We start from the raw sequence: 72,089 nt of genomic DNA on the forward strand, positions 1-72,089 counted from the left end.
GGGTTTCGTACCTGTTTCCTTCACAAACTGGAATTACATTAAAAACGCAAAAATTAGGAACAATGGGCTACCTCCCAGAAAAATGCCAAAAATGTGACTTTTTGATCCAGACCTTTTGTTGATGCCATTTCTAGGGAAAAAGTCACTTTCTTTCACAGTTTTTTCCAATTTTTCTCCAGCCCTCCACCCCCAAATGTAGTTAAATGTTGGCTATTTTCACAGTCCACTCTGTGGGAATCCAAAATCCCTGGGCACCCTTAGAATTCCCATGATAATGGAATAATAGGACGTAAATTTGGCTTGGATATTTTGCGTGGAAAAAAGTTGTGGAGGCCTAAGTGGGAAGTACCCCAAATAGCCAAAAAAAGGGCTCAGTACTAGAGTGGAAAATCCTCGGTAGTTAAGGACTTTGGGCCTGATTCACTAAGTAAACTTAGACTTTTCTTTCACAAAGAAAAGTTATTCACACATAACAAGATAGGACAGTCCTCTCTTTTGACATGTGGAGACTCCAAGGTGATAAAGATGATACTTGTAAAATACCTTTGTGAATAGCAAACAAGCATAAACTTACACAAAAATGTAGGTTTACCTTTGTGAATCAGGGCCTATAAGTCTATTGCGTATGTTTGCAAAAGAAATTGCCAAAAAAATTAATTAAAAAAATAGCAGGTATGTCAATGCCAGATCAGTTGGCTTTGCCAGTACTTGTTTTGAGTGCGCCTCCTTCCAGTTAGAGAAAGGCATTCATGATCCACAACTTTCCAAGTTCAACAGCCACCACTGGCCTTTACTTTCTTTGTTTACATTTGACTTTCCATACATCACAAGCACGAACTCACACAACAAATCCAGGATTAGAGCTAACTACTGTAAGAACATAAACACTACAGCAAGTCAGGCTACTTTTTAAAAGTGCAATCCTCGCTGCTGTTTTTTGCATACTTTATAGACTTTCGTATTAAACTGTGATTCAGCACCAGCCAGACAAGTAACAGCAGGTCAGGGGATCACGGCGCTCTTGCGCAATGGCTGGCAGGCCTGACAGCTGCATTTATAACTCGCTCAGTCACAGATAGATCACAAGGCGAGCCTCGGGGTCACTCTGACAAGAGTTGTGTTGTGTCAGGGAAAAACTGCGTCTGCCCAAAGTCCTCCAACAGGAACTGAAATTTCACGGCCTTATAATTATTGCTCTCGTGATGTGACTGTAGAGTTCAATGACATCATGTTTGGCACACATCGGATTTAAGGGGATATGTTTTAAGTAAAGATCGTTAGACAGTTTCCGAGCTTTTTATCAGTCTGAACGTTTTGTTCCTTGAAAGGCACTGCATGGTGAAAAATCGCAATCATTAGTCCACATTATACCTACGGTTTTACAATGATGTCGGTCAGTGTTTTTTTTTATTTGAGAATTGTGCTCATCATATTTTACAAGAATTAGGGGTTGTATAAATGATGGGACATAGGGCACCAGCTTTTGCCTGGATGCACTCAGACTAAGGGGCATATTTACAAGCCCCTAGCGCCACCTTGCACTACCCTAGCGTCATTTTTTTTTTCCACTAAGGCGCTGTTAAGAAGGCGTTTCCGTGTTTACAAAGTGGTGAAATGCTTGCATTGCGCCACTTTGTAAACCCTTGCGCCACATTATGCCTGCGTCAGGCACAATGTATGCAAAGGGGACGTTTCGGCACAGGGATGCCCGAAAAAATGATGCAGAGATTTCCATTTCACTGCACCATTTTTCCCGTCATTTTTAATGCATGCTCAGAGCAGGCGTTAAAGTGATGCACCCATTTTAATCAATGGGCCTCCCTGTGGTTTGCTGCACTGGCGTCAAACTTTTTCACTGTAGTGCAGCAAAGCACCACAATAGTGTCCAAAATTTCGACGATGTTGTCCTAACGACGCCATGGTGCACATATTGTAAATACGGCACAACCATGGTGTCGTTAGGTGGGGCGGGGCGATGCAAGAAAAGTGGCGCATCGGGACCAAGGTGCAACTTTCTTGTAATTATGCCCCTAAATTTGTCTGGTGCAGGAGGAGGGCATGTTTTCTTTAGACAGAAATCATACATTAGATAAAGAAAAAGAGCAGGTGCATGCACAGCGTAGCGTAGTAGCATGTGCCAACTAATTTGTTAAATATACGTATTGGTTGCTCAGAGATTAAAGTGGGAGGGGTCTGCGAGGAATGGCGTGCCCATACTTTATTTTAATTTAACGAAAGCAGTTTCCGTACTTTTTTGTTCAAAGATGTCCGTCTTCTTTTTGTTAAAAGACGATCTTCCAACCGCTGAGGTGCCTCTGATTAAAAAAAAGGAGGCGGGTTTTATGGTTTATGTGTTGTGAAGAAGTGAGTGGGATTAAGAAACAAGGGCTAAAAGCCAGGGTGCCTGCTAGCTGAAAGTAATGCAAATGTGTGCAACTTGGTGATCTGCAAATATAAAGTCTTCATGGAAGCAGGTGTTGACTTTGATGGAACCACTTCATGATGACAAACATTTATTATTTTTGGGAGGTAATGTCAGGGCGTTACCAGCTGCGGTCTACATTACATGCTTATAACAAACACATAGAAATGTTAGCACTAGGTACGGACTGATTGCGTGTTACTAAACTATATTTCTGAACACACTTTTTTGTCTTAAACCTAAATCTTTTTGCACATTATGCAGCATAATGCATTTTCACTGATTAGTTCACTTGCAATTAATTTTCATCTGAGGTGTGTGCATTATTTTATATGCAGTTACCTGAAAGTGAAAGGATGACAATATATTTCCAAAATACTTTGTTCTTTTTAGCCATGTCTCTGAATCCAACCACACTCACTTATCCGGCCCGCTGCTCTCATGATCACAGTTCCCATACTTTTTTAATGCACTTCGGCTACTAAATTTACTTCGCGTTTTCATGGACCTTCTTTGCACAGTTATTATTGATAAACGAGTCACACAAATGCCCTGGCACTGTAATGACCAGGTAAGTGCTACACCACTGTGTCTACAATTTATTGCGCTCTTCTCAACAGTGCTTTAAATGGAAATACAGAAGTGCAGGTACCCTCTATTTATAGCACCTGTTTGCTCCTGAGAAGTGATGGTATTCATCCATTGTAATGCATTGCAGCACTGCTGAGAAGTGCAAGTACTCTCCCCTTGAAATTAAAGAAGTGCATTCAGTACTCAACAGTACTTGCCCATTTGAAGCACTGCTTCTCAAGGACTCTCTACTGACAGCAATGACAACACAGGGACTTAGAAGACATTCATTTTCTTGGGGTGAACAGAGAATGCCTTGGGGACTTTCAACTGACCCTACACAATTTGCCTGTGGCCTGTGAGCAACAGATTCTGATAAACATCTACAATTACCTTGGGGGTCATTATGAACATGGCGGTAATTACCGCCACCGGCATGGCGGTCCAGACCGCCATATAATGATGCAGCCTAAACCCCACGGTGAAAAACACCGCCAGCGGTAAGCCTGGCTGTGGCGGTGTTTTCCTGTCCGCCAGGGCGGCGCTGCATGCAGCGCCGCCCTCCGGATAATGATACCCATTCCGCCAGCCTTTTCCTGGCGGTTTACACCACCAGGGAAAGACTGGTGGAATGGGTGTCTTGGGGTGATTTGGGGCCCCCGTGCAGTGCCCCGTCGCGCAGGTCACTGCCCGATTTATGGGCAGTGATCTGTGCGACGGGTGCTACTGCACCCGCCGCACACCAACATCGGCTTCATTTGGAGCCGCCGTCAATGTTAAGGCCCTGTTCCCTGCTGGGCCGGTAGCCGCAAACACTGTTTCCGCCCGCCGGCCCAGCAGGTAAAACATTATACGGCCGGCAGGGGGACCGGCACGCTGGCGGTCTACTGTTGTCCGCCAGCATCAATCTCTGCGGTTTTTACCACTGAGATCATAATGAGGGCCATAGTTTTAAAGTGAAACAAAAGCCAGGCATGTAGTCACAGTGTGAAAGTATGTGTTCTGCAGAGTACTTCGATGGAATGTGAAAAAAACGTGTTTATATTTATAAAGGTTATGGGTGTTAAGGGTTTTAAAGAGATTTTAGGGTTCAGATGTGGGTTTTGGAAGATGGTAGTAAGGGCAGTAATGGTGGTTTCAGCATTCAGGATAGGTAAGGGTACAGGGTAGTAATGCTAAGGGTTTTAAATGGGTTGTTAGTGTTCAGGGCGGGCAGTGGTAAATTGTGGTAAAGGCTTGAATCGGCAGGTAGAAGTAACTAGAGGTAAGAGTTTTGGAAACTTGCCTTTTCTGCAGGGTCACCTTTCTGCAGGGCTTTTTTGCTGAACTTGAATTTTGCTGGCTATAGAACTCCTTGCACTATACCCTTGCAAACAGGGGTGAAGTGCTTGTGCTACTCCTTTCAATATGAAAACATTGGTATACTCTTGATTGCAGACTGCCACCACACCCTGCGCACACACCTCAGCAATGCAGGAATCCGCGACACAGCCCTGGAGTGGATCACCTCCTTTCTCACCGGCAGAACTCAGAGAGTCCGCCTCCCTCCATTCCGCTCTGAAGCCACCAAAATCATCTGCGGCGTACCCCAGGGTTCGTCCCTCAGCCCGAACCTCTTCAACATCTACATGGCTCCGCTCGCCAACATCGGCTGATCTCAAAACCTCAACATCATCTCATACGACAGCGACACCCAGCTGATACTCTCCCTCACCAAGGACTCGGCCAAGACCAACCTCCACGAAGGAATGGAGGCCATCGCCGAATGGATGAACACCAACTGCCTCAAACTCAATTCCGACAAGTCTGAGGTCCTCATCTTCGGCTCCACCCCCTCCTCATGGGATGACTCCTGGAGGCCTGCCACACTCAGATCCGCTCCGACTCCCACCGACCAAGCATGCAACCTAGGATTCATCCTGGACTCCTCACTATCCATGACCAAGAAAGTCAACGCCGTCTTCTCCTCCTGCTTCGAAAGATCTACAAATGGATCCCCACAGAAACAAGAAGAACAGTCACCCAAGCCCTCTTAAGCAGCAAACTGGACTACGGCAATGCCCTCTATGCAGGGACCACGGCCAAACTCCAGAAAAGGCTGCAACGCATCCAGAACGCCTCCGCACGCCTCCTCCTGGACATATCCCGCCACCGCCACATTACAGGCCACCTGAGAGACTTGCACTGGCTCCCCGTCAACAAGAGAATCACCTTCAAACTCCTCACCCACACTCTCAAAGCACTGCACAGCACCGGACCAGAATACCTCAACAGATGGCTCTCCTTCTACACCCCGACCCGACAGCTCCACTTCACCGACCACACAACCGTCCCACGCATCTGCAGAACTACAACCGGCTGCAGATCATTCTTGCACCTCGCGGCCAAGACGTGGAACACTCTTCCCACCCACCTGCGTCAGACCAAGGACCTCCTTACCTTCAGGAGACTTCTTGAGACTTGGCTGTTCTAGCAGTAGCAGCACCCCCCCACATAACCTCCCCTCCGCGCCTTGAGACCCTCACAGGTGAGTAGTGCGCTTTACAAATTCCTTGATTGATTGGCTTATATAACTTACTGGCAAGTCCCTAATTTATGGTAAAGAGTGTATCTAGACCTGTAAATTAAATGTTGCCTGAATATCCGATGAGCTGTTCCTGGCCACCCTCCATTATGATGCCAAGACCCTCCTATGACTTAACACCAGACGTCTCAGAACCTGCTTCATCGCATCTCCTAAGGACACCCACAGGCCTTTTTCCTGCCAGAACTGCAACCTCAGCTTCAGCCATAACAAACAGCAGGAACACCCCACACCTGGAACAACCGACATCCACCACAACCTCATCAACTGCCTCATTCTGAATATACGCTCCCTCCATAAGAACACCACCGTACTTTGGGACCTGATCGACTCTGCCGTCCAGACATCGCTTTCCTAACCGAGACCTGACATCGCAATCCCAGATAGCTACAACATCAAAGGAAGCACCGGCCGTCCCATCCGGGTGGAGGACTGGCCATTGTACACAAGTCTTCACTCCGCATCATGGTCAACACGGAGGAACACTGCACCACATTGGTACACCTTCACTTCGTGATCCACCCCACTCACAACTCCTCCCTCCGCGGTACCCTGGTCTACAAACTGCCCGGCCCCCACCCAGCATTCATCAAAGACATTGTAGACATCACCCACACGCCAGCGTCCACCGACTACCCCCTCCTCGGTGACCTGAATTTCCACCTCAAGGACAGCAGTGACTGAAACACCACTTCCTTACTCAAAAACCTCGCCTCCCTCGGCCTCAGACAACTGATCACCGTGCCCACACATGATGCAGGACACACACTAGACCCCATTTCCACCTCAAGCAACTTGATTACCATCAAGAACATCTACACCCCAGATTGGACCAACCACCACTGCCTACACTTCGCCATCACCACACCCAACATCCGCCTCCGCGTCCCCAGGGCCCCCCAGGAAATGGAACAAATTCACCGTAGAGCAACTCACCATGACTCTTGCCAAATCATCCTCACCTCCCACCGACAACACCAACTCCGCAGCACACACCCTCAAATCCTGGATCACCGAATGCGCCAATGCCTTAGCCCCCTCCGATCAACTTCTGTCAAGCGTAATCCAAATAATGCCAGCTGGTTCACCACTGAACTCCAGGAATCCAAGTGCTCCTGCAGATGCCTAGAGAAGAAATGGAGAAACAGCAAAACTAGAACAGACCATGCCTCCTTCCACTGCCACCCACTGTCGACGCATCAGGGACGCAAAAAAAGCAGCACTCCGTGAACACATCAACTCCTCCATGCACAACACAAAAGAACTCTTAACTGTAGTCAACAAATTCACCAACCCTCCCTCCAAAGCCACCAACATCCCCTCATCGCAAGACCTCTGCGACAAATTGGCCACCTTCTTCCACCACAAGATTAAGAACATTTATGACAGCTTCCTACCAAAAAACCCACCCAGCATCAGAACCTACGACCGGCCCAGCCCCCTAGAACCCACCCAAATTATCCACAGCTGGTCCACTTTCACCACAGAAGAGACAGAAAGCATCATGAACAACACTCACTCCGGAGCTCCCACAGACCCCTGTCCCTACCACATCTACAACAGAGCCACCGCATCCATCGCCCCTGAGCTCTGCAAGATGCTGAACTTCTCTATCAACATAGCCATCTTTCCCAGTCTGCAAACAAGCCGAAGTCCGCCCCTCCTGAACAAACCCACAGCTGACCCATCAGAGCTAAAGAACTCCCATCTCTCTACTACCCCACCTGGCCAAAGTACTGGAAAAAGCGCTCAACTCACAGCTGTGACAATTCATCAAAGATAACAACTTGCTGGACACCTCTCAGTCTGGCTTCCGCAGCAACCACAGCATGGAGACAGCTCTTCTTGCAGCCACCGATGACATCCGCACACTCCTCGACCGTGGCCACACCACAGCACTCACACTCCTCAATCTTTCAGCAGTCTTCAACACAGTCTACCACAGCACCTTATGCACCAGACTCCACAATGCAGGAATCTGTGGAAAAGCCTTGCAATGGATCCACTCCTTCCTCTGCCGAAGAGCACAGAGAGTAAGGCTCCCACCTTTCATATCCAAACCAACAGAAGTCAGCAGCAGAGTTCCTCAGGGTTCCTCCGAGAGCCCAACGCTCTTCAGCATCTACATGGCCCGCTTGCAGCCGTCGTCAGCGGTCACAGAATGAACATCGTGTCATACACCGATGACAGACAGCTCATTATATCCCTCATTGTAGAGCTGGGCAAAGCTGCCGGACAAAGCTAAGATGGACTTCCACACAGGAATGGAAGCCATCCATGCCTGGATGAGAGAGCGCTGCTTCAGGCTCAACTCAGACAAGACCAAGCTCATCATCTTTGGAAACTCCACTTCAGCCTGGGACGACTTCTGGTGGCCCACATCACTTAGCGCTCTGCCTTCTATGACTGACCACGCCCGCAGCTTAGGAATCATACTCGACTCTTCCCTAACAATGACCCAACAGGAAAACGCAGTCATCGCTTCTGCTGGCAGACCCTCCGCCAACTCTGCAAAATCTTCAAATGGACCCCGGTCAACTGCTGCAAGACAGTCACCCACGCCGTAGTCACCAGCAAGCTTGACTACGGCATTGCAGTCTACGCCGGCACCACAACTGAAAACATCAGGAAACTGCAACTCATCCAAAACGCTACCGCCAGACTCGTCCTGAACCTTCCCCTCCATGAACATATCTCCCAACACCTGAGGACCCTCCGTTGGCTCCCAGTGGAGAAGCGAATCATCTTCAAACTACTCACCCACACCTACAAGGCCATTCACAACATCGGACCAGCCTACCTGAACTATCGCATCTCCTTCCATAATCCAGCCAGACCCCTCCTCTCAGCCCAGCAGGCTCTAGACACCATCCCACTCATGGCAAACCACAGCCAGAGGAAGATCTTTCACCTACCTCGCAGCTAAGAGCTGGACCAACCAGCACATGCTCCTCAGACAAAGCCCATCACTCACCATCTTCAGGAAGAACCTCAAGACTTGGCTCTTCGGATGAGATCAGACCCTCCACCAGCACTTTAAGACCCTCATGGGTGAGTAGTTGTGCTTTACAAAAGCTGATTGATTGATTGATTGATTGACCAGTGGGCTGCAGCTCTCATTGCTCAAACACTACAGTGACAGAGTAAAGCATGTCTCTGGGCCTACCATTGTAGCCATGGATGTACAGTTTTAAAGTGCCAGTTGTCAAGGCCTAACCTGATTTGCCAATGGTGACAAGAGCTGGAGAAGAGGCATGGATCAGACCAATCCCCCGCTTGAAACATGCCCACCATACGTTAACACATTATGGTGTGTGCGTCCTGCTAGGAGACAGGGGGTTAAGATGATACCTTGGTGTTCAGTCTGTCTAAAAGGAGCAATAATCCGTCAGCTCTCTTGAAGTGTTCTGGGTGTTGGTATCTGCTTCAGCCTTATTCTCCAGCAGTCCCAGTATATAATGACACAAAATTATAATTAACTACCACATTTTTGCTTCAAGTGCATTTTACGTTCAGCATTACATTATTCTCAGTACAAATTACACAGGTGCAAACATTTGCTTTCCCCCTCTTGAGTCAATCAAGTATAATGTATTTTACCCAGGAGATATCATTGAGGTATGCACACCAAATAACTACTTTGGTAGAGCTCAGGAGACATCCAAGCAGGTCCTTGTACTAAAACTGTATCCCGGGATTTGTTGGGTTGGAACTGTACAACTGATGAATTATTCCTTTTTATGGTGCCCAAAACGACGATTCCACAGAGTCAATCCATCCTGTAGACTCACTGGACGGGAATTGCATGCCTTTTTCAGGTGTGCAAGGGATGTCAGGTAATTGTCATTGACTTTGTTTTTTCTGTTCTTTTCCAGGTCCGGAATCTGTGCAGAACTGTGGTGACAGGATGCTGAGCCAGTAAGAGATGAGGAACCAGGATCCAACTTCTGCCTCTGCAAGAAGAAACAGGTAAGTGTGGGTTTGCAAGATGCAAAAGGAGGCATAAAAAATGAAGAAAGCCAAACATTGCATGTGAATTGGTTGTGGCTTATATAGCCTGCCATTCAAGATGGCCGCCGTTTCACGTGATCAGTCCAAACCTTGTCAAAATTATCACAAGATTTCTCCCAAGCACATGCCAGGTCACAAGGAGAGAGCTACGGACTGGGTGCTGCTGGGGATCTCAAGAATACCAAACGTGCCTCAAGGCACTATGCCACTAGGTTTGTTGAGCATTCCCCTAGTTTGGCCTCAAGTGGGGAAACTTCTCTGACCATGATTCATGGGAAGTACCTGGGAGGAATCAAGAGTGGGGGTTAACATCAGGCATCCAGGGATTAAAAAGGACGGCAGTACAAATCCTGCAGAATGTGAGAGCACCGCCCCCCAAAGGCCTTCCCTTTGCCTTCAGTTTTGAGGGATTTCAACAGTGAAATATTCTGACCAATCTGGAAGGCACATACATGACCAGCCAGTTTCCAAGTTCTGTCTTCTCTCCTGTACCTCTTCCAATCTACTAAGTAAAACAATTTACCTCCTTCCTTTTTTGTATCAAGTATGGCTTTTACTTTAAGCAATGAATTGTTGTCCGATGTGACCAGAGGAGGTGATGGTTCTGGTCTCATGTCTGTGCTATAAGGCTTACCTAAAGAAACATGGAAAACTAGATGTATTAGAAAGTCTTCGGGTAAGTCTAACTTTACAGTCATTGGATTTAGCATTTGTGCGACCCTGTAAGGACCAGTAAAGCATGGTTGAAGTTTTCTACTTACACTCAATCTGAGGTTCTTAGTAGCTAACCACACTTTCCACTATGATGATCCGCATCGCTTTTGGTTCTTTCCTCACTTAATTGTAGCTGATCCAATGTTTTTTGGAATGCGATCAGTTCTGAATGGTGTTCCTTGATGGCTGGGATGGCTGCAGATGTTTTTCCCAAATCCAGGGGAAGAATTTGTGGGTGGTATCCAGACACAAAAAAGTAGGGAGGAATACTAGTACTGGAATCAGTAGTACACAACTACTGAGATGCTTAACTCATGTACCAAACCTAAGCCATTTATGGCCATTAGGCATCACATGGCTTTGCTCCAGGGACTGGTTTACTCTTTCTGTCTGACTGTCAGTTTGAAGGTGGTATGCTCATGGCAGACGAGTGTCAGTATCTAGTGATGAATACAACTGTCTCCAGAGCTTACAAACACATTGGGATAATCCATGTAGTTTCAGAATGTTTTGGACAAATATGGCCAGCAGATCGTTTGCTGATGGAAGCTTTTTTACGTCAACAAGGTGGGCCATTTTGGAAAGGGCATCTGTGAGCACCAGGATGATGGTGAAACCATTGTGGGGAGGCATGTCTGTGATAAAATCAATGCTTATGGTATGCCATTGCAATGTTGGAATGGGCAGGAGGTGCGTAAGTGGAGGAACAGGTATGGGAGACTATATTTTTGGTGCACGTAGCTCAGCTCTTGACAAAGTTGTGTGCATCCCTAGAGAGTTACTTCCACCAGTAATTTTGTGAACAGTTTTGTATTGTTTTCTTCACCCCTGGATGATCATCAAGAGTTAGGCTACGGTTTCATTCTAAAACATGCTGTTTTAGGTAAACTACAGGCACATAGATCAGCTGGTTTCTTTCAGGCACCATGCAGCTTGATTCACCTTCCCGTGTTCCTCTCCTAGGCCCATATTTATACTTTTTGACGCAAAACTGCGTTATTACCACTGGCTAACACCATTTTGGTGTGCCGTGCGGGTGTCAAATTTATACTTTGACGCCCAGCGGTGCAAACCACAGGTGTAAGTCATTTTTTTCTACGTACACTGCAGCGTCAAGTCGTAAAGCAAAACGACGTTAACTCAGCAGAAATGACTGTGGGTCGATTTACGACACTGCACACCGGATATGCGGCGTTTTTTGATGCAATAGCGTCAAAATTTCCCACAAACACAGTCATTTCAGCAGAGGAGGGCCAAAATGGATCCCAGATGCCTGTACAGACCCCAGGAAGATGACAACATACCAGGAACCAGCAAGGAGGACCCACACAAGAACCAGGATACTTTTAAGAAGAAAAGAAAGTGTTGCTTCAGTGCAGAGGAACAGGAAATCCTGGTTAAAGAGGTGACGGAACACCAGCACCAACTGTTTGTCACCTCAAAGTTGCCAATCAGTAGGAGAGAGGCAATATGGCAACAAATTGTTGACAAGATCAACAGTGTGGCAGAAGAGCGCAGAACAGTCATCGAGTGCAAGAAACGCTGGCATGACTGCAAGCGCAGGACCAAGGATAAGATGGCAAGGAACAGGAAGGCAGCACTGCAGACTGGAGGTGGGAGTCCTGCACACCAGGAGGCCCTGGACCACATGGAGGAGATGGTTGCAGCCGTCATCCCTGAGGAGATCCTCACAGGGATTCAAGGACAGGACAGTGCAGACTACCAGGAGACAACGCACATGCAGGGTAAGTCGCATGGGGAATTATAATGCACTAATGTCAACTGTAAGCGGGGAGGATACCAACCACAAAATGCATGGAAGTAATCATATACATGGAGTGGCATGGGTAAAGGGGTATGGCATGGGGCCATGGCCTGCACAGAGAGAAGCTGGGGCACACCATAACACTACACCAACAACAGTCCCATGGGGGCATGCTGCCATGCCAACGATGGAGCAAAGGTAAAGCCACGCCAGGAGGGAAGGGCACAACGTCAAACTGACATCCTGGCACACATCAGCCACTGTACCCCCTACATTAACTAGGGCCCAATTAACAACCTCTATTCATACCGACAACTGGAATGTAACAGTGACACCAGTTGCCACTACCACCTCCGCTCTGTGTGCAGCTCAAGTAGCCAATGGCAGTAACTTCCCCATGGATCACACACACCTAAATTAGAGAGTTGAGGATGACAACTCCATGAATCCCCTGAAACAAGGCAAAGGCTCCAGTCCTGTCAAATGTCAATGCCCATAGTTGTCGTAAACATCAAGCAATGTCATCAACATTAGGAGCTACACAGCACTAAGGTCACACCCATGCTGCATATGTCAGGGTCCATCCTGTGACTGGGTCACAATGTAACATCCCAAATGACATACTGCTCAGACAACAGCATTGAGGGGGAGGACACATGTAACTGGTCACTGAAATACACCTGCACAGCCAGAGGAGGAAATAGGACACTGCTACGACTATCAGGGCAATCCAATGTACCACACATTCCCTAACATCAGCTGTACACATTACCAATGCCAACATCCATATCGAGCCATAACAATGCTATGCATAAGATACGCTACATGTCAACTACATATAAGTAGATGTGAAAGATCAGAGACTGGGGCAGCTCCAGATTGTTAAGTGTGCTGTTAGTGCCATCAGAGCACCCACAGCCAGTGAAAGGTCTCACCATGAGAATGGAGGAAGACGGAGGGTTGAGTAATCACTATTTTACCTTTTACCTCACTATTTGTGGTAGTTACTATATTAACTTACCACAATACATGTGACATGCAGGTGGGGCATAGGCCTGGTAGAATGTCCATCTGAAAGACTGGAGCAATGAACACGAAACAAGATCACAATGTGAAATCATCACAAGGCAGGCATGTCACATCACAAATGCCACAACACAGACACACTTATTGTACCCCATGTCATTGCAGAGGACAATGGATCTCCTGCGGATATGCCTGTCCCAGAATACCCTGATGACATGGATGACGAGCTGACAAACATTCCCCAACAGACCATCCAAGATGTCCTTGGAACCCTCCAGACCCCACCTTCAGTCACAAGGAGGAGCACAGAACAAGCAGCCATCGCAGAGGATCCACCCACCACCCCAATTGTAAGACCTGCCAGCTCCAATACAGCTGAGGACTCAGACGACACAGGCACCAGCTTTGAGAGAACTGTAGTTGGGATACAGCGGGAGCTGGCCAATGAGGTGCGAGTGGGGATGCAAACTATGGCAGCCAGACTAGAGGGGGTGCGTTCGTGCATGATGTCATCTGCAGATCAGGCAGCAGCCATGCAAGTCCTATCATCCATCCTGCAAGGACTACAAGAAACTGTCAAGGAATTCACCACTGCAGTAAGGGAGTTGCCACAACACTTCGCACCCCAAACCTTCCACTGCATGCACGAATGCAATCGTGAACCCCTCAGGGCCGACCTGGCTGCCTACCATCGTGATGTGGCTGATATTCTTAAGAATCAGCAGATCCTCCTTGCTGCAGTACTGCCCTTAAGACCTCCACAGGCAGCAGTGACCGGGATGTCTGACTCCACGTCTTCTAACACTGAGGTGTGTGTTGCCCCTTCACAACCACCACCACCAAGGACAGAGGAGGCAACACACACATCAGAAGAAGAAGACATGGAACAGATCACATTCACACGGAAAAGTACCCGGAAGCACTAGTCCCTGCCACATGGCCAACTATTACCAAGGTCTGACAACAACTCTACTCAATGACTGTTCTGCTAACCACTGTATATCTTGTCAGCCTGCCCAGTGCTTGTCTCTCTCTTACTCATTGGCAAATCCTGTCCCTCTGCACTGTCTGAAACATCACCCCAGCATGTCAAAAGCATTTTCCTTTACCCCTTGTGTAGGATCACAATGGAAGATGTCACTATAAATGGACTCACAATCATGGACAATGTACACATAGCACTACAGCACTTTTCAATAAATAGCACTTACACAACAAATCTGTCTCTGGGTAATGTGACACATCAACTGTGCAGTAGATAACTGAAAGGTGCCTCCTGTCAAATAACATAGCTTGTCAATACAACTGTCCTGAAATTATGTAGTCATATAAATCTGCACAGTGGCCAGGATTGCATCATATTCTGCCCTTCCTGAGGGTAATATCTGATGAAGTGAGAAACCATCATCATCATGCTGTGTTGGACAGAATAATGCTTCCTCAAGGGATATCTAAGTCATCAAATAGTGGCCGCAAAATGTTGTCACCATGCAATACTAACACACATAACAGTGAACACAAATCTAAGCAAACACTCCAAAAACTGCATGAATGAATGAGTTTACATCCAAATAGGTAATCATGCTGAACAGTGTCACAAATGATCTATGTGAGTCATGAAGACGATACTACAAGAGTGTTTACGACAACTCATCTTATAAGGGTGTCCTTGAACATCACACTGCAGTCAGACCTTAAACTGTTCTCCCAATACCAAATCTAGAAGCACTGTTTGTGACTTAGAAAACATACTTATTGACAAAAACACATTGGGATCCATATTAACTGTGATTGGTGGTTGCAACGAATGGTGGAATCTTTGCAAGGTAGCTCTGGGGTAGCTGCCAGTCTTACAGCTCAGTTGGGATTTGTTCGTAGCATAGGACACAAATGTAATAGTACAAAATTAATGTACACTAATGCCAAGGCCATGATCAACAAGCATTTAACACATACTGCAAAGGGTTCACTATATATTTATTAAATGGTAATCACAGAAGAGGAAACTGAGGGAAAAGTCTTACCTACCCTAATCTACCCTGACTACTCATTACCCACAACTGTCCCTAACTAACCTATCCTAAACTTACTTATCACATGTAACGAAACGTTCTAAACATCAAACCCCCAGCCCCCTTATGAGACGGGACACATGGAGGACAACATATACTAACCTAAACGCATGCTATACTATCCTAAACAAATATATATTTTTTTGTATTTTTTTAGATTTTTGTTTAAACACACAAGAACCCCAACATAGCCACCCACCCACCCACACACTTAATAACTTAAAATAGAAAGATTCAGGACCCCCCACCCACTAACACTAACTAAACTAACAGCCTATACTAACCTAACACTAAGCCCCCTAAGCCCACTAAGTATGATAACAAGGAAAGAGGAGGGAGGGGAGGGAATCATGTACATATACCAAAGTCTAGAGGTTGGCCCTCCGGAGGGTCCGCTTTATGGACCGCACACGCCTGTTCATATGGCGAACATCCCGGCTCAGATGACTAATTTTCCTTAGCACACGGTCCTTCTTACGTTCCATTGCCTGGAAAGCTGCAGTTTCAACTTTAGCAGCTGGGTCAGTCTGGGTACCAGCGGAGGAGGTTTGGGGGCGTGTAGAGCCAATGCCTGTGGGCTGCCCTGAAGGTGTTGCACTGCTGGGGCCTGGAACAACTGCAGACTTTGGGACAACAGTCCCAGCTGTGGGTGGTGCCACCTGGGTAGAACTGGTGGTTGTGCTGGTAGTGGCTGTGGTGGGCAAAGTAGGGCCACCCTGTGGGAAAGCCCTCCATGCTCCGGAGGCCCGTTCATTCCGGTATCTACGGGCCATCCTCCTGAACCCCGATTCTACCAGCAGGATATGTTGGTAGCTCACGGTCCGCCTCTGGAACTCACAGACCTGGATGGGTGTCATGTTCGCAGCTGTGAAGACAAAGGCAAACAATTTACATTAGGAACTGCATTGTGTGAAATGGCACAAGAAGTAAATCAGACAATACATCTACTGTACTTGTAACAGCTCATATCACCAAACAGATAATTAAATGTCCCTGAGGAAGTACATGACAGGCCAGCCTACAAAGGTCATATCACACATAGCACATCCAAAACCTACAAGATGGGTAACAACTGGCATTAACTTGCCATCTGAGTTCTGCCAGTTGTCAGCTAACAATCATGCTGCACATCCTCCGCCAATGCCTGGGCTACAGATGTCAGTGTACGGGATGAAAAACTAAAGCCACATGGTCTGCAAGTTGTAATTGTACTTGCTAGTATAGTACTCATGTGCCATCCCTGAGTGTGTATACTATGTTCTGACCAAACATTCACTTATTCACATGTATGTGTAACATACTGATAGCATCAGTCCTAGGTACCCTATTCACAAACCCATGCCTGTGTTTGGGGGATGGGGTGGAGAAACAACGAACAATTCCAAACAACATGGACACCCAGGAGTGCATAGAAAGCTCAACACGTGTTTGGCTCCACACACACACCACAGGTAAGATCTATCAACAATTAGGAGTCTGCAAACCCTTGGCCAATCCTGGCGCCACACATGTCAGGAAATGTAGACCTTGGTCCACATCATGTACTTCCAGTAAGGCATGACGTACAACAGACACAGATTTGCAAGAACACCCATGATCATGATTTTCATGCACACCTAGACCATTGCACTCAAGTTCCACATACTTATAGCACTACATGTGGAAGTACATGCTGCTAGGAAGTTCAACCTACAGTTTAATAAGTACTTTGGTGAATAGGGAAGCAGAAGTCTGTTGGAAAGCGACTTGCAGTACCAATCTGGGAGAATGTGGGTCTGACAGGAAGACTAAATCTGAGATGAGTTCCAGTGCGACTCTTGTTGATACAAGTGTTATCCACATGACTCACCCCAGTTCCCATTGCGAGGCCTACAGGAATGACCTACAATCCCTAGATAATACAATAGGATAAGCATTGGCCAACTCAAACATTTTGAGAAACTGAAATCCCACTCATGGAACAAGACAAATGATTGTCCAGCGCATCACACCTTGCTATGTGTTAAACACACAGGAGTCCATCACACATCACCAACAAACACAACACATAACAGACATATCAACACTTACTGAAGTGGTCGGGGTCCTCAAATGTAGCCACCTCTCCCACAGTGTAGGGTGCCGGTCCACCTGCAAGGCATGGAAGGAAGAAATGTGCTCAGAATCTGTGCACTGTCCAACAATTTCAAAGATAAAAACAAGCTTACATAAGTAATGAAAGCCGTTCAGACATGATGATATTTCATCTGATATATCATGGGCAACATGTACATAGCATGGGTCTCCTGTGATAGTTAGACACATATCTACACACATGCAGTGGCCCTAACTATCATGTGGTGGCAAACATGCTCCTTCATTAGTGAGCAGAAATAATAATGGTGTGTAATCGTCTCATCATGTGCATCCAAGAGAGACATCCAAAGCCTGGTTACTTGAGGACTGCATTACCAGTCAAACAGCCTATGTGGCCATGACACATTTATGACACATAGGTACAATGTACAGAGGGACAGGGACTTTTGTAAGCCCTCATGTTGTTACAGGTTCTTCATTTCATGTAGCCCAGCAATGGTGATTTGCACCAAACATAGAGATATGAACCCATGTGCATACCTTTGAACTGCCATCCCTAATTGGAATGTGGCACAACAAACTCCAAATACCAGTCTAAGATGTTAGCTGAGGGCATCTTACACCTTTTCCGAGGTTTTCAAATCCAGATCTGACATGTATCCAAAAAGATGAAGGACCACAATAATCCCTAACATTCATAGAACTTCTGTGAACGCTTTCCTTACACACTCACCAGACACACATGAGACATATGTCTGGGCCACATTGCTATCATCAATTGACGTGAAGCCAGCACTCATTTTCTGCATCATGTAGTGTTTCTAAATTCAGTCTAGCTATTGTGTCAACAAAGTTTGCCAATATTTTAGTACATCTATACTTCACTGACAAATGTGACCTATATAGACATGATTGGCTCCTATTTTGTTTTGTTGTCTGACACAAAGGCGGCACCAAATTATATTAAGCAAAAGTATCCTGTAAGTTTGCAGAGCACATGCTTCCTGACAGCTAGCAATTGTAATCCTTCACATAGTGCATCAATTACCCTGTATGTTTCCGCAGCATTACACACAGTCAGCAACTTAGCTGGCAGATATTGTACAAATCATCTGATGTCACTACAGAGCTTTTAAATGTGCACATTTACATGATTTGTACTCACCAACAGGGCCACCAATCACTATTCCCAGGTGGTCCAGCAGATCTTGCTCCCTGGTGATGAGGTCAGCACAGCGGTACTTCAGCTGGTGGTCATTCCTCTGGCTCCCATACACGCGATGCAAGTGATGCAGCACCTTTACCCACCGGATTCTTCGCGCCTCAGTGTGATACCCCGGTATCACCCTGCCCCCTGCCTCGATCATGAGTGGGAGGAAATGGCACACCAGCCATATAAACCCCCCCAACTCCTCCTCACCCATCCTGCCAAGACGTGGCCTACCCAACATCTCAGCACTGAAAAGGGGAATAGGGGAGAAAGAAGAAGAAAGGAGAAAAGGGGGAAAGTAGGAGTACGAAAAAAAAAGTAAACTTAACAACTAAAAGAGCCCAACTATCCCCAAACTAGCACTACCCACAACAGACTCCCACAAACAACAAATACACTACAATACTGGACAATTGTAAACAAAACACACTCAGACAGTATACAACAATATTTATCTCACAAAGTTACAAGTAAGATTGCACACAGGACACCAAAGCACAAAATCACTGGACAAAACTCTGAACACAGCCACACAGTCTAGAAGATTCACAGACTGCAAAGTGAAAGTGAAAGTACACCCACTGTACATAATCTGTAAACAGGATATCCTATTACATCACATCCTGCATAAAATGGCCGCCGTTTTTATCGTTATGCATCCAAATAATAGTAAATTGTCTTTACAATTATTTGGATGTGGCCTAATTTTCCCTCCTGTGCGTCGAAAAATATGACCCACAATCTGTATTGGTGGAAACAAAATGACGCATAACGCTAAAAACGAATGAACTGGTTTGGGGGATTTTTTAAATTTTTATGTTAAGTTACATTTGGGACACAACTGAGATAGGCTGATTGCACCCACTTTGGTGTTGATGGTGTATATTCACATGTGAGACATCATACTGCAGCGGACCATGACCCGCTACTTCCTTAACAGGATTTTGACAGTTGGCTGACGTACTAGATGGCCATATGTGTGGCCTACATATATGTACTGCAGAATTTGGGCATGTTTGGCATCAGGAGAGGATAGCAAGGTGACGTACATAAGTACAATACCTCAATGCCTATGGCTCAATGTGTGTGCAGTGGCAACTAATGTAGTTGTTGACCCAGTGTGTGTGCATCACAAGATGCATTATTAAAAATATGCTTGTATGAATGTGAAGTCAATGTGTCCATACCTTAGATGCAAGTCATTGTGGAAATGAGAGAGGACATGTGTTAGTCATACATGTAGCAACATCGTTGTGTGCACTTCCAAGATTTTGGGTAACGTAGACAACACAAATGACAAAGCATGCACCAGATAGATGGCAGATGCTTGTTCATGTCAATGGTCCACAATTTCACCATCCTATGTCCTACATTTTTGGCAACTGCTTCCTAGGCACTTGTTGGTGAATCCCACAGTGAGTCAGGCACATGCATTGACGAAGTGGGTTCCATGTAATTGGCCCAGACAGCCAAAGGTGAACCACAAATGTATTATGATGCCACAGTTGAGGTCATATAACTGAGCCACAACTCTCCAGTGGCTGTGGTGGACCAGCATACGAGGTAGCACGTGTCCACATATTTCCAGTGATCAATTGCACAGAGGTGTCTTGTTCATGTGTGTGGTCCAATGTTGATCCTGTATATTTTTTGGGGTGTATGTTGTCACAGTTACGTCCAGGTCTCATCATGAGTCAGTGGCAGCTATTCCTGTATCTACTGAGTATCCTTCGGAGATCAATGTGAGTAAAGTCAATGAGGACATGAGAACCTACATGGGGATGGTCCCACCCTGTCACTGAAGATGTGTAATGAGACTGTCAACAGGGCAACCTTGGTGTGCTGAGTGAGATCATGTCTCAGGTGTCATGTTCCGGCAGGTGTCATTACAACATTTGTACACAGGTTGGCCTCTGAAATTCCCACTGCATCTGGGAACTTCATAGCCTCTGTGCTGATTATTTTAGCAGCTATTCACCACACACGGCCCATCAATATGTTGTGAGCAATGTAATTCAGCATGTGAACTGTCAGGGTCCTAACATCTGTGGACTTTTCATGGACATTATCAGAGGTTGCTGGTTCTGCTGGAGGCCCCTTACCCAATCCCTGCATATGGCCCTGGGACACTGTCACACTTTGTTGTTCTTGCATAAATGAGACCCAGACAAGGGATGGGCCATGATTTTGGTATTCAAAGACAATTTAACAAATATGGTTGTGACGGGTCGGACCGATCTGACCCGCCCACAATTGCGCCTAGTGCTATCTCTGCTGGGGTTGACCCGGAAGCGACCCAGAGGGCCGTCCTTCCTATTGGCTCTGCACGGTATTCGCTGGACAAGAGGGACGTAAAAGGGGAGGTCCCGGAGTGTCAAGGGAGCGCGGATGGCCAGAGCCGCAACCTCCAGGAAGCGGCAGCGGAGCAAACCCAAAAACTCGAAAGGATCAAGGAGGAGAGGACTCTACGGTCGTCAGGAGTTACCGAGGATAGAACCCGACTGGAACCAGGAACCCTCACGGTCCCAACCCGGGACGAAGATCGCCGGCCCCGGGAAGAATACGAATAGGACCCGCCACGCTTCAGGAGAAGCGTGGCCAAGCCAGGTACGGAGCAAGGGACGGGTAGGGAGGGCGGGAAGCGGGAGACGAAGGTTATACACAGGGAAAGAACACGAGCACGGGCACTGGGCGGGAGGTATATGGAAGGGGGGGGAAATACAAACGGGGAAGCACTGTGAGCACAAAATAGGTGACTGATCAGGAAAGAAACAGTGTCATCCTCCGGCAGGAAGGACCAAATAGAGGAATTAATAATGTAAAGAAAAGAAGTCTCAAGAGCCTAAGAAGAAGGGAAAGAGGAGAGATATACAGGAGACAAAGAGAAAACGGCCAGAAGAAAAGCCCAAACAGACAGGTCTGAGAAAAGACAGAAGAGAGGAGAAGAAAGGAAAGAACAGAACCCAGGGCTAAGGAAGAAAGAGAGAAAGAGCAAGTAAGAAAAGAGGAGGAAAAGAGCAGAAGACAGGAACAGGGAAAGAGAGAGCAGAGAATAGGAAACTAAGAGAGAGAAAGAGAGAGAGGAAAGGAAAAGAGAGCGATGTACTCAAACACTTACTGTGCCTATTCTTCTTCTGTCCCACATGCTTCCCGAGAGGCCTATGGAGAAAATAGAAAGAAGAAGACGAGATTAGTCCACCAAGACGGGAGGAGACATCTGCAACCAACTACCTCGGACTTACTCACCAGAAAGTACTCTGTAAAACAACAATAAACCATACTTACCTATAGCCACAATCAGTCTTGTGTACGTGATATCGGACAGCCTACGACAATAGTACAATTAAAAGGCAGATGATGCTGTACAATGTATTTGGGTATGCATTGATGAAGGACATGACAAAATACCCTCTGAGGAATGAGAGGTTTGGTAAAGCAAGTGTGGTACATATGTAGCCACAGGGAATCTTTAGGGTGACGCACAGACAGGTGCCAGTCAGGCTGACAGGATGCAGGGTCAATCAGTATCCAGCAATTTCACAAGTTACATAATCAGTGGTCTGACTAAGTCTGGTCGGAGGAAGAACTAGACAGTTGACATGTAAAACTGGGTATGTCCTGTGTTTTTGAAGGTGACACATGAACCCAAGGGCTGTGTTACACAGCTTCATTACTAGCAATGCATAACGGTGTATTTGACAAAATGGCAACTTCTATGCTGTTCCAGGCATCAGCAGGGTCAGTGCATGTTGAAATGGGTGGTGTGCATGGAGGTGATCACAGGTGTGGACTGCATCAGTTTCTCACAAGTCCTGTAGGTGAGATTTGCATTCAAATGGCCAACAGTACCTTTCACTCGGGAAGCAATCTACAGGTGATAACAGGGCTTAGAAACTACAAGCCAGTGTATTAATTGACCTGACGTCCATGCAGTCAGATGTACTATGACAATGGTATACTATAGGAAAGGGTGTAGCACACTGGATTACTATTGTTAGTCTGTGTGTGTAGAGGAGGGAATATCGGGGTACACATACTACTATTCCAGGGACATCTTCAGACAGGTGGGTTGAGACCAGGTGCATGGGTGTGTCAGGAGTTAGGAAATGGGCTGACATGTACATGGAATGTCATGTGCGCAATGCTTGTCAAATGTGTGGCACTTGTGCTGTCTATGTTCTGCTTATATGGAACTCTCGTCACAGATAGTCCTTGCAAAGAATGGATGCAGTTGGGCTTACTGCTGTCAAGGGTCTGGTCATACATTCCTGTTACTGATGCAAAAGCACATCAACTGCCTCATGTATGAGGCTTGTTTTCCCCTTATTGAGTGATGGTGTCTTGGTTGTGTGCCATATGCTGCGATGAACCATGTTTCCAACATGTATGTGTGAAATAGGTGTGCTATTGCCCTTCAAAGGTGAAATGTACAGGATCTATGTCATTTACAGTGTGTGTGTATGTGACCGTTGTATGATACGCATCACAATTGCTCTGGGATTTTTTGTGTCCTGATCGGTATACAGTATCAGCAATGCTCCATGAGGCAAATCTCTTATTCTGATAGTTAGAGATAAAGGTGAGCACAAATGATTAGCCAGACCATGATATGGTGATTATTATCGGTGTTTATTTACATTAGTTCATAAAGTGGTGATGGTGATTATATTTAAAAGAAATTGCTCACGATATGTTGGCGCCTACGCAATCCAGCAGCTGTGTTTTGTTGTTCCCCCTCATGTTGCAGGCCACCATCCTCCTCTTCCTCCTCTTCAGGCATGTGTGGCTCTGGTTCCAGGAGGGGAATGTTCTTTCTTATGCAAATGTTGTGCAGGATGGCACATGTTAGAATGATCTTACAGACCATTTCAGGGGAATATAGGAGGCTACCACCAGTGATGTCGAGGCACCTGAATCTCGACTTGAGGATGCCGAAGGTCCTCTCGACTATGCTGCATGTCCTCCTATGTGCGTCATTGTAGGCACGCTCTGCTGCAGTACTTGGGTTGCCAATAGGTGTCATAATCCATGGCTGGATCCCATACCCCTGATCAGCTGAAAGAGAAAATGAATGGGATCATGTTGATGTAGCTTTCCCCATTTATATTAGCTTGCATGGCAGTAGTTGTCTTGTGTTATTGTGTTGCATCCTAGGCTTGTAGGATGTACCATCTGCATTGTGTTGTTTCCTTGGCTGAACAAGTGTTTGGCTGCTGACCGGTTGTCAGCAGTATGTTTTGGGATTTGCAGTACAGTGTGCCCTCCCTAGCATTGTGACTTGTGATACAGGTGTCCCTGTGTCTTCATTGGGGGTGAGATGATAGTTCCATACACAGGTTAAAATTGACAGTGTTGTTAGCACGTTCATATCAATGTACCCTGGACATCACATACCTTTAGACTTATGCAATGGATTAATGTAAACATAATTGAGATGCTTACAATTTGCAAGGTGACATTTAGGCAACACACTCCAAACGTTGTGATCATTGACGTCTTAACATGAGGCTGTACAGTAATTTCAGATGTATGACAGGTTCAATGGTGACCTATGAAACATGGCTAGCGATGTCACAACCTCAGTGTGTTCCAGTCGACATGTTGCTGTTGTGGTGTATGTGTTGTGTGTCCTAGAGGGTTGCTGTGCAGTGTGTGTATAAGTAGGTTTTTGTACTTACCAACAAGTAGTCCATTGCCATCCCGTCCATCCTGGAAGTGTTGATTGATGGTACTGTGACGGAAGATGAATGAGTCATGTACACTCCCAGGATATTTTGCCACGATGTTGGTGATTAATCCTTGGTGATCGACAATGGCCTGCACATTGATGGAATGCGTGTGCTTCCTGTTGCAGTAGAGGTGTTCAGTTGCAGCAGGTGGCACAAGGCGTACATGTGTGCAGTCGATTGCACCAAGGACGTGTGAGAAGCCACTAATGAGGTTGAACCCCTGTTTTGTTTCCTGCTGCTTCTGCAGTGTGTTAGAGAAGCAGATGTGGCGGGGTGTGAGTCCAATGATGGCATCCTGTACTTTGGGCAAAAAGGCAGAGAATGATGGTTGTGATATTCCGGCAACCAGGGCACCAGTGTTTGAAAAGAGCCATTTGCCAGCATGTGAAGTACGGCAAGCAGCTTGGTTTCTGTTGGGATGGTGTGGGGTGTCAGCAAGGTGGGTGCCAACTGTGGCTCAATGTTTTGCAGCAGCTGCTGAATGGCCTGCCAGTTCAACCTGTAACTCTGGATGATGTAATGTTCCCTGAGACCATGAAGGGTTGTTCTGGTGCAGAATATTCTCTCCTGCCTTCTGCGCTGCCTTTGGGGTCCCTGCTGGTGTTGTGATAGCTGCTGTTGTTGTTGCTGGGCTCTGCGTCTGCGTGCACGCTGGATGAGAAGCACCTCCATGTCTCCCTTTTGCTGCTCTGCTGCTCTGCTGCTGCTTCTGTGTGTTCTGATTAAATACAGGTGTGTTTGCCCCATTTTAACACCTGCCCTGACCTAGGCGTTAAATTTTGACGCAAATCGGGCTGTGTGTCATTTTTGCCCGAAAGCATAAATACGACGCACGCATTTTTTGGACGGGAACGCCTACCTTGCATATGATTAACACAAGGTGGGTTGCCGCATCCAAAAAATAATGCACACTGCGGAATTTTGACGTCCGCAGGCTCGGGCATCAAAGTTTAAATATGGGGTAAGGTTTGCGCTGACGGAGCATAATTATGCCCCTTAGTCTTTTTCAAAAAAGACTCAAGCATTAAAAGGGCCATGATTTTGTGTTGGAAATGATTTCTGGAGGGTTACACATTTGACCTGGAGCCTCTACAGTGTTGATTCTGGAGAGAACATCCACTTTGGTATTTAAACTCCAGGGCGAAAAGTGATTACAAAGTCAAACTCGCAAAAGAAAAGTATCCATCTCAACTGCCTAGTAGTTAATGCTCTGGTGGTTTTCAAGAAATGTAAGCTTTTATGGTCTGAGTAGATAGTAAGTGAGAGGCATTGGGGAATGCAGTAGGCCTGCAACTGAATTGGAGTTGACATTGGTTGAGGAAAACTGAAAATTTAGCACTTTCCCCATTAAATCTTTTGAGTGGCATCTGGGGGACTGGTGGAGGGTTTATGACTGAAATATTCTTTGGAGCTGGGGTACGATTGTCAGTAGTGCAAGAGTAAGGTGAAGTTTGATGGCCTCCTTGAGTGGAGGGCTAAACTGAGCTGGCTTAAACAATGGTTTGGTGGAGATCCGAGATTCAGCTAGAGTGTGTGTGGACCAGGGAGTTTCTCTGGGTCGATATCTTTGCAACTCAGCCCTGAGCCCTACCTTCGCTAAAGGTAAGGCATGTAATTCACTCTGAATAGCTGCAAGGGTCCTGGTAACTTTGCATAAGGAAGGTGGACCTGCCTCAATGGACTTGGCCGGGGCCTGGATATCAATATGTCTTCCTCTAACTTCATGTTGCTCAGGCAACTGTTTTAATTCTTGGGCTTGGCTTTCTGTCAAGGTCATCCTGTTTACCAGTTGGGGCAATAGTTACAGAAGCAATATGCATCCAAGCAATCTTGTTGTAAATATGTCCCCTAGTATAAAATCCCAGAGGGGATCTTCACCATACTGGACAGGGAGCTGAGAACGCTATTGTGGAAGAAGGGACACCCTAGAGTAGCACTAAAGGGATTGCAGCGTAACTCTTGTAATAGTGGGATTGCTCTCCCAGGTGTGAAGGCCTACTATTGGGCCACGCCACCAGACAATTTGATTTGCAAGTTAGGGCACTCACCACTACTGGCAGGTTCCCCTCTGTATTATATGTGCCAACAACACAGGTGACGCTGGAGGCTTGGAAGAACGGCACTAGGTACCTAGGATGGGCTAACAAAGTGACCAAGGAAACACCTATATGGGAAGGGGTGTATGATGTGGGAACTGGGGGAGCTGAGGGGTTTTGAGGCCTGGGACATGATAGTTATCTCCAAGGTGGGGGACCTTTTAAAACAGAGATACCTAAGACCCTTTCCCTCCTTTAAGACCGACTACCAACTACATCAGAATCAATATTTAAAACGTGCAGTTATGTCATTCATGGTTAGCCGAGAGGCCAGGAGACATAGAAATACCAGAATATGCCCTGCTTGAAGGTAAGTTGCTCATGGACAAGCTAAAAAAGGGGTCTGTTTTCCTCACATATAAAACATTAAACATCAACATGTCTGACACATTCTGATGGTTGCGAGAAAGGTGGGTGGAGGATGTAGGAGAAATGAATGACACTGACTAGGAGGCAGTCCTGATGCACCCACTGGAGGTAGCTAGAAAGTCCCGGTTACGGTTGATACATCTTAAGATACTTCGCTAGCTCTATTATGACCGTGCTAGGATCCATGGACTGGGGAGAACGCTGTCCTCAGAATGCATGAGATGTAACGGGGACAGGGGTAATTTTATACACATACTCTGAGGATGCCCTGCCATTCAACTCTACTGGCCCAAGGTGGTCCGGAAACTCCGGGCCACCCTGAAAGTCAATATTCTGATTGAGCCAAAGTATGGTTCCCTTGGTTCCCGACAGAAATGGATGTCCCACAGGGCAACTTCTCTTCAGTAACCTGGGCTTGGTGGTGATAAAAAGGGGCTCATGGGAAGGTAGAGGTAAAGAGAGGCAAGGAGGGTTTAGAATTCAGGGCTTTTAGGGGTTTGTTAGGAATTTCTAGGTTTCACAGGCTGTCAGGAGGCCTAGAAAGGGGACGAAATCAAAGATTTATTGGAGCTCCTGTGCTGGTCTGCTTCCAATTCTGACCCAGTTAAACAAAATAAAGAAAAGGTGGTTAAAAGTGACGAAAGACTGGAATCAAGGGAAATACAAGAAACAAAGTAAGGACTATTATCTTTGCAGAAGGAAAACAACACAGAAAGCGAAGAAGGAAGCAGTTAAAAGGGAGGAGCTAGAGTCAGATGTGGAAGGAGGAATGCCCGAAGAACTTGAAAAGAGAGTGAGAATGCCAACACTTAACGAGTTGCTGAGCGGAAAGAGATGATCAACCCCCTCTGGAGCATGGCATATTGGACCAGATAGCAGAGACAGCAAACGAGAAACATGGCTTCCAGACCCCCGCCATAGCAATCCACAGACCCACCACGCTCCAGGAGGAGCGTGGATGACCCAGGTCCGTAGGAAGTTCACTGGGTGGAGAAAGGAGAAGGGGATAACAAGGAATACTAAATAAGGGACTGAAATTAGAGACTTCCCTATACCCCCACTAAAATGAAACTAATCTAACCGACACTGATTTAAAATCAATATTGTATTTTGTATTCTGTTTCACAATTAGAAACAGTGTTTTTTTTTAATTAATGCAAGCAGGGGTGACAATAGAGTGAAGGAAACCACAAAAGGATGCCATAACACTGGCAAGAGACGTGACAGAGCATAAACGGTGACGGAACTCATGACATTTTATTTTACAAACCACTAAAACCATAAAGAATTGCTGGAAGGATATAATCAGAGCGAGAGAGAAAGTAATATTTAGTAGACTTCATAGTAATGAATCTTAAGGTCAAAGAGATATAAACAATAACAGAAGAAAATTCTGTTATTGAGAAGAAGGAAGAAAAGGCTAATCACAGAGACAGGTAGAAAATGAACAACAGGATTAAGAATCTGTAGGAAAGTACTCTCTTTCTTGGCACGGTTACCCCCATTTTCTGCCTGTTGTCAGTTTGTTTGACTGTGTCACTGGGATCCTGCTAACCAGGACCCCAGTGAATATGCTCTCTCCTTTCTAACTTGGCAGCTTGTGCCTTTTTTCACCCCCACATTTGGCATACTGGTACGCCCATGTAAGTCCTTGGTATATGGTGCATGGGTACCATGGGCATTGGGGTACCAGGGGATCCCTATGGGCTGCAAACATTTATTATGCCACCCATAGGGAGCCCATGCAACGTGTTCTGCAGGCCTGCCATTGCAGCCTATGTGAAAAAGTGTATGCACCCTTTCACTACCAGGTCACTGCACCAGGTCACTGTAAGTCACCCCTATGGCAGGCCCTCCTAGCCGACAGGGCAGGGTGCAGTTACCTGTGTGTGAGGGCACCCGTGCACGAGCAGAGGTGCCCCCACGAACTCCAGCTCCATTTTCCTGGACTTCGTGAGTGCGGTGACACCATTGTATGCATGTACTGGACATAGGTCACTATCTCTGTACAGCTATATAATAGCAACTCCGAACCTAGGCATGTTTGGTATCAACCATGTTGGAATCATACCCCAATACTATTTTAAGTATTGGAAGTATGATTCCATTCACCATGGGGGCTCTTTAGAGGACCCCCAGCATTGCCACCACCAGTCTTACAGGGCTTTCCGGGCAGCCCAAGCTGCTGCCACCCCTCAGACAGGTTTCTGTTCTCCTGCTGCTTGATCTGATCAAGCCTAGGAAAGCAGAACAAAGGATTTCCTTTGGGAGAGGAGGTAACACCCTCTCCCTTTGGAAATAGGTGTAACTGACATAGGAGGGGGAGACTTCCCAAGACACTGGTACGCTTTGAAGGGCACATTTGGTTCCCTTAATGCATAGACCAGTTCACAATGGTTCAGGGACCCCTAGTCCCTGCTCTAGTGCGAAACTGGACAATAGAAAGGAGAGTGACCATTCCCCTCTCCATCACCACCCCAGAGGTGGTGCTCAGACCTCCTCCAGGGGGTCCCTGGGTTCTGCCATCCTGCTTCCAAGGTTGGCAGGGAACTCTGGGAGCATCTGAGTGGCCAGGCCATGCAGGTGACGTCAGAACCCCCTCCTGATAGGTGCTTACCTGGCTAGGTGACCAATCCCCCTTACAGGGCTATTTAGGGTCTCTCTCTTGGGTGGGTCCTCAGATTCGACTTGCAAGATTCCAGAAGGACTCCTCTGCAACCTCTCCTTCAACTTCTGGCCTCCAGAACTGCGACTGGAACCTCCAGGACCCGACAAGCTGCCTACAAGAAGAAGAACTCTTCTGCAACATTGTTTCCAGGGCTTCTGCCAGCAACTGCAACATTTCCACCAGTTGTGCATCCATTGAGGGTGGCATGTTTTCAGTCTGCACTAGAAGAAAGAAAGAATCTCCCTTGGAGGGAAGGAGTGACTCCACTGCATCCTCAGGCACCTGCTACAACGACGACCAGCTGCTTGGATTTCCCCTCATCCTGAGCTGCATGGATCCTGCATCACAGGTCATGGTCTAGAGAAGTCCTATTGGTCCAGCTGTCCAACTTTGGTGGAGGTAAGCCCTTGCCTTCCCACACAGGACAGTACCTCCATGCACTGTGTCTCTTGCAGCTGCCAAAGCTTGTTTGCATCTCCTCCAAGGGATCTTCAAGAGACATGTAGCTCCAGTCCCCAGCACTCTTTCCTGTTATGCACATCCCTCTATGTGGTTCTCCGGCAGTGTGGGATCCCTTTCTGTAGTGCTGTGTGGGCTCCTTTGGCAACTTCTGCGTCTCCATCCTGTGGGATTCCTGTGGGTGCTGCCTCCATTACTGTGGGTCGTCTGTGTTTCTGATGGGATAGCAGCCTACTGTCTCTGGGGGACCCTATGAACTTTACAGGCCCTCTCCAGAGCAGAGAACCACTTGTGGACGTCATCCCCCACCTTGTAGGGGGGAACAACATTACTAAGATTCCTGGAATCTTAGTAAATCAAAAGAGTCCTCTCTGACCCTAGGCTCCCTGAAACCAAAGTTGCTGCTGCCACCATGGGGTGCTAACCCCAACCACTGCCTCTCTCTCTCCACTGCCAAGGCCTCCCTGTCTAGGGCTAGCTGTTGCTGCTGCTGCCTCAGCCTGGCCTCCTCCAGTCTTAGTTTCCTGAGTTCCCTATCTAGAGAATCTTCCCCTGGAGTTGTGCAGTGTGTCCCCTCAGATACTGAGGTAACATGAGATTGGGCAGAGAAGGATCTGTCCCTGTTCTAAGTAACCCTTTCCACTAACCCTCTGGGCACAAAGGGGGCTACTATTATGGCCTCCCTTCCCACTTCCTGAGGTGCTCCCAGCAAGGCAAGAGGGTTTACTAGGGACTCTGTGATCCTCTGAGAGACCCTGCTGACCCTCCTCAGTGCCTATATCCTGCCTCTCTGACACTGGGGGGGCTAGAGTCTGCATCCTCCTCCTGGATACCAGCATGGTCCTGATCATCCTGGAGGAGCAGGCCGAGGAGCAGACTCTTGTTAGGGTTCTTCCCTGTCTTCAGGGTCCTTTCTGAGCACATCTCCCTCAACTCTTGGAAGGTGAGGCCCACATAAGGTGAGTCCATAGTCTGAGACGTGCTCCGTTCTGAAGACATGTTAGTTAGCTAGAGTGGTGAGGGATCCCTTACTACTGTCACTAAGGGGGTCATTACGACCTCGGCGGTCTTTTCAAAAGACCGCCGAGGCCGCGGGAGACAGAATACCGCCATTGCCGGCGGTATTTCTGTCTCCCTATTATGACATTTCCGCTGGGCCAGCGGACGGTAAAAGTGTTACCGTCCGCTGGCCCATCAGAAATGTCACATCAACATTGCAGCCGGCTCGTAATAGAGCCGGCGGCAAAGCTGATGTGCAGCTGGTGCAGTAGCACCCGTCGCGCATTTCACTGCCCGAAATTCGGGCAGTGAAATGCGCGACGGGGCTATGCATGGGGGCCCCTGCACTGCCCATGCCAAGTGCATGGGCAGTGCAGGGGCCCCCAGGGGCACCCCAAGTCCCCTTACCGCTGACCTTTCCATGGCGGTGTGCACCGCCATGGACAGGCCGGCGGTCGGGGACTCATAATCCCCAGGGCAGCGGTGCTTGCACCGCTGCCCTGGGGATTATGACCGCCAAGCGGAATCCTGGCGGGAAAATGGAGGGGCCGGCGGTATGGCCGTGGCAATTCCGCCACGGTCATAATTGCTGGCGGAACATCGCCAGCCTGTTGGCGGTGTTAACGCCAACATACCGCCGGCCGCCAGGGTCGTAATGACCCCCTAAGTCCCCAAAAGAAGTTTGAAGTAAGGGATATGCCTAGACCCTTCTCTTACCCAAACCCAAGAGAATGTTTCCTGAAGCTAGGTATAAGTGTAGATCCCTAGCTAGTAGGTGGTCTTTCCTGTGGAAAGTACAAAGTGACAATTGCAAGTGCTTATCCCACCACTGCACCACCAATGTAGGAAGATGGCCTGGTGTGTGGTGGGTACCCAAGGTCCAGGTATCCCCTCTTAGTGAAGTGTAGGCAGTGCCTAGAAGCCAGGCTCTCTAGAGATAGCTGTGGATAAGCAGCCAAGGCGTATCTAGAAGACATGCAAAGCTCATGCAAAACCCCTGTAATCACACAGCACTTACGCACATGAAAGAAAACACACAGTTGTACAAAACAAAAGGTACTTTATTTTTGGAACACAAGTACTAGAAGGGCAGCCCTCCAATAAGAGGTAAGTAATACACTAATTATATACACTAGTAAACAGTAATAGGCATAGAAAAGGTTAGAAAACTGTGTAAATATCAATAACCAATAGTGACCCTAGGGGGTGCTCAAACCATATACTGAAAAAAATGGAAAGCGAATGCAGGACCCCCACCTTGGTAAGTAGAATGTGTAGAGGGGAGCTGGGAGTACTAGAAAAACACAGAAGTAAGTAACACAGTACCCCCCAGCAACCAGGAAAGCAGGAGTAAGTCACTGGAATTTCCCCAAACCACCCAAAAGGAAGAAAAAAGAAAAGAAGACATCCAGTCAAGACTGCAAGAAACCAGTGGTAGATTCCTGGAGAAGAAGACCTGTGGAGAGAGGGGACCAAGTCCAAAAGTCACAGTGGAGTCAGGAGGAGTAGGAGCTACTACCCACCTAGCTGTACTTGCAGGAGTTGGTCGATGGTGAGGAAGAACAGATCAGCACTGCAGCCCTGGAGCCAGACAAGAGTTCCTGATGGATGCAGAAAATGTCTGGCGCTGGAGTGAAGATTGCAGATGGGTGGCGGTGCAGGAATTCTACCAACAAGCCTTGGCAAAGGCAAACTCACGATTAGTGGGAAAGTGGTGCTGCCGGGGACCAACAAGGCCCAGGAGGACTCAACCCAGGAGGATGGTAGTACCTCTGCAGTATACAGAATTTCTGTTGACCCTTGCCCGTGATATACCCCTGGCAGGTTACCTGGGGCAAACCAAGAATTGGGACAGGCTTGTCCCACACTTTTACTGATCCCATATGTCTGAAGATACAAAGGAGTTTTGTCACTCCTGTGTCACCTGCCAAGCCAGTGGCAAGACAGGTGGAACCCCAAAGGCCCCCTTAATTCCAATACCAGTGGTTGGGGTTCCATTTGAGAGGGTTGGGGTGGATATTGTTGGTCCCCTAGAACTTCCCACTGCCTCTGGAAACAGATTTATACTGGTGGTGGTGGAGGACCATGCCACCAGATATCCAGAGGCTATACCTCTAAGGACCACTACAGCGTCTGCAGTGGCAAAAGCCCTCCTGGGAATCTTCTCTAGAGTGGGCTTCCCAAAAGAGGTGGTATCAGACACACCTCTTTATGTCTGCATAACGTGAGGCCATGTGGAAGGAATGTGGTGTAACTTATAATTCCACCACCCCCTACCACCCCCAAACCAATGGTTTGGTTGAGAGGTTTAATAAAACTCTCAAGGGCATGATCATGGGACTCCCTGAAAAACTCAGAAGGCGATAGGATGTCCTACTGCCATGACTGGTTTGTGCCTACATGGAGGTTCCTCAGAAGGGAGTGGGCTACAGCCCCTTTGAACTTCTGTTTGGACACCCTGTTAGGGGTCCACTTGCACGTGTAAGGGAGGGCTGAGAGCAACCTCTCAAGTCCCCTCAACAAGGCATTGTGGATTATGTACTTGACCTCAGATCCAGGATGGCAGAGAATATTAAAAAGGCCACTAAGAAGCAGAAGCAGTGGCATGACCAGAAGGCTGTCCTAACTGTTTACCAGCCATGGAAGAAAGTGTGGATCCTGGAGCCTGTGGCTCAATGGATGGGGTTATCCTAGCAGACTGTCTTTCTGAGTCCCAGAAAGAAGACTGCAGGAACCTCCTAGGGCAGTTCTCAGAACTGTTTTCTCTGACACCTGGTCAGACAACATGGTGTGAACACATTATTGATACAGGGGACAATTTTCCTATCAACAGTACAATTTACAGGCAACCTGACCATGTTAGAGACTGCATCAAAGCAGAGGTGCAAAAGATGCTAGACCTAGGAGTCATTGAGCAATCTGACAGCCCCTGCGCTAGCCCACTGATGCTGGCTCCAAAACCTTACTCCTGAAAATGGGAAAAGGTAGATGAGGTTCTGTGTTGATTACAGGGGGCTCAACACTGTCACAAAAACTAATGCTCGCCCTATCCGTAGGGCTGATGATCTCATAGATACACTGGCACCTGCCAAGTATTTTAGCACATTTGAGCTGACTGCAGGCTATTGGCAGATCAAGGTATCAGATGATGCTAAAGCAAAGACAGCATTTTCAACCATTGGAGGGCATTATCACTTCACAGTGATGCCCTTTGGTTTGAAAACTGCACCTGCCACTTTTCAGAGGCTGCTGAATACAGTCCTCCAAGAATTGGAAGCCTACAGTGCAGTTTATCTAGACAATATAGCTGTCTTTTGCTCCACCTGAGATGATCACCCGGTCCACCTCTGGAATGTTTAGGAGGCTCTGCAAAAAGCAGGCCTCACTATCAAGGCCTTCAAGTGCCAAATAGGGCAGGGGAAAGTTGTGAATCTGGCCACCTGGTAGGTGGAGGCCAGATTCAACCACTACAAGGGAAGTTCTAAACTATTTTAGATTGGACTCCTCTTACTACACAAACCCAGTCGAGAGCCTTCTTTGGTCTCAGTGGGTACTGCAGGAGGTTCATTAAAAATTATGGCCCCATTGTAGTCTCTCTTAATGACCTCACCTCTAAAAGAATGCCTAAAAAAGTGTTATGGACTGCTAGCTGTCAAAAAGCTTTTGAGGACCTCAAACAGGCCATGTGCTTTGCACCTGTGTTAAAAAGCCGTGACTACTCCAAGAAGTTCATAGTTTATACTGATGCTTCAGAGGTAGTGGTTGGGGCGGTTCTTTCACAACTTAACACTGAGGGCCAGGACCAACCAGTTGCTTTCATAAGCAGAAGGTTAACCACTAGAGAGAGGTGTGGTCAGCTCTAGAAAGGGAGATCTTTGCTGTGGTCTGGGCCTTGAAGACGCTGAGGCCATACCTGTTTGGCACTACATTAATTGTTCAGACAGACCACAGGCCCCTTCTATGGCTCAAACGGATGAAAGGAGAAAACCCCAAATTGTTGAGGTGGTCCATATCCCTACGGGGAATGGACTATACAGTGGAACATAGACCCGGGAGTAACCACTCCAATGCAGATGGACTCTCCAGATACTTCCACTTAGACTCATCTGGGCAAGGTTAGCCTTCTTGTTCATCATTTGGGGGGTTGGGGAAGGGTTGTGTAGGAAAGTACCCTCTTTCTTGGCATGGTTGCCTCCAATTTTCTGCATGTTGTCAGTGTGTTTGACTGTGTCACTGGGATCCGGCTAACCAGGGCACCAGTGATTATGCTCTCTCCCTTCTAACTGGGTAACTTATACCATTTTTCACCCCCACATTTGGCATACTGGTACCCCCATGTAAGTCCCTGGTATATGGTACATAGGTACCCAGGGCATTGGGGTAACAGGGGATGTCTGTGGGCTGCAACATATATTATGCCACCCATAGGGAGCCCATGCAAAGTGTTCTGCAGGCCTGCCATTGTAGCTTGCTTGAAAAGATGCACGCACTCTTTCACTACCAGGTCACTGGACCAGGTCAATGTAAGTCCCCCTATGGCAGGCCCTCCTAGCCCAGAGGGCAGGGTGCAAGCACCTGTGTGTGAGGGCACCCCTGCACTAGCAGAGGTTCCCCCAAGTAATCCAGCTCCATTTTCCTGGACTTCGTGAGCACGGGGACACCTGTCAGAATACCTAGATTCGATTCCCTCAAGAGCAGAAGGTAAATCCTCAATCCCAACCCAGTCTGCGCGCAACGGATTTGAATTTCCATCTTGAGCACCCTGGAGGGGGAAAGGGGAATGGGATTTAGAGAGACTGCCTCAGAGATGGAGAATCTTCACATGCTCAGTCTGCCACTCACTTCTGGTCTTAAATAGATGACAGCATCTGCAACAATCACAAATACAATTACTAAAGACACACGTTAAACCTAATACCTCCTTTAACATTTACTATATTTTATTTCATTAACTTTTATATTTCTTTTTTTTTACTTTCTTACCCTGAGTTCTCTGAGGCATGTGCCTCACCCTTGCTCTGTTAATGTTATATGTTGAATTGTAGGAAATGAGTTTCTAGTAATGGTTCTCAGTTTATATAATTCTTGTTGCTTCTCACTCCTGGCGCTTTTATGTATATTTGAGTTCGTTATCTGAACTTCTTTTATTGTTTTAAGGAGTTATATATATAGGAGCAAATACTGTAAAGGTGTTTTGATGTGAAAACCAGAATTCCTTGTTTTCTTGACTTATGTTGTCTTTTTTAGTCTTTTATCCTGTGTGCTTCGCTAACTTCCTCAAATTACCATAAGTTAATTCAGTTTTTGAATTCTGGTTGTTTTGATAGTCAGAAAATAATTTGGTCAGATTGAACGTTGAATATATTGGAATATTCATAGTATATCTTTTAGAGCATATAACCACCAAGGTTTCTCTAATCTGCTCGATAATTCTTTCCTCACAGGATTTATTCGTAAAGGTCAAATTTATCGACAGTTGAACTTGAATTGTCCTTTTTATAACGTGCGAACGAAACTCGCCTCAAAGAAAACTTCACCTCATAACAAATGTTCGACTTGTTTCTAATGGTTATCGAAGGTTAAACTTGAATTGTTCTTCTGAAAACGTGTGAAGCAGAACTTACCTCAAAAACTTTTACCTCATAACAAGTGCTTTTCTCACACATCTGGATACGTGTCAGGTCTCAGTTGAAGTGCGAAGCTCTTTAGCGGCTCGGGTGTATCGTAGCAACCAAAACTGAATGTAACACTAGAACTGCAACTTAGCCCTTGGACTACACGTCGGCCATCTTGGATTCCTCGTTTCTGCATTTTCTTTGCAACACATGTGGATACTGCGTTACCCATGCTCCTATTGCGTTTCTCTTTCGTTTAACAGTTGTTGCATGACATGTTTGAGGCTTCTTGACAGCACTTCCCCTCAAGGAACAGTTCTCCAATATAGGTTTGTTTGGATATGTTCTATGGAAAGCATTTATGATGGGGTTCCCAAGATCGTTCTTTGGGAGCATAATCTTTCCAGTCAATTAGAAAGTACAACTTGCCTTTTTTTATTTTGGAATCTAAAATTTGATTGACTTCATACTCATCGACAGAGCTAATCTGGATAGGACTGGGTTAATCATTTTATCCACTTTAAAAGGACCGATGAATTGTGGCTGAAATTTTTGATTTCCTTTGAGATGTAACTGTTGTGTGGATAACCACACTTTGTCCCCTCTGGTATAAATTGGACTCTCCCTTCTTATCTTATCTGCCTGAGCTTTATATGATTCTTTTTCTTGTGTTATAGTTTTACTAGTATTAACTAAGCTGGTCTGCAATCTCTTTATTACTTCTTCCACTGCAGGAACTGTGTCATCTTATTTACCTAAAATCACATTAGGATGTCTGCCTTGATTTAGATAAAAGAGGGAGAAACCAGTGGTGGAATGCACAGCATTATTATAAGCAAATTCAGCTGCCCACACCAACTCTGGCCATTCTTTTTGTTGATCGAATAAATAGAGTTGTAAGTATTGTTCTACTGCTTGATTCACCCTCTCTGTTTGCCCATCTGTTTCTGGATGATAACTGGTGGAGAAATGTGACTCAATTCCTAAGCGCTTAGTAAAAGCCTTCCAAAAGCAGGAAACAAATTGGGATCCCCTGTCTGAAACAAGAATTTTTGGAATTCCATGAACTCGCACAATATGCTCTGTAAACAACTGGGCAAGTTTGGGGCTCGGGGAATTCCTTTCAAAAGAATGAAATGTGCCATCTTGGTCAAGGTGTCCACCAAAACTAAGATAGTATTAAAACCATGGCTACTAAGAAGATCTACAATGAGGTCCATAGTAACAGTATGCCAAGGATGAGGTGCTGTGGGTATTGTCCTTAAAAGGCCTTGGGGAGCTGTTCTGCTGGATTTTCCTTTTTGACACTTTTAACAAGTTGACACATATTCTCTTATCTGAGTTTTCATTTGCACCACCAAAAAATTTAGTGGACTGACATGGACTGAGTCGCAGTACGAGGAAAGAAGAGCGAATTGTTGAAAATTGTGATAAGCATTTGATTGCTTGGTGCTACTACCGTCCAGTGAAATCAGAAGTTTCAGAATTATACTAATAGGCAAATAGGCAATGTGTCTTGAAGGTTGACAAGATTTGACTCAGTTTTGTAGAAAAAGAGGTGCCAGTGCCCTTCGACTGTCCTGAGGAGGCCACGAGTTTTGAGGCCGAAACGCGTCGACACTAGTCTAGCGGGATCAAGGGCTTATAATTAATAAATTGAGAGATTAAATAATGAGAAGCACTACATAATACCTTAAAAAATTGTTAGGTGTTTTCAGCTGGGTGCTAACCCCTTGGTCATCTGTCTAAGGCAGGATCACAATGTGAATTGAGTTATAGTGAGCTTTATGAGTTATTCCGTTGGGCATTACCCATTCTGTTTGTGTTTAGTTTTAAGGAATTGTGTTGTGTAATATATGTAATAGTGAGTAAATTGATGTGTAATTGTTGATGCCTTATTATATGTTATCATGATGAGGTACACACTGCTATCTGTAAATAAATTAAATAAACTTGGGAAAGTAATTTACCCTTTTAACCAAAAGTGAGTTGTTTGGTTAATATAATTAATTAATAGATTTGTCCCTGCCTGCTATTTCTTGTGATTATGTTTAGATAGTACCCTAAGCAGGTTGGGGTGATAGGGTACTCCCCTCTTTCTTTGTGAAACCAAAAAATTTAGTTGCACTAACTCTTGAGTCTTTTGAGCCCCCTTATGTCCAGCCAGTTGATTATCATGACAAGTTTGAAGGACTTTTTCTTGAAGCCCTAAGGTCGGTATATACAGTGCATCTTTATAATATGCTAACCCATTCTTGATCACTCTTCCTGAGGCTTTTGCAGACCAATTCATCATCTCTTCTGGTGATAAAAATGTATTGAAACTCTCTGGTCAAGTCAGTTTAATGAATGGTTAAGATCAATTTCTCAGTTGGGATAATCAGACCTTTTGCTGTAAGTTCCTTAGAAGTATCACCATCGATTCTCGACAATGGATCTGCCTTGCCATTAATTTTTCCAGGTAGGAAGGTGATGACAAAGTCGAAATCTACAAAATTAAGGGACCAACGTAGTTGCCTTGCTGTTAATGTGCGGGCTGATTTAAAAAACTGCAAGTTTGGATGATCAGTGTAAATAGTTACCTTATGTTTAGCTCCCAAAATATAATGTCTCCATTCACAAAAGGTTTTCTTGACTGTCAAAAGTTCATTATCTGCGATGGAATACTAAGGGGGTTATTCTAACTTTGGAGGAGGTGTTAATCCGTCCCAAAAGTGACGGAAAAGTGACGGATTTACCACCAGCCGTATTACGAGTCCATTATATCCTATGGAACTCGTAATACGGCTGGTGGTATATCCGTCACTTTACCGTCACTTTTGGGACGGATTAACACTCCTCCAAAGTTAGAATAACCCCCGTAGTCTCTGGTGGAGTTAGTTTTTGAGAGAAAAAAGCAACTGGATGCAACTGCCCTGTATTTTTGTGACACTGGGAAAGAATTCCGCCGACTGCGACGTCTGAAGCATCTGCTTCCACATAATAAGGTTCATCTGGATTGGGGTGTAGTAAAATGGGGGCTGTGGTGAAGGAGTCTTTCAAAAATTTAAAGGCATTATCTGCTTTTTTAGTCCACTCAAACCTCACTCCTTTTTTTAACCACCGAGTGATGGGTGACTGTTTGCAAAAAAATAGGATATGAATCTTCGATAAAAGTTGGCAAACCCCAAGAAGCTCTGCATTTCCTTAACGTTGTGAGGAGGTGGCCAGCCTCGAACTGCCTTTACCTTAGCTGGATCCATACTGACTCTTTCGGGTGACAAATTGAATCTGAGGAATTCTACTTGTTTCACATGAAATGCACACTTTTCCACTTTCACATAAAGATTGTGCTCCTGTAATTTCATGATAATAGATCGAACATGTGAAACATGTTCCTACAGATTGTCAGAAAAAATCAAAATGTCATCAATATATACCACGGCAATTCTGTCAAGAAATTCTCGTAATATATCATTTACGAAATGCTGAAAGGCTGCAGGAGCGTTACATAGCCCATATGGCATCACTTGATATTCAAATAACCCATAGCGAGTTCTGAAAACTGTTTTCCATTCATCTCCGGATGCCACTCGTATCAAATTATATGCACCTCTCAAATCCAGTTTGGAGTAAACTTTGGCATTTTTTTTACTTGATCTAAAAGAACTGTTACCAATGGCAAGGGATATTGATTCTTGATAATAATTTGATTGAGGGCTCTATAGTCTATGCAAGCCCCGAGTCCCCGTCCTTCTTGGGGATGAAAAACAACCTGGAGGGGACTGGAGATTGAGAGGGACGAATGAAACCATTAGCTAAGTATTGGTCTAAATATTCCCTTAAATGTTGGTTCTTCGCTTCCGTTAATGCATATATTCGACTACATGGCAATACTGCTCCAGGCTCCAATTCAATCTTGCAATCATATGGTCGATGTGGGGGTAATTTTTCAGCCTCTTTCTTATCAACGACAGTAACCAGATCTTCATATTCTTTCGGAATTTCTGTTGTTTCAATAGCAAAAATCATTGAAGAATGCGATGATAAACAAGCCGCTTAAGACTTAGTGAGCATTCCTTCTTGATTATGAAAACAATTCTCTTTGCAATAGGATGAGTTCATTTCTGTTGTTCTTTTACTCCAATCGATTTGAGGATTATGCTCGGTGTAGGAAGTAGGCTTTGTATGCACTATTTCAAAGTAAGGAATAGTATGCACAGAGTCCAAGGGTTCCCCTTAGAGGTAACATAGTGGCAAAAAGAGATAATACTAATGCTCTATTTTGTGGTAGTGTGGTCGAGCAGTAGGCTTATCAAAGGAGTAGTGTTAAGCATTTGTTGTACACACACAGGCAATAAATGAGGAACACACACTCAGAGACAATTCCAGGCCAATAGGTTTTTGTATAGAAAAATATATTTTCTTAGTTTATTTTAAGAACCACAGGTTCAAATTTTACATGTAATACTTTAAATGAAAGGTATTGCAGGTAGGTACTTTAGGAGCTTTGAATAATCACAATAGCATATATACTTTTCAAATAATTCACATATAGCTATTTTAAAACTAGACACAGTGCAATTTTCACAGTTCCTAGGGGGAGTAAGAGTTTGTTAGTTCTTGCAGGTAAGTAAACCACCTATGGGGGTTCAAGTTTGGGTCCAAGGTAGCCCACTGTTGGGAGTTCAGAGCAACCCCAAAGTTACCACACCAGCAGCTCAGGGCCGGTCAGGTGCAGAGTTCAAAGAGGTGCCCAAAACGCATAGGCTTCAATGGAGAAGGGGGTGCCCCGGTTCCAGTCTGCCAGCAGGTAAGATCCCGCGTCTTCGGAGGGCAGACCAGGGGGGTTTTGTAGGGCACCAGGGGGGACACTAGTTAGCACAGGAAGTACACCCTCAGCAGCACGGGGGCGGCCGGGTGCAGTGTGCAAACACACGTCGGGTTTCCAATGTAAATCAATAGGAGACCAAGGTGTCTCTTCAGCGATGCAGGCAGGCCAGGGGGGGGCTCCTCGGGGTAGCCACCACCTGGGCAAGGGAGAGGGCCTCCTGGGGGTCACTCCTGCAATGGAGTTCCGATCTTTCAGGTCCTGGGGGCTGCGGGTGCAGAGTCTTTACCAGGCGTCGGGATCTGGGAAGCAGGCAGTCGCGGTCAGGGGGGAGCCTCGGGATTCCCTCTGCAGGCGTCGCTGTGGGGGCTCAGGCGGGGCAACTCTGGCTACTCACAGTCTCGTAGTCACCGGGGAGTCCTCCCTGAAGTGTTGTTTCTCCACAAGTCGAGCCGGGGGCGTTGGGTGCAGAGAAGCAAGTCTCACGCTTCCGGCGGGAAACGCAGTTGTCTTGAAGTTGCTTCTTTGAAACAAAGTTGCAGTCTTGGGTGAACAGAGCCGCTGTCCTCTGGAGTTTCTTGGTCCTTCTAGAGCAGGGCAGTCCTCTGAGGATTCAGAGGTCGCTGGTCCTGGGGAAAGCGTCGCTGGAGCAGTGTCTTTAGAAGTGGGGAGACAGGCCGGTAGAGCTGGGGCCAAAGCAGTTGGTGTCTCCGTCTTATCTGCAGGGTTTTTCAGCTCAGCAGTCCTCTTCTTCTTAGGTTGCAGGAATCTAGTTTCCTAGGTTCTGGGGAGCCCCTAAATACTGAATTTAGGGGTGTGTTTAGGTCTGGGAGGGCAGTAGCCAATGGCTACTGTCCTTGAGGGTGGCTACACCCTCTTTGTGCCTCCTCCCTGAGGGGAGGGGGGCACATCCCTATTCCTATTGGGGGAATCCTCCATCTGCAAGATGGAGGATTTCTAAAAGTCAGAGTCACCTCAACTCAGGACACCTTAGGGGCTGTCCTGACTGGCCAGTGACTCCTCCTTGTTTTTCTCATTATCTCTCCTGGACTTGCCGCCAAAAGTGGGGGCTGTGTCCAGGGGGCGGGCATCTCCACTAGCTGGAGTGCCCTGGGGCATTGTAACACGAAGCCTGAGCCTTTGAGGCTCACCGCTAGGTGTTACAGTACCTGCAGTGGGGAGGTGTGAAGCACCTCCACCCAGAGCAGGCTTTTGTTTCTGTCCTCAGAGAGCACAAAGGCCCTCACCACATGGGGTCAGAAACTCGTCTCTCAGCAGCAGGCTGGCACAGACCAGTCAGTCCTGCACTGAACAATTGGGTAAAATACAGGGGGTATCTCTAAGATGCCCTCTGTGTGCATTTTTTAATAAATCCAACACTGGCATCAGTGTGGGTTTATTATTCTGAGAAGTTTGATACCAAACTTCCCAGTATTCAAAGTAGCCATTATGGAGCTGTGGAGTTCGTTTTTGACAGACTCCCAGACCATATACTCTTATGGCTACCCTGCACTTCCAATGTCTAAGGTTTTGCTTAGACACTGTAGGGGCATAGTGCTCATGCACCTATGCCCTCACCTGTGGTATAGTGCACCCTGCCTTAGGGCTGTAAGGCCTGTTAGAGGGGTGACTTACCTATGCCATAGGCAGTGTGAGGTTGGCATGGCACCCTGAGGGGAGTGCCATGTCGACTTAGTCATTTTCTCCCCACTAGCACACACAAGCTGGCAAGCAGTGTGTCTGTGCTGAGTGAGGGGTCCCTAGGGTGGCATAAGACATGCTGCAGCCCTTAGAGACCTTCCCTGGCATCAGGGCCCTTGGTACCAGGGGTACCAGTTACAAGGGACTTACCTGGGTGCCAGGGTTGTGCCAATTGTGGAAACAATGGTACATTTTAGGTGAAAGAACACTGGTGCTGGGGCCTGGTTAGCAGGGTCCCAGCACACTTCTCAGTCAAGTCAGCATCAGTATCAGGCAAAAAGTGGGGGGTAACTGCAACAGGGAGCCATTTCTTTACACTCGGTTAGCCAGGGCAGACCCAAAATTAATTTAAATTGCGGATCATCTATTAAATTAAAAGTGATTTGCTCTTTATGCCCACCAAAACCTTATAACTGAATTAGTTCTGTCTCATGAGTAATTGGACCTGAAGAGAGATTGGTGCCATCTACCGCTCTCACAACTTGTAAAGTGGATTTCTTGACAAATCGAATTCCCATTTTGCGACTTATTTGATGTCGCAAAAATTGACTGTAGTTCCGCAATCAATCATAACTGATATTCCTTGAATTTCCTTCTCATGAGCCTTAACTGTCACAGGTTGAACCAAATATGGTGCAGCCGTCTGTAACATATTTGCCACTTGCTGTTCTGAAGGAGTTGTCATTGTTTCTGCTTTCATCAGGGCAACTCCCTTTACTAATGAAGCTGGCCTTTTCCTGACTGCCCAGTCTTGGGTTTCTTAGGACATTCTCTAACAAAATATGCAGACGCCCCACAATATAAACAGAGTTGATTTGTTCTTCGCTTTTCCTTTTCTTCTTTAGGTAGCGGTCCTCGTATTGAACTAATTTGCATTGGTTCTTCCCCTGTTGCTCTATCTCCTACCCTCATATGATCATTCCTCACTCGACCGAATCTTGGTGGAAGGGGCCGATAATCTCTTCTCTTTTCTGCTCTCCATTCAGTCAACCGATGATCAATTTGTAATACGAGATCAATTAATTCTGAAATTTCAGTAGGTCGATTGGGAACTTGTGCCAATGCATCCTTTAACTCATCTTTTGATCCTCCATAGAAGATAGCAGCACTCTTTGACTTTTGCCAATTGGTTTCTATAATGAGTTTGTTCAAATGAGCCAGGTTTTCTTTCATGTCTGTAAGTGCTGTGTGACTACAGTGGTTTTGCATGGTCTTTGCATGTCTCCTAGATAAACCTTGGCTGCTCATCCACAGCTACCTCTAGAGAGCCTGGCTTATAGACACTGCCTACACTTCACTAAGATGGGATACCTGGTATAAGGTGTAAGTACCTTGGGTACGCACCACACATCAGGCCAGCTTCCTACACAACCTGAATCTGAAATAAATAAACACTTACATGGGATTTCATTTTGTTTTCTACAGAGGGCTCCGGACGGGCTAACTCCTAAGGAGAATAGAAGAAAATATATTACAGGAAGCCACAGGTACCAGCATAAACCTCAGGCTGTTTAAAGGAAATTCCGTACAGGAAAATTGCATATTATTTTACTTTATCACCTACATGATTTTAAAAAGGCAGGAATACCAACCATTTTAAAAGAGTTGCCCGCTCATGACTAGAGAAGATTTCTTACACAGGTTGATAGTGTTAAAGGGAGATAAGGAATTTCAGGACTTCAGGGTCTATAGAAGTAAGGTTTTTAGTGGTCAGGGGTGGGTAGAAGTAAAAGGAGGCAGGAGGTTCTTTGGGTTCTGGGTCAGGTAGAGTTAAATGGAGGAAATGGGGTTTATGGTCCTGGGGCAGGATGTGGTATTTTAAGGCGTTTTGAGTAGGGGTGGGGTTAGAGTTCTGCTCCACCAGCGGTGTTCACTGAGTTTTCCCCGCTCCGCACTCCATTTGGAGTGCGGAGTTCCAAAATACTCTACTAAGTGAAACGGAACGCGAGCAAGAGAAATCACTACGTTGGCAAGTGAGATTTCTGATTGCGAGCGGTCGAGGTGGGTCGTGACTGCTTGCGATGAGAAAGGTGCCGCTGCTTTTGAGGAAGTTGCCGCTCAAGTAGAAAATCTACTTGAGCGGCAAAAAGAAGTTAGCACCCTCTGGCGCTCCGGGTGATGCCGTTTTCACTGATTGTACAGCACAGGAGAAACTCATGCGGTGAAAATCAGTGCAAACAGCATGCCTTACTTAAACTCCACCGCTTGCAGAACTCCGCGTAGTGCAGTGTAGTTTTTTCGGCATTTTGCAGAGTTCCACAGAGCAAAAATCTGCAAACTCCGCCCAGGCCTAGTTTTGAGGGTTCAGTGGTGGGTAGAAGTAAATGGAGGTGAGGGGGTTTTAGAGCTCAAGGGCAGGTAGGGGTGAGGAAGGAAAGAGATGTTAGGATTCAAAGGCGAGTAGAGGTAAAGTAAGGCAGGTGAACATAGGATTTAGAGATAGGCAGAAGGAAAGGGTTTTTAAGGTTCTGGGGTGGGCAGAGGTAAAGAAGGGGAGGGAAGAGGTAAAGGTGCCAAGGACGTTTTAGGGTTCAGGGGTGATTAGAGGTAAAAGGACGTAAAGGGTTTTAATTGTTTAAAGGTAGGTAGGCAGAGGTAAAGGGAGGTAAGGAGGTGTTTCTAGGGTTGGGGGCAGGGAGATATAAGGGGAGGAAAGGGTTTTTTAGAGCTCAGGGTCAGTTAGAGGTAAAGGGAGGTCATTTTTTTGGATTCAGAATGGGTAAAGCTAAAGGGAGGTAATGGGGTATTATACTTCAGCAGTGGGTAGAAGTAAACGGAGGTAAGGGGTCTTAGGGTCTTAGGGTTCAAGGACAAGTAGAGGTACAGGGGGTAAGGTTTTTTTGGGTTCAGTGGTAGCCAGAGGTAAAAGAAGGTAAGGGGTTCGGAAAGCTTTGGGGAGGGGAGAGGTAAAAGGGGATAAAAGATGTAAATAAAAAGGTGGGATTTTGGGTGGGATGGTAGTTAATGATGTCCTTTAGGTCGACAGTGGATGTTACCAGGGAGCGCTTAACTCACTGTCCTGTCTTGTCAGAGATGGGTGCTTTGGTTATTGCACTGATTCCCTATTAAAATCGTCTTGACACCCCTTGCCCCTTCTTTATGCATGTTTTTAATTTTATTATTTGTTTAAAATTTGTTATTCATAAAGCGTCCCCCATCACCTCACCTGTTGTTCTGGACTCATGCACCCCTATCTTCTCCTGCGCACAAGCACCACCTGGGCTACAGCTGCCTCCATGCCCTGCAGACTCGACTCCAAGCTGCAGGTTGGGTTGTGCTGAGAAGGGGCTGGTGCGCTAGATGATCCTTAGCCTGGACCAGCCAGCCAGATTGTTGCTCATAAAGGTTCCGGTTCTCCTGAATAGATTTGGTTGGAGACAGCAAATGGAGGCTTCTCCCCTTCTCCCTTTGTCCTCACAGGTGCAGAATGCAGGCTACTGTAAGAGGGGGCTTTGAAAGTGCTCCATAGGTGGTGACAGGTCAGCAGGTGAACAGCAGGGCCTTTCTCAGTAGAGCTTTCACATGCTAGTGGCACTGCCCATGGTGGAGATTAACTGGAAAATTATTTTTTCCCCCTTGGCCCCCACCCTTGTCTCCTGCGTCCCCCCCACTCCAAAATCTGGGGGGAAATAAATCCCCTGCATACCCCACACTTCATACACCCATGTGAGTAAAGACACCCCCACTCCTCTCAGGTCTGCTGCCCCCATTCACTGCAGTGTTTATCCTCAACTGGTGAAGCTGGCTCTCCCACACAACTCCTGCTCTGCAGACGCCACCTTCTGTTTCTGTTTGTCTTGGTCCTACGGCTCCAACCTGCATTCTGCAGACACCAGGCTGCAGCCTCATGCCTGAGGCTCGCCTTGAATTTGTCTAAGTGGCTGCTGCAGGCATGCACAGTCTTAAATGAACCTCCTCCACTGGCCCTCTTCACAGAGCATGGAGTGTTTCCAGCGTGCCTACGTGCTCATCGCTGCCTGGCCTTTCCCTCAGGCTACTGTGCCCCACCTGCCTGACACTGCAAGCCATTATCTTATGCTGTGTTCTGTCGCCCAGCTTGTTATTTATTCTGCTTCACTGTCTGCTTCTGGCGCCAACTGCCATGCATTACCTTTTGTTGGCATCACATACGCTCTTGTGAATCTTTTCCCTGACTCCTGCTCCTGGAAGATATATATTTTTAACAGTGAGATTTACACCCTTGAGAACTCTTTCTTTCTGACTGAACGACTGGGTGGTGGCCTTCCTTCTGTTCCAATATGCCCACAATTACCTCTATTTCACATTTTACAGCTTTCTGAGCTGGTAGGCTCACTTTCATCAGAATCCCGAGATATGGGGAGCATTTAGAGACATACTATATGGCAACACGCACAGCTGGTTAAAAGATTTATATCTGTGTGTGGCTGATGAAGGCATTTTCAAACTATCCAGAACACTCATTGAAGAGGAACCTCTACATAACCACAGCATGGCCATCACAGCATTGAATGCTAATTTTGCCCACTTTTATGCCCAGCTGAAACAACTTGCCAGTATCTCCACAGTGCAAGAAGAAACTGAGAGATATGTGCCTGTGCGAACCGCGAAAATCTCTATCAGATTACTTCAGCACCAATACAATTCTCCAATTAGTGAGCATCCTATGTGGAAGCAGTGTTATCCACTTCCATTAAGACTGATTCAATCAAACAAATATACCTGGCTGCAACCAAAGGAATGTAAACCCCAAAGCCCCGAAGAACTCACAATGCGGCCACTGGGGAGTTCCATTCCCACATCCAAGTGGATTCCCTGAACAAGAGAAGAATTGCTCGTCTTGCAGAAGACAAAACCACTTTGCTACGTTTTATTTGTCAACCATAACCTGACCATCTTGCAAAGGGCCACCAGCACTGTACAAGTCACTTTGCACCCTTGAATAGAGCCACCGTTTTGCCCAAAGATGAAAAACTGGGGATGACGATGACAGAGCTATGCATGTGGTGTTTGCCATGGATCCCTGCAAAACAAGGCACATCACAGAGTCCAAGTGTGAGGTCTACATTGGAGGTAGCCTGTGAATGGGATTATTAACCATGCTGATGAATTGCACAAATGCCTTAATTGTCAGCTCTTAACAGTCAGACTTAACATACGAGGATAACACAGCTCTACAAAATTCAGTGCAGCTTTACAAGCTTGGGGAACATGGTCAGCTGCAGAACTGCAAACTACTATATTGCGGTCCATTTTTTCTATATCGTCCATGTTTGTAAGTTAGACACTCTGCTGACTGACCCAGACTCCATCTTCCATAGGTTGGTTTCTTACAAAAGAGGACAGTTTGATTTTACATTGACTGCAGTGTCCACCCCATTGTACATGCACTGACAAGTACCTTTGACACTGCACTGCAAAGGCTGGGAGCAGCTGATTTCATCAAGAAGGTGGACAGGTCAACAGGACAGGCCAGCAGTTTGGGTGTTGACCATTATGGTGGCAAGCAAACAAATAGCAACCCAGCAAAGTTCACATTTTTCTTGACATACAAATTCCCAATACAGGCATTCAATGGTCACTTTAAATATTGGGCATCACCAGCTCCTCCTCAATCCAACATCCTGATACATGTAGACTTCTCCACCCACTTGGGTCGGTGACACTACAAAGACGTAACTTAGCGTTTCAAGCACTGTAAAGATGTTTGAAGATTGTATTCATGACGTTCTGCCTGAACTCACAGGGCAATAAATGACTGTGATGAAATCCTCATGCATTCAAAGACAATCTATGAACACAACAGAAAACTTCAAGCCACCCTTAGAAGACTAAAAGAGGGTGATTTGGCCCTAATCAAAGGAGAGTGCAAGTTCTTGTCCAGTATAAATATTTTCAGATATTACTTCTTGAAGTGGGTAGCTCCTGATTCTCTCAAAGCAGGCAGTGTGAGGTCCACCTCTCTGTTTCCTCGTCCCAGTGGTCCACTACTTCCTGGGGATGCTGGAAGTATTGTTGATGCATTATCAGAAACCACACATCCCCCACTGTTTTTTTAAGAAAACATATGAAGTCCAATTCCAGATGATAGTGGTCCAAAGAACCCTAGTAAGCCTTACAAGCCATAAAGGAGACTATCTTTGCAGACACTACTTTGAAGTATTTTGATCTTTCAAAGAACTTTGAGATGTCTGTGAATGCCTCAGTGCTGTATTCCTGCATAGCCAGGAGTGTGCCCTGCTGGAACCTGTCTCACACATTGAGAAGGTCATTGGATTGACCAGTGCCGTCTGCATTTCCATTTGTGTTTGTATGGACATTTGTTCCAGGTCTTTTTCAACATAAAATTAATTTACCCCTCCTGCAAGGACTGTCCTCTAAACTGCCAGCTAGAATTGAAAAGAGGATCCTCTAGCCATAAGGTACACATTTCCAGGATCAATGATCGCAACAGAATATCTGTCACACCACTCCTAACATGCTACATCTGAATAGCTTTAGTTGGTGATTGAGACCGAAGATTATGTGCAGTTGGTCTTAAAACTTTCCCAAAAACTCCCAGCATCCCTAAAAGGCATTTCTGATGCATCCTCAGAAGTTGAATGTCTACAACAAGCAATCCAGGAGGCCGAGAGTGATGAGTAGAGATTTCTCCTACGCAATTGTTTGAGTCTAACAATAGAAGCTCAACAAGTGCTCTGTTCTCTGCATCTCATAAGCCATAAACTCACTCAGGGGTGTAACACAGGCTGCTCCAGCTCCTGTGGTACAGGACCCCCATCCCTTCAGCGGGCCCCAGGCCATGAGGAGACCCTATTCAACTTAAGGTCAATGAATGTTTGTGAGACATGGAAAACTCATGGGCCCGTCTTCAGATTCTGCAGGTAGGGGTCTTCACTTTGTGTTATGCCACTGAATTCACTGTGAGAGATGATGGCTGATTGCTAAAAAAAAAAAAAACAGCTGGTCATCTCCTCCAGCTTACAAGAAAGGATCCTAAAGTTAGCAAACATCTTTCACCAAGGCTTTGTCTAGCTGACAGCAAATCACAGCAAAGTGTGGTTCCTGTAGAGTCCAGCTGGACTCATTCTAATCTTTCTGCCAGCCACTCTGCTGAGGGCTGGTCTTACGTATGTAACATACACCCACCCAACACAGGCGTCACCAGTCAGGTGACCCTGCCAATAAAAGGGGCCGGGCGCACGTGCCTAAGGCCAGTTTAGTACCACCCCACCACCGTGTCTGCATCCCTTTACTTACCAGCATGAGGGCCTAGGGCCCCACATTACATTGGAGACGAGAGGGTTCGATCCCACGTGGCAAGGAGTATCTTCTGCGATGTGCTGGGGGAGAAGAAGGCTGTCGCAGCCCCACCAATGTTAATGAGGGGGTGAGTGCTGCCAATCGGAGCGTCCGCAGCACTGCCAGAACGGCTGCGGGCGCCGAAAACAATTAAAGCGCTGCGAGGCACGCAGTGCTGCTTTTCCCTGCGCCCCCAGGAACATGCCCTGAGCCCACCCCCCAGAGTCGGATAAAGCGCGGCCGCAGCGTGAGGAAAGGCTGCTGGGTCCGGTCACCCCCAGGAAAGAATGCGGTTCGCAGCGTGTCAGGCTGCTCCGGCTGCGTGTATAATACATGGTGCGATCGGGCACCACGAATAAAGAAAATGACCGGGGGCCGTTTCCCTCCCTTGGTCCTTCTAAATTGGCACTGTCGCGCGCCGTGCGGAAGAGGAGAGCGAAGGTACCACATGGGGGCCAGGGCTGGTCGCCCTTTTTCCTTTGGAAGTGGTGCTCTCGCGCACCGAAGAAAATATGCCCAGGGCCGCCCCCCCTCTTCCCTGCAGGAGTGTAATGGTGCTCAGAGGCACCAGGGAAAAGACACGCCCGGCAGCGCAAGTGAAGCTCCCGCGCCGGAGAGCAAATGGTGCTGTTTGCGCACCGAACAAGATGTGCCCACGGCTGCCCCCACCCCAAAAATGCCAGAAAAACGGCCCGCAGCACAAAGCACGGCTGCTGCGGCCGCAACGAGGGATCCGTGTTGGTGCTGGCATGCACCACCAAAGGAAAGCAAATTGCCCAGGGCCGCTCCCCCACCTCCAAGGGAACAACGAAGAAGAGAGGTGCTCACACGCACCTACAGTAAAGAAAAAAAACAGTGCCCGGAGCCTCCCACCCCTCTCACTGAAATGTGTGCCCTCTGCATGCCTCCTCAAACGAGGCTATGCAGCTGTGGTAGAAAAAAAAATTGGACAGAATAAGAAAAAGAGGAGAGAGAAGAAAGAAAATAAAATTACACTTACCTGTAGCCCCCACCAGCATGACGAAGTCCTCCCAGCAGCATGCCCTCCTCACCGGCATCTGTTGAAATAAACGAGGCCGGTAACAGGAAAGACTGTCTTTCAAGCTAGAAAAAAAAAGTGCACTACTGGCATCCAGTGGCCAGAGTTGGTATTGCACCCTATTTCTGTTTTAAAGGGAAGAGAAGCTTGGATGAAGGCAAGTTTACAGCAGCACCTTCAGAAAGTGACTGCTCCAAACCAAGACTGCGCCCGTAGACAGAAACGGCGCAGAAGACGGAAATGGCGAAGAAGAAGGAAGCGACACGGGCGACGCTGGAAAAAGGGAAGAAGACTGCAGCTGTCCCAGCCAAGCTGCAACAGTGAGAAACGGACACAAGTGCCACGTGAGGTACGAAGAGAGCGCGCATGGTCTGCGCAGCCTCTGGCGGCCGTCCGCCGCCACCGCCAAAAGAACGCCACATGCCCCAGCAGTGATGGACATCACAGCAGGACAAGAACGGGACATGCCAGGCGTTGCCACAGGACGCCCAGAAAAAAAAAGAGACTGACACGTGCGCAGCTAGCACAGAGAGCAGCGCCCGAGAATGTGACGACATGGGTAAAGTCCGTGAAGATGGAGAGAGTACCCGAGAGCGTGACGTAACGCACGGGACAAGAGGCCATGTCAGCTGGCCGCACAGCGATGGAAGATGGCCACTGTTGGCCCATCAGTGAGCAGGTCATTTGAACTGACCAACCCTGCCAGAGCAGATGGCAGGAGTGAGCGCCACAACAGCGCAGCCTCGAGGCGCAAGAGCGGCGCCCTCGAGTGAAGAGAAGGAGGAAGAGAGCGGGGACCCTCCTGCCAGAGAGAGGTCCACCGTGAGGATCCGGGAACGGACCAGACCGGGAGAGGTCTGCCTGAAGAGCAGATCATGTCCTACCCGCAGGACTCAGCCTGTGAGAGGCTGCGACCGAGCAAGATGCACCAGAGGAGGTGCAGTGATAGGTCCATGTGAGGCAGCATGCGACCTGTGGCACAACGCCACATCGAGGATGAAGAGGAAGATGCAGTGCAGTGATAGGTCCGTGTGAAGCAACATGTGACCTGTGGCACGATGCCAACAAGAAATGAGGAGAGGAGTGTGACAGACCGGTCACACCACAGATCAACTCCATCGCAGGTGTGAAAGTGGAAGGAAGTAGAGTGACACAACTGAGGACTCGTGCGAGCAGATGAGGAGGTACCCATCAGTACAAGACAGTCACCGGGGTGAGCAGACGTCACTGAAGACAGCGATGCGGGTGGTCCCCCACGCTTCCCAGTACGACCGACCTGTCACCTGTCACCGGCTGCTTGACTGTGATGGCATCCCTGACGCTGACTGCACAGGCCACACAAGACCCGCCGTGGCCACTATGTCCATCATGTGGTCCTTCCGCTGACGAAGCCGCCGCCACCTGTTTGATCTGCAAAAGGATGAAAAAAAAACATCATCATCATGATGAGGTGCATCGCCCAATCATCGAAGGAGGAGCACAGCACCACCTGAGTGGAGACAGTCAGCAACAAGAACCGACGCTGACAAGGCATGTCTGGCAACGTAGAAACTTATCATCTGAACACTTGCCATGAGCTCTGTCAACCAGACGCCTGCCGGTGAGAGCAGACCAGATCATTTGGACCATCCACCCTTGGGGTTGCACAAGACTAGGACGTGGCCCTGTTGGGAGTTCAGAGAGACTCCTTTGGCGTGGCCGACGTTGGCCCGCACAGCCCACGCAGTCCCACCGCAATCCAGGGACAAGGGCCTCCAACAAATTCCTGTGAGAGCGGAATATCGCTGAGAGAATGCATCTGAGACAGCTCCACGTCAGGCATCCGGAAGCACGGAGGTCTCATATCGAGAGACTGGTCACCTGAAGACTTTGCACCGTGGCCAGAGCACCTGAATCCGGATGGCTCGAGCAAGCGGACCCTGCATCAACAACCCTTGTGGCTCCATGCGAGACTAGGATGTGGTCCTGTAGGCTGTTCCTCTGAGACGTCTTTGCTGGGCCTGAGATAGGCAAGCACAGTCCACACAGTCCCGTGGAAGCCCGTGAAAGGGCCTCGAGGAGACTCCTGCTTGATGGAGATCTGGCACGAGAGGGAAGACTGCCGCTTCTCTGCCGCTGGACTCCCAGGTGCCCCAGGCCGTCACGTCATCTGCAGTCTTAGGAGGTAGACAATCTCCAGAGTCAGAATGCCGTCCAGAACTGTGTACAGTGGACTCCCCACTGCTCCAGATGCACCCGCATCAGAAACTGTAAATAGACTTTGACCACATGAGCCCAGGCAGGACCCGATCAACAATATCCAGCGAACTGTGAGGTCGTGGACAAGCAACTGAAGTATCTGGACTTCATCCACACAGTGTTCGTACCCAGCTGTACCTGGTTAAATTACGGACTCGTGCGGAGGTGTCCGGGTGCTCCCAGCTGCACCATGTCCACTGCAATTCTGCAGTCTGCCTTTTAGAGGCCGAGAGACTGATTGTGGTGCTTTGTTATTGTTTCTTTTACAGGTTGGACTTTTGTTTGGTTCCTCAATAAAGTTTGGGAGGGATGTAGAGTCCAGCTGGACTCATTCTAGACTTTCTGCCAGCCACTCTGCTGAGGGCTGGTCTTACGTATGTAACATACACCCACCCAACACAGGCGTCACCAGTCAGGTGACCCTGCCAATAAAAGGGGCCGGGCGCACGTGCCTAAGGCCAGTTTAGTACCACCCCACCACCGTGTCTGCGTCCCTTTACTTACCAGCATGAGGGCCTAGGGCCCCACATTACAGTTCCCATCGCTTTATGAGCAAGTTGAGACTATGGTGAGGGAATGCATGACTCGCCAAATTCTGCAGCCTGTCCAACCAACCTCCATGATAATCAGGAATCAGGACAACCAAAAGTGGTTTGCAGATCGCAGAAGTCTTATTATTTTACTCTTACTCCATCTCAGAACTGCGTAGTCTTTATACAGTAAATGAGACACCCTTCCACCACTCTTACAAGTACATCAGAGACGGGTGGTATTTTTGCACTTGTTCTTGTTTTGTTTGTTTGCTGGAGGTATGTAGCATCTGTGCAAGCGCAAACTAGTTAGTTTCATTTTTGTATAGTTTCTCCCATAATTTTATGAGCCTTCTTGATGGAGTCTGTGAGATTAGAAATTAATGTGTTTCACGTGCCTTGGCCCTGTAGTAACAAGGATAGTGTTGTACCATGAACCCATGCCCTGATGAATCATGGCACTCCCCATGATGCTTCATGCAGGTGCCCCTTGATGCTTCAGGTCGGCCCAATGGGTGTGCATTCATTCACTGACTGTTAAAGAGTCACAAAACCAAGAACTCACAGATTTGTTTCTACTCGGAAGAAAGTGCACTCGCAGCCGTACATGCTGATGCTACGTCCCGCCTCAACATGTCATTCCGCCCCAAGAAGCACCAGAGCCCAGTGCTTAATTTGTGCTTGTTGTTTCCGGTGCTGAGCACCGGCACTTATTTGTGAGGGCCGAGGCTTATTCTTATGCCTCAAGCATTTGCTGCGAGCAAAAGACGCGTATGGGAAAGATAGGCGAAGGAAAAACTAAAAAGCGTCACAAAGTGAGAAAGTAGAAAGTTGCAGGATGAGCTGAAGGGGCAGGGGTGGCCGTAAAGGGATTGAAGAGGCCCGAGATGGCTTCAGGATTATGCTGCCTCAGTGTTCAGTGCTGGCAGATTTAATTACAGCAGCCTCGTGTTTAAGAGAAGGGCTTTGAGCACCGGCACCTCCTAATTTACAAATTAAGCACTGCCAGAGCCACTTCTTACAAGCGAGGGGGGGGGGTCTGCGTTGCCTTGTTAGATTAAAGCAAAGATGGCTAAGAATAACATTTCTAAAATTTGTGACAAAATTAGGTCCTTGATAGAAGGTCAGGATGGTATTTTACGAGCATTTTAAAGGTACAGTATGTTGCAGAGAGGATTCTTTGCAATCCAACAATTAGATGCAAGCTCACGCTTTGTTGGGTTCGGGGTATCCCCCCTGCAATTGATATAGCGGCACAGAACAACTGGCAGTCAATCACATTCAGTTACTGGACCTGGTAATTAGGGAGATCATCTGGGGCCAGGCACCAGTCTGGGTTGGACGTATAAAAAGAACTTCATGATGCACTAGAATTGAATGGGCCCTACTTAAGTATGTGGAGGAAGACTTATTTTTTTAAGAGGATAAGTATGCTGCCAAATGCAAATCATACCAGAACATTTCTCTAATTAATTCCGATTTAAAATTTTCACCACGATTCAAGCAAAAAGGTTAAACAGGGTGTTGCCCACAATCATACACCATGATCAACATGACTTTATGTCCAGATGTACTGTAACTATTTCAGATTTACGTCTGAATCTGCAAAGTTATGAGTATACTATTTTTGAGCTTGTCCCATATAGATTGGGTTAAATTTGAACCTCAGACGTGCTTGTCTTCTCTTCCCATCCAGGTAGGCACATCTTACACTTTCAAGAGGTCCCTGCTTAAAATAATAAATAACAATGAAACGGGTAAAAAGGATATATTAGAAGATAACTGGAGCAACCCTTATCATGTATGCATTTGTAGCAGGTGACGGGGTGAATTGTAAGACACAGGCTATAGCTGCGTTCAAGGGCATCTATGGTTATACATCAATTAAGCCCTGGGCATGGCTAGGGGAAGAGTGTCTAATATTATGGAAACACAAATTAGTAATCAGATTTGAAACATTTTCTTCTGCACTATATTTCTTGCTGACTTGAAGTACCGCCGTTTGTTTCCTACAATCTCGACTTTCCACCGCACAGATGGCTGGCTTACTGGCAAGTACTAAGCCCAAGATGTCAATGAAGGAGAGCCTTTCGATGTAGGTGATGGTTCCCAGCCTCTATTAGCCTTGTGTGTAAGGCAAGCCCTCGTGCGGTTATTCTGGTACTGTATAAGGGCGACAACTAGAGAACTGATTCTAAGATATTAATTTATTAAATAACCTTTGCATGGTTTGCGATGTTAAGGAACCAGTTATCTAAGCACTGTGTGGAGGCAAAACACGGTGTGGGACGAAGTATTTAATTTTAAATGATAGCTAGAGAAGCAGCACCATTAAGAGAAAGGGATATTGACAGAATTGCGTTTAGTTGAAATATTACAAATGGGTATTATTTAAGAACAACTTTCACGACTACTGGGGCCTCAATGTGTTTCTCCATTCGTTTTTCACATTATTGCCTTGCCTCTCATTATTCTCTGTTATGTTTTTTCTCTGTGTTGTGTTTGCCTGGATCATGGATTTATTATGGCAAATCTACTTCTACACATGCATATTTCAAGCTAAGGCCTGTGGTTTGCACTATTGTGCAAGGGTGCCCAGTTCCAAATCACAATCTGTCCTATGTTCAAGTTACACCACTATTGTTATTAAAGGACATAAGATCTGAATGAACTTATTGTTATGTGGTTCCGATTTTGGTAGTAGGACTACGTGCTTAGGATTGCAGCACCACTGAACGCGGAAGACTGAATGCACTCCGCGTTGCTTGGCAGCTGTCAGCCTAACTCCTAACTAGCTCGCAGTACCTCACCCAAACCTCCAGATCTGTTTGGGTAAAAGGTGATTACAGCAACCTCAATCATACACTTTTTGTTCAGTTACTCACACACACCAAGGTGAAATAGAAGATGCAAGATAAATTTCAATGTTTTATTGAAGAAATCGCCTTTAAGTGGAAAAAGCATGGGCTGCAATAATTAGGTAGATGAAACAAAGCATAGTAACCAACATGACAACAAGAGTGAAGCATACATACATCCCCACAATACTGCATGTTTCTAGAGAGTCTAGATGTTCCTGCTAAAACCTTATGTCTAGATCTGAGAGCATAGTGGTTGTAACCTTCTGCCTGGCCCAACCTAAAGGATTATCCCCAACCCCATACCTGAATCAAAATTTCGGAGGTCTGTCTCTAAGACAGTTGGCAATCTCCTCTAAAAGCTGAAAGATCAGCCTCAGCAAGGCAGTCAATAGGAAGAAAATCATCCTAGGATGGTCATGACTGGTATGCCCTCTACTCGTTTTGGACCTAAGTGTAGTATATATAATGACCCATGCCTCATTTGGGCACCTGATCTGTTGTAATGCTGTGTCTCTGAGAGAGAAGGTGACTCCTGGGTAGCAAATACAAATTAGCATATCGTGTCCTGTGCATCCTAGCCATGGACAAGAAGTACAGATTATGTGCAGTACAAGGCTGATTATGCCTGCAGCATGAACTCTGCCTTCCTAGACGAGGCTGCCGATAAAATATGTAAAAACAAATGCTTAAAAGCAGGCTTGCTGTAATACAAATAAAAAAATAAATGTCAATGTAAAATATGGCATGAGCCATGAGACTATACAGGGTTGTCCAACCCAGGTTCTAAAGGGCCTTACAACATCATCACCCAGTACTTCATATGACAACAAATAAAGAGATTCTCTGAAAAGGGATAGCCTTAGTCCCATCTCACCCATACACCAAAAAGTCATGATTTTAGCCGAATTGCTTGTGATTAGCCTCTGACAATTTAATAAGTGGATATCCACCTCCTTAGACACCATATTACCTGCTAAAACGTTTACCAGAAGGATTGAATGCAAGATCAAACCATGGTTTACACCTCAATTGCTTCAACAACAAAAAGAAGTACACTTCCTTCTTTCCAACCTGTAACTGAAGCTTTAGTTACTAACTATTTACACACCATAAAGTCTAGATCCCCCCTTGATCCCGCCCCCCCACATGTTTTAACCTTGGCCTCGAACACAATCTCACCCACTCTAAAAGATATTCTGAACCAGTCCTTAACTTCTGGTCCTGTGCCCCAGCTCTTGAAACATGCAGTTGTGAAGCCCTATTAAAAACCTAAACTCGATCCAACTCTTTCTTGCAATTATAGACCTATTGCTCTCCTCCCTATTGTGTCAAAGATAATTGAAAAACATGTTAATAATCAACTACCATGTTTTCTTGAAGATCACAAACTCCTCCATCCCTCACAAATGGGTTTCAGACCACAACATAATACAGAGTCAGCTTTACTAGCTGTTGTGGAAGATACTTGTAAACTATTGGATTCAGGCGGACATGCGGCTATCATTTTATTAGACCTCAGCGCTGCATTTGACACAGTAGATCACAATATACTACTTCAATGACTCTCTGCAATAGGAATTGAAGGTACCACCCTAAAATGGTTCTCCTCCTTCTTGAAAGATAGAACCTTCCAAATTCTTGACCGCACTTTTATATCCAACACATTCTCCCTTACTTTCGAGGGCCCTCGGGGCTCCTCGCTGAGTCCCACTCTTTTTAATGTTTATATGCTCCTTTTAGCTAGAATTGCAAACCTCATGGCCTTTCTTTGGTATCATATGCCGACAACACCCAGCTGGTAGTCTCTCTTTCCAATACTAGCAGCACTACTCAATCCAATCTATCCTCCTGTCTTGCGGACATAGCTAGATGGATCACTATCTCTAAACTTAAACTTAATAATGAAAAATCGGATGTAATCATAGTTGGAAACCAAGCTCTCCTTAAGTCCCCTATCATGGCTCTGGAAGATCTTAAATACTTCCCTTCACCCAAGGAAAAGATAAAGAGCTTGGGCTTTTGGTTGGATTCCCGCCTTACGATGGACTGCCAATCTACAAAAAGGCTGCATCTTGCTTCGGCTTACTAAGAACCCTGAGGAAAATTCTTAGAACCCTGCCTTTTTTGGCAAGAAGGCTTATCATCCAGGCTCTGATACTGTCCCGCCTAGACTATGGCAACTCTCTTTTCGGTGTCCACTTATCAATGGTTTGCAACAGTAATTCCATTCACAAACCATTAAAAAGTTACCAATTCTCATGCTGAGGTGGTAACTGATTTGCAGTGGGTAAGGGGCACCCTTTGGACACCTTCCGCTTTGTACATTTTTGAAAAGTTTCAGTGAGACTTCAAACAAAAAGAAACGTGTTCCTTTAAGAACAACGGGCTTCTTTTACAACAAAAAATATATTTGAAATCAATCACAGACATGGTTGTCTACTAATTCTTGCAGGCCACCATTCATGTGATTTTGCCCAATGAGAGGGGGTCACAACGTGTGATTTACCTTATCAATATTAATGACATAGGTCAGACTATGACCCATTTCAATTGAAAATGTAATGGAACTGCCCTATAGGTACATGTGTTGATTCGCAAAATTCAGTAATGGTTGCGTGAAAACTGGTCACAAATTTGCAACTTCTTTTTAAGACCAGTATAATCGTATATCTGACCCATTGTTCTTAATAAAATAAGGGAAGAGAATAAGATGCTTCTTTTCACTTCTATTGCTGCTGCTGGCGTTAGAACAATTGGTCAATGTAATTAGCCATAAAAAATTATCAAAGAGATTGGCACACCTGCTGAATACATAACAGTCATGCTACAGGACATACTGTTGACTCTAAATGGATTTTGGCATATTCTTAAAGCAAAGGTCTGGATGCATTTTACCTGCCTGCTATTCCACACTGACAACAAAGGGATGACAACTGATGCCTGATGAAGGGAGTGAACTGTTGGTATCCAGTCTGACTCCTGAGAGCCCAACAAATCTTGCATCTCAAAGAAATGGTCTGGTAGCACTGCTTAGTTGGCATTTTGTGGTGGGAGATAGACTGAATAAGTGTTGACAGTCATCAATATGCACTCTAAAGGGCATATTTACAAGCCCCTTGTGCCACCTTAGTGCTGCCATAATGTCATTTTTTTATAAGACAGCAGTGCTAAGGTGGCTTTTCTGCTGCACCATATTTAAAAAGTGGTGCAATGCTTGCATTATGCCAATTTGCGACCCCTTGCACCACATTATGCCTACGTCAGGCATAATGTATGCAAGGGGGTCATTCCGGCACAGGGAGGCCCGAAAAAATGGCGCAGGGAAATTTACAAAATTTCACTGTGCCATTTTTTCCACCATTTTTAATGCCTGCTCAGAATAGGCGCTAAAATGATGCATCCATTATATTCAATGGATCTCCCTGTGCTTTGCTGCACTAGCATCAAAATGTTTGACATTAGTGTAGCAAAGAGCCGCAATAGTGTCAAAAATGGAGCCGCTATTGTGCTTACGACTGCCATGGTGAGCCGTATTGTAAATTCAGCGCAACCATGATGTTGCTAGGTGCTGGTAGGGGAGCGGAAGAAAAGTTGTGCATCATGTATGATGCACCACTTTCTTATAAATACGACCCTAAGTTTGCTTTGAACCATGCTTTGCCCCAAACAGAACATCTAGAGTCTTAATGGGAACCCCCCGGAGAACCCTTTTGACCCTGCATGCAACCATCTTTAAGAAAGGGTTACTTATCAGAAGACTTGAGAGAACCTAAACCTGACACAATCAGTGTAGTTCCAGGGATGTGTGCTAAAGACATCCTCTTTTTCTTTCTCCTTTGTGGTTGAGTTAGACCAGAGCTTCTCTGCAGGGACATGGGAACTCCTGATTAATTTTGCAAAGCATAAGATGTGTGATCTGTGGCAGCTCACAAAGACACATTTCTTCAATGGGAGTTAAATTAAAAGCCCTGCTGACTTTTTTCATAATTAGACATATATGTGACTGAGCCTAGCAGTCTTTAGGTCTACACTGAGCTTACAGTTTGCAAGTTAATAATATTTAATACCTGTAAGTGTCCTGGTACTTAGACCCCATGTGAAACTAGTTTTACAGCAGCCGGGGCTGTACCAGAACTAAATGAAAATTACATTTACACAAAGCATTTCAGTCCACAGCAGAGTTCTGCATCATATGGTTCAAAATGGTGAAATAACTCGGGACTAGCAAGGGTGAATGAAACTCTTCATAAAAGAAAAATTCCAATTCGCTGACATGTTTGATACATAACCACACAATCTAGGTTGGTCTTCTTCACCTATGGGTACCAGCCTCCTACCATTCTCATCTTTTGGGACTTTTATGGGACTCATTCTAACATTCCCTGATCCTGGCAGCACTTCTGTCCTAAAGAGTGATTATAGCAGGTTTTCAGGTGTGTTGCCAGCATTTTTCCAGATCTCCTAGCTTTGCTTTAGAGTATGCTATATTGCCCTGCTTTGTTTTATAGTACAGTGGTTCACAAACTTTTGACTTCTGTGAACACCTACTTTATCATTACTGGAACCCACGGACCCCCACTGAATCAATATTGGAATCCAGGGACACCAGACTGAGTCCTTACTGGAAGTCGGGGGACCTCGTCCTAGACATTGTTGATGATGTGAAACACAAAAAAATTCACACAACAATACAGAAACAAGAATTCATCAAACACATACACAAGTGATAACACATTTTATTTGCAAACAAATATAAATAAAAAAGTAAAAAAATATATTTTAGTAGGAAGGTTTTCTAAATTCAATTGAAGCCACACATCGTCCATACTATATTCTGTTTGAGGCACCTGCACTGCTCCCACGAATCGATCCAAGGATGCTAATTAATTGTTTGGTTTCAATTTCAAACTCCTTGACATTTACAGTATGTTTTTAAAAAATTCAGTTGTACATTTAGCCACTTTATTTATGTACATTTTATTGATCTGTTGATATGATTTAATTTTCTAAGCAGTACGGCCCCCCTGAGGAGGTTTCGCAAACCCCCCAGGGGTTCCCAGACCACAGGTTGGGAACCATGCTTCTAGTAGACTGTATTTTTTTAATAACTTTAGGGTTCACCTCCCTTTCGTGTATATATTTGCCATCAGACTTCGGTCGCACTCCTTTATTTTATTTTGTTTGTATTTGACAAAAAGTCTGAAAGGCGTCTAATTTCATCTCACCACTTCTGAAATTTCTCTTAAATACCATATTTGACTGTTTCGTCCATTTTTCCTATGTTTTTGGTTAGTATTGTCTCTTTTGTAAACTCATGAATCCCCTTCTTGGAGCATCACCTGGCGTGTTGCAAACATTCAAATCTGATTTCACAGTAGTTTACCTGCGAAAGGGTGGGATTATCATGCTTGATACATAGTTTACACAAGCCTCCTGCAAGGAATGAGAAAGACTTATTTAAAAAAAAGTTTTGTTTAAAATATAATTTTAATTGAGAATAAACCTTAAGGGCCTGGTTACGACCTTGGCGGATAGGATACGCCGTCACAAACACGACGGATATCCCGCCCACCGTATTACAAGTTCTATTATATCCTATGGAACTTGAAAAACGGCAGGCGGGATATCCATCCAAATACATTTGTGACGGAGTATCCCATCCGCCAAGGTCGTAATTAGGCCCTAAGTGTGAAGACACATTTAGTCATCAGAGGAAGGATTGTAAATGTAAACATATTACACACACATAAAAAGTGTTGGAATTATAGGTATATTTTTTCGTACAAGTGTTGAATAAACAATTTGTGCATTTCAGTATTTTTTTATTCAGCGCTCACTGCTCTATTCATTTTGGGCCTGATTACAACTTTGGAGGAGGGTGTTAATCTGTCCCAAATGTGACGGATATACCACCAGCCGTATTACGAGTCCATTATATCCTATGGAACTCGTAATACGGTGGGCAGGATATCCGTCACATTTGGGACAGATTAACACCCTCCTCCAAAGTTGTAATCAGGCCCTTTGTTTGGTCCATAAATACTGCAATGGTATTCCTAGTGGTATTCCACTCTGCAGGAATACTGGGGTATTCTGGGAAGTTGAGAATGATCACAGAAATGTGGGTGGCTGCACATGATTCAAGCCTTAATTGCGCTTTTTCCTGCCGTTTTTCATGCACATTTCGCCTGCCTATTGCTCGTGAAACGTTTGGTGGGAAAACGTCAGGATTTCAATGATACCAATTTACCTATAATCCCGATTCTGTTGGTTAAAGGAGGTACCTGGTGACAGTGACTTTTACACGACTATTCCTAGGTTATGCATGATCTGCATACATAGCTGGTGTGCAGCACATATTTGCGCGTGGATATTGTACATTTTTCTTCTATTGTGATCATTGCTCATACCAGCAACCTGATTTTTGCCAACCATGAGCCACATGTATGCTGTAAAAGTTTAAGAAATCCGAACTGTTTTTGTAATGGTTCAACAGGGTAAACTCAAATCCTCATTAACAGTGGAAAGCATCACTGGTTTAATTAGTAATCACAAGATACATGAGATAATATTGAGACGTATGCTCAGGCAATCACACTGCAGTCTCCCATTCTGCTAATTATTGGTTATTTTCAAAGGTCATGGTGATGCTGATGGTGGTGTAATAATAATATATATATTTTTTTTTATGTAGACCTTGCTACTAAAGTGTTGCCACCTGTAAGCGCTATAAATACATTAACAGGTGTCACTATCATTCTTTGAAATAGTACCCAAATAAATGAATTAAGGACAACTTAAAAAAACACTGAACACCTTCTCTATGTGTTTTATTTTTAAACTTTTGTAATGGCAGGCTGGTTTAATATACAATGATTTTGAGATATTCTGCAGAGAAGCTGTGTTTATTTTTACATTCAGTAACGTAGCTCTCAATTTCAGAATGGTCGTTGCTGCCCTTCGCCATCTGTGCATTGCATGCAGTCATCCGTCTGTCCTTTTCACATTGTGAATTCTGCTGCATTAGATGTTTTGTAGGGGATGTGTGGAACCCGTACTACAAGATGCTTTGTTCTCAAACTCCGTTTTCATGCTGTGTTAGTAAAGTGAATGCTTATCCAAAGTCCCACCTATTGGGGCAAAAATGTGTTTTTCAGGAGAACCTAAACTTGATTTATAACAATATTTATTCTAAATATTTGTTTTTCAGGAGCACCGGGATGGGGTCTATCTGCATTTTCTGAATCTATATGACAGTGCTGGGAAATCGGATCTTAAACTGTATCATTATTTCTGTAACATGATTGGGTGGGATTTCCAGACCTTTGCACATTCACACCAAATGTATGAATATTATTGTATTACACTCTATTAAATGCGCCTTACGCAGAGGGTGTTGGGCTCACTCTCCCCTGACATTTAGAAGGCGACACTGACTGTCAGACTGCTGATTGACAACTAAGATTCATTTCCTTAGGACTGAGTTACCAGGGTTCTGTATATTCCTTTCTGCATTTATTCTGAGCTTCATGACGTTTCATTGAGTTAAATAACTAAAGGATCGATCCTAACAGTTGCTTTTTGCCTTCTGTAGTGATTTAGGCCTTTAATAAACCTTCATGGTTTGGACTTTAATACATGTCCGTTTATATTGTGAAGCCTAATGCACTTTATTTTTAATTATGTAATATTATTTGATATTGAACTGCTTTGAATGACCAGATGCATTGAGGGGCACCGAATTCTTAAAGTAATTAACACCCTTCTGCTCCAACAGATTGAAGACTGAGGAAAAGCGCTACATCAGTAATATGACTAAAATGTCTTCACAGTCAAAGACTTTTCCTTGAGGAAATACTCAAGTCATATTTACACGTATGGTTTTGTTTTGCTTAAAATCCTTCTTTCCACACAGTTACGTCATGGCTGTTCACTCGTCTGCAGTAAATTAAGGACATGGATGACTCCACCAAGGAGGCCTAACCCTGAAGCAGCAGAAACTCGTGTAAGGCGTCTCGTGAAGGTTCGCCGTTCTGCTGGTTTGCCTTTGAAGGTTGGCGATTTGTCTGAAAAACATTCAACTGGGATTGGAGTTCATCTCCAAGATCTAGTTTCATCCAGTGAGACCGTCATGGCTGAAATACGAGCGTCCAGGGATATGGGGGCCGTCATTTTCCCAGAGCAAAAATCGTGACGATATTGCAAGGTTTCTGTTGAGCAAAGACATTTCCCAAAACCGCAGTCACGCCCGTGTTTGGTAACACGTTCTAGAGGTGATATTGAGGAGAGGAGTAAGATCATGTGGAAACCTTTGCAGTTGCCCGGTACACTTCCGGTGTGTGGGATGCTGACGCCATAGCACAGATTTCCCATTGATAAGGGCAACCACAGATGAGAGTGTTTGCATCCGACTCCCGTGGGAATAGACCATCAAAAGGAATGACTCGTAATACACGTGTTGATCAAATATTTATGTAAGCGCCACTGTGTAGGACTAGACGACCGGGGGTTTCTGGGTCTGCTCCCATACCCAAAGGTGATCCCATGACTACCCCTTCACCGCCGTTCTAGCAACTAAACCGTATAGGGCTAAGGGGTGGGGAGTCCACTCGCTCTGAGGGGGCTTGTAAACCAGGTCCCACTAAGGGATTATTTCAGTGGTTTTTTTAAGCTTTATTTATAGTGTTGAATAGAAGGAAGAACAAAAAAGAAAAAACAAGCAAATAAAGGGGAGACACACAGGAAGCTAATTAACGCAGGCGTACATTGTTTGACACTCAGTAGGCATGGATGGATAAAGTAGATAGAGCGAAAGGAGATGGTAGGGGGGCTCAAGAGGGTAAGTGAAGAAAGGAGTATAGAAACAGCAGGGAGGGCCAAGTGGGTCAGGCAAGACAGTAAAGCAATCATAGCAACATGTATCACATTGGAGTAGTCCATTTGTAGGTACAGGGCAGTCCTCCTGTATGAATAGCCAGCATGCATAAGAAAATCATTCCTCCCCTATGTGATCAGCCATATGCTCTAGAGTTAACAGATAGCCTCTGATTGGTTGCCACATGTCCTTGGGCTGGGAAGTTATAGGTAGTGAAACATAGAGTTCAGAAGTGGTATCACAGTGAGTCATATCTTGCAGCCAGTCGGACACTGTCGGGAGCACACCACTTCCCTAGTGGAGCTCGATTTGCCACTTGGCCAATAATAACACAATAGCCGTGAAACGCCACAGCCCAGCAGGCAGCGGTTTAATGTAACACAGTACGGCTACCTGTGGATCTGGTTCAAGTGTTTGGCCAAGCATGCTAAACTTCTTTACAGTATTTTGTGATCAGTGCATAGATCCAAGATAAATGGGCAAAGTCGGCTTGTCCAACTTTGCATTTGGGGCAATGATGGGTCCCATTGGGATCCAGTTTGGCCAGGGCCTTGGGCGTGGTATATGCTTGATGTAAAAACTTATAATGTAGCAGTTTAGGAAGATGGCCATTTGATACAAGTTTGCTCTGCGTGCAGCAATAGTGCCATGTTTTATCAGGAATGGGATGTCCCAGGTCACACTCCCAGACAGCCCTCGATTTTTCAGGGCCAACAGGGTGGAGTTCGCTAATGTGGTGGCATGAAATCATTAAGTTTCTCAGCATATGCGGGTACCGTATGTCGCAGTGTGCTGTGTAGGCGGTGCAATAGAAACTCATCCATCGGGATTGGGCGTCCGATTTCGACCATGGCGGAACTGGGTTTAAGGGTACCAGAGCTAAACAGATCACCGACAACACGTAATCCATGTGCGATTATGGGACGCTGCACCAGTCGCTCTTGCTTGAGACGAAGCCACGGGTTGTTGAGGGGGGAAGTACCAGGGCGAATATAATGTTTCTCCGCCAACGTATCTCAGGAGCTTGGACCAGGCCCAGCTAGTGGTGGGTAGGGTATGTATTTTCAAAGGGTTTCTGGGCAGGCCCCGCGGTAATATGGAGGAGAGCGGGAAATTCAATATCTGGGCCCTTTCAGGCTTAAGATACTGTGATCTAGCATCAAACTGATACCAATAGTAAGCAAAGTATGATTGGGCCACTAAGTAGTATAATTGCAGGTCGGGAACCCCGAAACCGCCACGGCCATAGGGGAGGGTCAGTGTGTCCCAGTGTAGGCAGCCCATATTAAATGCACTAGTAATCCTCTTAGTGTGTGAAAGAAACTATTAGTTAGCGCAATGGGGATATTTAGAAATAGGAATAAGAAACATGGAAGGACTACCATTTTGATGGTGGCTGTGTATCCAGCCATGGATAATGGCATTTTAATCCAGGGCTCTATTTGGGTTGTGAGTTTATCTATACTGTAGTGGGGCCATAGTTACTTTGTATTACCTCAGACCGATCTCTGAGTATATGTATGCTCAGATACTTAAAAGAATCTGTGCACTACTGTAAAGGAAACACCAAGTCACAGGGTCTTGTGGCACCCACAAGAGGCAATATCTCAGACTTGTTCCAGTTAATGAAAAGCCGAGAGAAAGCTCCAAAGCGCATCACCTCGCGGTTGAGAGGGGAAGGATTGTCAGGAGGATCTCTAACAAATGATAATATGTCATCTGCATATAGAGACGCCAATAACATTCTGTGAGGGAATCCAAGACCCCTCTCTATATGACCTTTATGTAGATGCTTCACTAGTGGGCCCAGAGCAATGATGAAGAGAAGAGGGGAAAGCGAGCCAACGCTGTACAGTCCCATGCATCAGGGTAAAGGATTCAGAGAGCACACCGTTTATTTGGAGGCGGGCCAGGGGAGCCTTATAAAGTAGCATGATGAGTCTCCAGAAACCTTTGGGGATACCCATCTTGGCTAAAGTGACAAAAAGGAACGACTTTTCGAGAGAAACAAATGTTTTTTTCAGCATCAAGCAGTGTGACAGCTGCAGGGATAGTACAGGAGACCTAATTGAGGACCGCAAATAGTGTGTGGAGATTAATTGATGTAGAGCTATATGGGATGAATCCAGCATGGGAGAGATTATGTGCTCCATCAACAGAGAAAGGCGTGTGGCTATTACCTTTGCAAGGATTTTGTTGTCATGGATCAATGGCGATAGGGACCTGTAGGAGGTGCAGTGCTGTGAGGGCTTATAAGGTTTAAGCAACAAGGTGATGACTGCCACGCGCAATGTATGGGGAAGCATGCCCTGTTCAAGGGACTCCACATAAATTTCTAGTGAGTGTGGGGCTAGAAATACCTTTTAAGCCTTGTAAAAATTACCAATTAAGTTCTCTAACCTGGGGGGGGGGGGACTTTAACGTCACTCAAGCTATCAATTGCCTGAATGATTTCCTCACAGGTAATGGGGCAGCAAGGAATTGCTGTTTGCCAGGGTCAAGTCAGACCATCAACATTTTGGATAAGTAGTTAGCTAATACAGTGGTGTCATCGCTCACACAGGATGTGTAAAGTTGCCTGTAATAGGCCACAAAGTCATCTTGAATCGCCAGGACATCAGTAGTGAGAGTGCCATCAGGTCACTGAAGACTGGGCATATACGTGGTATTGTAAGGGGGCAGAGCGAATGAGCCAGTGCACCACTCAGTCGCTTGCCCTCGCCATACTGGCGTGCCCTATCATACGTGCCCAAATAATTCACCTCTCATGCAGTCAGATCCTGAAACTCCTGCATTAATGTGGCCCTAGTATGTCGGGGTGTTGTATCTGCGGCGGTCATGGTAAGTGCTTCGATTTCACGCAATTTCCCTTCAACCTTAGTTATGTCATTTCTGATACTGTGGAGGACCCCTCTGTGTATTGCAATACAAATGCCTCTAATGTAGGCCTCAAAGGCCTCCCATAAAATAGAGTGAGTCTGTACAGGGAAATTATTAATGGCAAAATAATCAGTTATAGTGTCCCTTACCTCCTTGTGGAAAACCTCATCATGGAGAGCATTTGTCAGAAAACACCAGGGTCGGTGTAGAGGAGTGTGATAGGGTATACGCAAGGTGGCAGTAATAGGGGAATGGTCAGAGAGCGTGTGAGGCAAGTGTGCCACGTTATCTAGCCATAGCAGAGCTCCACGTGAGCGGTACCAGTGATCAGTACGGGTCCAGACATTGTGTGGAGCAGAATAGAAGGTATAGTCCCTGTCATGTGGGTGACGGAAACGCCATGCATCGATAAGCGAGACTGTATCTAAAAGGTCAGTGAGGGCCTGCAGTGAATGTCGTTTAGTGACCGCAGCTGAACCAGTGGAGCCAATGTTTGGTTGGCATGCAATATTAAAATCACCACCCAAGAAGGCGTAATTGGCCTGACACCGACCCATCTGAACGGAGAGCTTGTGGTAGAACTCAGGGATATCAGTATTTTGTGCCTAAACATTCACTATCAGTAAAGATGTACCCACCAGTCTCCCCAGCACCAAAAGGTAGCACCTGTCTGGATCTGACATGGACCCCTGCAGTACAAAAGGCAGGCTCCTGTGTATTAGGATACACACTCCACGTTAATATGATTTGTAGTGGGCAAAGTATCGGTGGGGGGGCTCCACTGAGCCACAAATGTGAAATCAGAGCTTGGTGACAGGTGGGTCTCTTGCAAAAAGGGTAACTGAACGCCGTGTCTGTGAAGGTAAGGACTTGTTTTCCTTTTCTAGGGTTGTTAAGGCCCCTAATATTGCATGTCACACAAGGAAATGCGAAGGTTGGTGTCCTGTTACTGGGTGTTGTCAGAGGAGCAAGAGCAGACATGAGGCATAGAGTGTAAACCATGATGGTGTGGATTCATGCAATGAAGCGAAATCTTAGCTCCTGTAAACTAATAAAAAACAACTAAATCATCCCATCCCACCTCCCACACCAACCCAAAAAGTGTTTGGTGAATCCCTGAAAAAAATCCCAACCAGATCGGAAAACAAGCATATCAGTATACACCGGGGGTGGTGACAATGCTCAGTAAGGCAGTGCCCATCTGTTCCGTGAGTTAATAATAACCCATCAGTTAGTCGGACAGCTAGTAGTATCGTCAATGTTTTCGCGAGGATAGCGTAAGCTTGGATGTACACCATTCTGGACATAGAGATAAATGCCATGCTGTCCGATGTAGGAGCAGTGATAAAACAGGTTCAACATGGATATCCGTTGCCGATGAGATGAGGGAGCCCGAGGGCGGGGCAAGCCCCAGCAAGGTACCCCCACTGCTGTTTGCAGAACGTGACAACATCCCTGTGAGTATCAAAGATACAGGCCCTCATTATGACCCTGGCGGTCTTCTGACCACCAGGGCAAAGGTGGTGGTTTCACCGCAAGGCCGCCACATTATGAGTGTGGCAGGTTGGCCTCTGCCAGCCCGCCACATCCCCACTCATACCGCCAGGGCGGTTGGACCCACCAGGCCGGAGATGAGCATCTCCGACCCGGCGGTCCACAGAAGACCGACGGCGGTATTATGAAACGGCTTTCCACCAGGGTTTCCGCGGCGGTAGCACTGCCACGAAAACCCTGGTAGAAAGGCTACGGGCAACAGGGAATTTCTTCCTTGTCACTGGCAGGCGACTCCCTCCCACAGCAAGCACAATACCCCCTGCATCCCCTCCATACCAGAACCTCCCACCCCACTTCAGGTACAGCGATGAGTATGTTATTGCAGCAAGACTGGGCTTCCAAATCTTCATTTTCAACAGCAGTGGTTTTAAGTATGCGTTCCACTCTTTCAAGATGCTTCAGTACGTCTATGTTCCCGTCTTCAATGTTGGAGATCCTGTCCTCAGTTCCATCAAGCCTGGTGGCGTGGCGGTCGAGGCGCTCATTCATACAATCCAGTCGGTGCATCAGTGTGTCAAACCTGATATCAATCGCCTTGAAGCCAGGCCGTAGTTTGGCCATGATGGCGGCAATTCCCTCAAGCGAGGGCGTGGTGTCCATGTTGTCGGAAGGTACGCTAGCACCTGGGAGAGAGTACTGTCTGCGTGGGGTCGGTGCGGCTTCAAATGAATGTTGTTTCTGTTTTGGATCTCCCCAGCCTTCTGCAGAGCTATGATACTTCACTCTTTATTGGTTAGATTCCTTGAATGTTTAGCATCAAATTTTATTATTTTGAGATCGTTTTTAACTAATCTTTCAAACAAATCCACGGATTTGTGAGGGATTAAAGCCAGAAATGCGCGTTTAGCTCTGAATTCCTTATATTCTGGTGCTTGTGCAATCTGTGTAGTGGGTTCCAGACCACTGAAAAAATACTTCAGGCGTATGTTTCTCAAAATTTTTAGAAAGGTTTCTAGCAGCTGTCACCGGTGTTTATTGTTTTTCAGGACTGTAGGGCGTACTCGCCTCCATTTATATGTTTAGCATTTGAAATATTATGACAATGCAGGCACCTTTACATTTCTACGCCTGAAACACTTGCGCTAATCCGTGTTACGCTATTGGTTTTAAAATGTGAATGGGGAATTGGGAATGGGGTTTTAAATGGGGAAGCTTGCCAATAGCTCGCCTGTTACCGTGATAATGGCGAACGCGATTGGCTTTCTTTGATCAAGGCAGTTGGGTTTCACTATACCAGTAAGCGGGGCACTCTTTTTATTGTTTTAACTGAGAAGCATGATGGTTTAACTTGGAAGCATGTCGTCATCACTGGGCACTTGATTTCTGACCGGAGTTCATTCGGAGAACACGCTGCGCACAAACACGTCGGCACTATACAGGATACTTACCATTTGGTTAACAGGGGCACCAACTGACAGAAGCACGCATATTTAGCGGCTTTTGGGTGTAAATCAGAATCGCACAGGGTCGTTTTACGTAAGTTTACGTACTTCAAGGCATTTGTTTGTTGTTTAGGGCCACATGTACGTAAGTTCAGATTTGCGACTCGCAATTTGTAAGTTGCAATTCTGAATGTAGGATGGTGTCCTTGACACCATTTGCGATTCGCAAGGAAGTCACAAATGCCCACCTCATTAATATTCATGAGGTAGGTCGCAATTTGCGACCCCCTTGGGAATGGTGGCCCTCACAGGGATGGTGGCCTGCTGGAGACATCAGACCACTATGTCTGTTACTGCGTCTCAATAAAGCAGTTTTTTTGTTGTAATGCAGGCCGTTTTCCTTAAAGGAAAACGAGATGCATTACAAAAACAAAAAAATGAAACGTTTCATTTCATTTTTACAGAGCAGGCAGTGGTCCACAGGACCACTGCCTGCTCTGAAAAAATGTTTACAGTCACATTCACAACGGGGAAGGGGTCCCAAGGGGACCCC

General features: G+C 46.1%; 1 protein-coding gene and 1 long non-coding RNA gene across 2 annotated transcripts; both read right to left on the minus strand.

Moving 5' to 3' along the window:
* Positions 1 to 9,087: 9,087 nt before the first annotated feature.
* On the minus strand, positions 9,088 to 52,147 carry LOC138296653 (uncharacterized). The gene is made up of 2 exons (XR_011203879.1): positions 51,178 to 52,147; positions 9,088 to 9,529 (listed from the first exon to the last, which is right to left on the minus strand). It is a non-coding gene; the product is annotated as an uncharacterized lncRNA (long non-coding RNA).
* On the minus strand, positions 15,038 to 20,703 carry LOC138296652 (uncharacterized). The gene is made up of 3 exons (XM_069235990.1): positions 18,406 to 20,703; positions 17,235 to 17,294; positions 15,038 to 16,029 (listed from the first exon to the last, which is right to left on the minus strand). Exons 1-3 carry the CDS (start codon positions 18,689 to 18,691, stop codon positions 15,533 to 15,535), a joined length of 843 nt encoding a protein of 280 aa, XP_069092091.1. The 5' UTR covers positions 18,692 to 20,703; the 3' UTR covers positions 15,038 to 15,532.
* Positions 52,148 to 72,089: the final 19,942 nt, after the last annotated feature.

This window comes from Pleurodeles waltl, chromosome 5 (genome assembly GCF_031143425.1).
Source record: "Pleurodeles waltl isolate 20211129_DDA chromosome 5, aPleWal1.hap1.20221129, whole genome shotgun sequence".
Lineage (NCBI taxonomy): Eukaryota > Metazoa > Chordata > Amphibia > Caudata > Salamandridae > Pleurodeles > Pleurodeles waltl.

Excerpts from the sequence above, each read along its gene's own strand:
- LOC138296652 (XM_069235990.1), bottom strand. The coding sequence starts at position 18,691 with ATGTTGGGTAGGCCACGTCTTGGCAGGATGGGTGAGGAGGAGTTGGGG. Across the intron at positions 17,295-18,405 it reads AGTGATTGGTGGCCCTGTTG|GTGGACCGGCACCCTACACT; the intron begins GTGAGTACAAAT and ends CATGCCTTGCAG. Across the intron at positions 16,030-17,234 it reads TGAGGACCCCGACCACTTCA|CTGCGAACATGACACCCATC; the intron begins GTAAGTGTTGAT and ends TTGTCTTCACAG.